This window comes from Sprattus sprattus, assembly GCF_963457725.1.
Source record: "Sprattus sprattus genome assembly, chromosome: 6".
Lineage (NCBI taxonomy): Eukaryota > Metazoa > Chordata > Actinopteri > Clupeiformes > Clupeidae > Sprattus > Sprattus sprattus.
The window spans coordinates 8,401,187-8,468,152 of NC_137925.1; the positions used below are offsets into that span (position 1 = coordinate 8,401,187).

The 66,966-nt window shown below is 42.6% G+C and overlaps 3 protein-coding genes across 3 annotated transcripts; all 3 read left to right on the forward strand.

The window, feature by feature from the left end:
• Positions 1–23,324: 23,324 nt before the first annotated feature.
• On the forward strand, positions 23,325–25,025 carry LOC308366593 (phenylethanolamine N-methyltransferase-like; the record flags this gene model as incomplete). Its single annotated transcript, XM_080840309.1, has 3 exons — positions 23,325–23,547; positions 23,957–24,164; positions 24,587–25,025. 3 exons carry the CDS (start codon positions 23,325–23,327, stop codon positions 25,023–25,025), a joined length of 870 nt encoding a protein of 289 aa, XP_080696435.1.
• Positions 25,026–31,117: 6,092 nt separating this feature from the next.
• LOC308366594 (alpha-tectorin-like) lies at positions 31,118–47,615 on the forward strand (the record flags this gene model as incomplete). Its single annotated transcript, XM_080840310.1, has 24 exons — positions 31,118–31,127; positions 35,832–35,950; positions 36,148–36,426; positions 36,608–36,703; positions 36,839–36,992; positions 37,467–37,723; positions 37,817–37,963; positions 38,088–38,667; positions 38,775–39,358; positions 39,475–40,036; positions 40,150–40,748; positions 41,049–41,613; positions 42,093–42,289; positions 42,399–42,608; positions 42,735–42,923; positions 43,044–43,333; positions 43,663–43,931; positions 44,903–45,022; positions 45,197–45,381; positions 45,589–45,749; positions 46,072–46,317; positions 46,600–46,762; positions 47,216–47,318; positions 47,569–47,615. 24 exons carry the CDS (start codon positions 31,118–31,120, stop codon positions 47,613–47,615), a joined length of 6,132 nt encoding a protein of 2,043 aa, XP_080696436.1.
• Positions 47,616–58,095: 10,480 nt separating this feature from the next.
• LOC308366595 (phenylethanolamine N-methyltransferase-like) lies at positions 58,096–59,604 on the forward strand (the record flags this gene model as incomplete). The annotated part of the gene is made up of 3 exons (XM_080840311.1): positions 58,096–58,318; positions 58,742–58,949; positions 59,166–59,604. The coding sequence occupies 3 exons, from the start codon at positions 58,096–58,098 to the stop codon at positions 59,602–59,604; spliced, it is 870 nt and encodes a 289-aa protein (XP_080696437.1).
• Positions 59,605–66,966: the final 7,362 nt, after the last annotated feature.

Here is a 66,966-nt window from a genome sequence, read left to right on the forward strand (position 1 = left end):
GTATTATGCTTCTTATGTCACGTATTGGCTAGGCTATGACGTTTCGGTCCTCAACAATGAAATAGCGCCTTTCAGCAGTCAACCGCACAATTGAAATTCAAATGATTTATCTTTCCCGTTAAGTCGGATCCTATCACAAGCTTATGGATTTGTGCCGTAAAATCTGAATGTATGTCTATGATGCTTCATGTTCAACTACTGGCTATTATCCAGACAATTTATGCCACAATTCGTCGGGCTGACTACTACACTAGTTTCTCACACTCACCAATACACCGGTTAATAATTATGCCTCTGTCCGTCAGGCACAACAGTATGTGTTCTTGAAATTGCCTTAGGCAACAGGACTTAGTGCCTAAACCACACTACTTTTCAGCTACTTGTTTCAGTTACTTCAAAAAAAACGTTTTCACAGTCTGGCCTTTGTTTCAATTACTTTAGGTTTTCTGATACAATTCTATTACCACACTACTTCAGGCTGATTCAATTACTTTAGAATCTTTAGAAAAATTGCACATAGCCAGACACCTCCTGCTTATTAATGGAATAAAGACATGAAACAGATTATTTCTATTCTTAAACCTCCTTTCTAGGTTGTTTTAAACGTGCAAATTTCCTGAAAAAAAAAGTTTTTTAGAAGAATACTTACCAATTCCCCTCTTCTTTTTTTTTTGAAATTGCGAGATGGGCTGGCTCGCCAAATGTAAGAAATGAATGAGGTTTCTTTGTTTCCGATGCAGCAATCTTTATTCCAGTAATGTGCAGTGACGAAGCAGCCTTACTCCGGATTCAGCATGGTAGCACTGAATAACCAGCATTCACAATTCTAGGCATATATACTGTTTTAAGACCACTCCTAGGCCTCTAATGTAAATTAGCTAGGCTTGTAATGCAAACAGGTCTGGCAACCTTTTGTTGTGGTGTATGATAATCTGGTTTCTCTGTCTGAGATGGTTCTCAATGGCCTCCCCCATTCCCATACTATGATTAATTGCAGTCACTCACACCTCAGTTTGCTTCCTGACCCCAGGTGTCTGAGGAAATCCAGTGTGGGACTTTCTCTTTGTGACCATGATAAGATAACCATTTTGGGTATTCTGCTGGTGGTCACAGCAGCTGCTTGATCATGAATCTTACATAAGTTTCAATAGCTCCATACCATTACATACCGACATTCAAGCAGCAAAGATGAGACGTCGTTGTGTGGTGAGAACTGATAGAAAATCGATAACAACAACAATCGCCGCCATTTTCTTTATTTTTTGTAACCTACAATAAATAAAGCAGGCTTCCAGTCAATGGAAAAATGGCTTCTCCCCACCGGCGATTGTTGTTGTTAACGATTTTCTATCAGTTCTCACCACACAACGACGTCTCATCTTAGCTCCTTGAATGTCGATATGTAATGGTATGGATTATTGAAACTTACTACATGTAAAAAAGACTAGAAATTGAATGTTTATTTTTCATTGAATGTTTACATAAAGTTGCACTGGGTGCCTTTAAGCAGGGACATAATAATACCCAGTGACTCTTTGTTGAGTGGTTAATTGAAGAAGAAAAAAATGAATTGGTTGCTATGCGTCAGGCACTGCCAAGAACATAAAGGAACAGAAAAATTAAGAACAAATTATAATATACAGTAGTCTAAGAAAAAAAAGTTGTGTAAAATAGATCTTTGGCGATGACAAGTTGGGGGGGGGGGCACAGCAATATTCTTTCAGGGGGCCCAGAATACCTAGCAACGGCCCTGGTCATAGGGGCATACGAGTTGCATCAAAAGAGAGACTCCAATAAACCTCTCTGACAAGTTACTAAAATGCGCCCAGGTAAGGACAAGGAGTAACCGTGAAACATCTGAGCAAAATTACAAAAGTTTGTTTCCGACTGGTAAGCCAACCATTCCTAAAAGATGAACAAACTATCTCATCAGCGAACAGGAAAACTAGTTCAGCCAAACATAATGGTATTTCTTCATAATCTGGTGACAATGTGACGGTATAAAAATTGCAACACGATTGCATAAAAGCCATAATACACAGAAACATATCAACAGTTGGCAGTGCGCAAGACAACAGTTGCCTTCATGCATGCTGGCTGACACGTTAAAAATGTACAGATAAATCACTTGACTGAATCCTTAAACTGACCTTACTGACTGTCAGTGATGATGCCGTGCAGCTCCCCTCACTGATTTCCCTGTAAACTGTAAAAGATGGTTGGTGGACAGACGCGTGACTGCGGGTTGTCCATGTTTGGCTCATTCCGTTGCTTACATGCTAGTTTGAGTCAGATCTCTCAAAACAACCAAAACAACTCAGTTTGATCTTTTAAAACAACACCTTTATTTTTATATGTAAAAATAATGAATATAAAACATTTGCTTTTGAGTAGTTTGTGGATTAGCCAGCCCTCATGGTGTTCACATTGTTTAGTGTCAAACTGAGAAGATATGAAAGTAAGAATAACATATTTTTGATCATACAAATTGCGAAGAATACATTTGTATACAATACAAAAGCTTTTATCAATAGCATTGTTGACAAAAAAAATCACCTGATCACATTAATATGATTCTTGTTTGTAGTGCATAATTCACAGTCAATTTCAATCAACATGATTAAAATCCGCATTGGTGCCTCAGTGCTGAAATATTTATGAGGGTCCGATAAAGAGGCAGTGCTGTTTCAAAATATTAATCTGTATTTGTTTACATCTAGTATCTTTTTGCATCTCAAACTCTCTCTGCACGGCCTCTTAGCAGCTCTGATGCTAACCTAATGCTATGCTAACAACGGCTGGCGCCCACGCACACCTATTAACAGCTCTGATGCTAAACTAATGCTATGCTAACAACGGCTGACGTTCACACACACCCGGCCCAGCTGGGTGCAAACCTGTGGGATGAAGGCCAGCTTCGATCCAGAGCCAACTGTTATCTGCTGGCACGGATGCTGACAGGTCTGACTTGCTAAAAGGTTGACGAGCCTCTATTCTGGAACCTCTCCCCACCCCCTCCAGACACAGAACATATTTACAAACGTTACATATGCACAGCAAATGCCCAAATCACATATTAGAAAGGCATGATTGGATGGAAACATTTACAGACTATTTACATTGCCTACAGTAAAGACAGGTAGCTTAAACTAATGCAATCCTTACTTACAATTAATTTCAGTTAGAGTATCCCTCTGCCATCCACACACACACACACACACACACACACACACACACACACACACAACCAAAACATGCCAACCACATACATTCTCACACTAAAAATACCCCCTACACACACAACCAAAACACCCCCCACACACAGACACACCAAAAAGACATATGGATAGATCTCCCAAAAATTATTTCCATGATTTGCCAGCAAGCCTCCTCTTGCTCTTCCTCTTCTGGCAGTGAATGAGTGCTGCTTGTGTCTCCATGTGACAGGGGTCGTGCTACTTAAGCTGAGATGGGTGTGTTTCACTCCATCTGAAGTGAAGAGTCTGGATCTAGAATCAGCTCAATGCTTCGTCTGTATTAGTAACCAAAAGTATTACTGGTTCCTCATGACTGCTACTGCAGTTACTCTCTATATCAGTGTTTTGTGCTGGTAGCATCAATACTCTTGAACTAAGCCGCTTGGGTTTTAAAAGGCCCAACAAAATGAATACCACAGCGATCACAACTGTGAATCCTACTATGACCCAGCTATGAGTCCTCAAGGAAGCTGGGGAACCTGGGGGTGAAGGGGCTGAAACGAGAGAACATTAACAAAATCATAATCATTCTTCACTACATACGTGCGTTTGTAAGTAGAATGTTTAGTAGTATGAACAGCATTAACTGTAAAGTCACCCTATATGCAAACTTAAACTACATGCATACGAAAACTACATGTGCATACTTAAACTACATGTGCATACTTAAATGACATGTGCATACTTAAACTACATGTGCATACTTAAACTACATGTGCATACTTAAATGACATGTGCATACTTAAACTACATGTTCATACTTAAACTACTCAATACTTAAACTACATGTGCATACTTTCTTTAACTGAGGTATAATGCTCTAAAGCTATTTAATCTACAACTCCACAACATATTCAGTTTCTTGGGAAATATTGATTTTTTTTTTAGACATAAAAATAAATAAAAAATAAATACATTTAAATAACAAACTGGTATACTTACATCCCATATAGCTGTCAGTTTGACCTGTATCATGAAAAAGTTGAATTATTAATATTATTATTAATAAATATAAAAACAAGCATGTATGTAAATATTGGTGCTTCATTAATTTCAAAATATTTCTTGTGTTAAGTCTCTAAGACACATTTACGGTACCTGGGTCTTGTAGTGTGATATTGATGGATGTGTATGCTTCACCACAGGTTGTCCGAACAGAGACATTATATTCTCCTTCTTGAACATTCCTGACATCAAAACTCAGTCCTTCTCTTCCAGTTCCATTGCTGCAGTCCAGCATCAATTCACCACGAATATCATTCAGGTGACTTGAGCGAACCGTACATTTCTCAGGATCCTCTATGTCTGAGTAATCAACAGTGCAGGTAACACTTTGGTTGTCCTTGATATATGAGCAGTTCACTATAACCCCCAAAAGAAATGGGAAAAAGCATGTTTTTACAGTTAAACAAGAGTCTCACCTCAGAGTAGCAAGCCATGGCAAAATAGACAAGCAGGTATATTAATCTCTGTGTCTGTGTGTATATGTTTATGCAATTCAAAACACAACCTATACAATTAGCAAAGGACATGAAGGGTCTGTTTAAAGTACAAGATTGATCTTTATACAGTATGTTAATCATACATGTGCATCCTTTCTTTAACTGAGGAAAAATGCACTAAAGTAATTCAATGTTAAGCCCTACAACATATTCAGTGTCTTGGGAAATATTATTTTTGTTTCTAGCCTGAGACATACAAATAAATAATAAAGAAATTAATTTAAATAATAAACTGGTACACTTACATCCCTTTAGGCTGGCAATTTCACCTGTATCATGAAAAAGTTGAATTATTAATATTCTTCATGAAATTATAAAAACAAGCATGTATGTATGTATTGGTACTTCATGTGTTAAGTCTCTAAGACACATTAAGGTACCTGAGTCTTGTCGTGGGATATTGACAGGTGTCTTTTTTTCACCTCTGGTTGTCCGAACAAGGACGTTATATTCTCCTTCTGGAAGATTCCTGACATCAAAACTGAGTCTTTCTCTTCCAGTTCCAGTGCTGCAGGTCATCATCAATTCACCATGAGTATCATTCAGGAAACTTGATAAAACGGTAGGTTTTTCAGGTTCCTCTATGCATAGATAATCAACAGTGCAGGTAACACTTTTGCCATCAGGTATATATGAGCAGTTCACTACAACCTCTGAAAGAAAAGGGGAAATAAACACTTACATTCATTGAAGAGTTTGGAGAGCAGACATGTTTTTCAGTGAAACTAGAGTCTCACCTCAGATGAGCAAGCCATGGCAAAATAGACTAGCATGTAAATTAATCTTTGTGTCTGTGTGTATAAATGTATATGCAATTCAAAACACAACCTATACAACTAGCAAAGGACATTATGGGTTAGTTTAATCTAGAAGATTGATCTTTAAATGTTAATCAAATTTAAATATTTCAAATATTTCTGTGTAAAACTTTGAGGTGATCTGTGAATGCAGTTATTATTATTATTATTATTATTATTATTATTATTATTAGCAGCAGTAGTAGTAGTAGTAGAAGAAGTAGGAGAAGTTATTGTACTCGTAGGCTAGTATTCTTTACTTACCACCAAAACTGCCAGAATTGCACCGACCCTGAATACACATCCATGACGTAACTATGATGGCCATGCAAAGAGGGCGTGTCATCATGTCAGCAGCGACTCCCATCCCGCCCAGGCAGCAAGAGACCTACAGCAGAGGCACAGACACGAGCTTCAAACCTTCCCGTCAGTACACAACACAGCCATGACTGAACTATCTGCCCTTTATCTGGACTTCAGCGCTGGACATCCGACTCTTCAATCGATTTGATTTACATCCTGAACCATTTACATTTTTGAGAAGCTATGTTAATGCCTACATTTCACCAGACCGAACAGTGCAGTAACAGATGTTACATAGATGTTACATAGGCTACAATACATGTAGGCGATGCATTTATGCACGAAAGTACACATGTGGAATTATGGATAAATGTGTGTATGCAGCCTACTTCGATTTTTCGAAGATTAGTCGGTCCCATATACAGTTACAACGGGCAGTGCCATGCATAGATATCTACATTATGCATTTACATTTTAATTTTAGATAAGCCTCAGTTGTCAAATAAAACATAAAACCACCCTAACGTAAAACGTAAAAACCGTTTTAAACCACGTTGATACACACTTTTTTTTGTACTTCACTCACTTTGGATTAAATATTTTCCTCGCGCTAACGACGCTCTCTGCTGACATGAAGCAATGAGTGGATCTCCATACACGTGAAAATTGAATTAAAACTCTTAAATGCCTTTGAATGGATAGATAGTGGCCTATTCTGCACGCATCTGTAACTACGGACCGTTTGATGGGACAACTGCATTTGTTAAAATACCACTATTATTTAAAATTATTATTTAAAAATAAAAAATATAATTTATTTAAAAATAAAATTGAAACAACTGCTTCAGTTACAAGCATCAAATCGTCCAACGCCATTCCATGACCCTGACTTACCAAATAAGAAAGTACTGCCAAACAATCCGTTGAAAACAGTGAAACTTAGTTCCTCTCTGAACTCCTGAGCACATCGGTGTTTCTTTAAAAGCCTGCGTAACAATCTTCAGATTCAGCTCTGGAAATTCCACAGTAAAAGTGAAACTCAGTAGGTCTCTCTCTCTCTCTCTCTCACACACACACACACACACACACACACACACACACACACACACACACACACACACTTCACACTCTCCATAATACACAGCGTGGGCTACTCAGCTCTTATGCACACTGGCTGTGCCTTGCGGCTGTGTTACCGGTTCATTTTTTTTTTCGGCGCCGATGTTCACAGGTTAGACAATGAACGCTGCCTGCTTGGGATGCGCGTCTCAGGCGCGTCTCGAAAATCAAAGAAAAAACAGGTAAACAGGTGATCAGGTAAGCTGATAAGCGGCACGTTTTCGCCGCGAGGTGGCACTGTTTATCGCATTGTCGGGCTACTTTTCAGAACTAGGTTATTTCAAAGGCTATCGATGAAGCAATTAAGTCGTAAACATATCGTGCAAGTAGCCTACGCACGAAGCCACCGTAGTAGGTTGATTTGTTTACTCAATAGCTGTTGTGTTTGTTAACTTGAACTCTGAATAAATACATCACTCGAAGGGGTTACTTTTTAAATCGGCATGCGCCATGTAACTCCACTGTCCATTTAAAACACAGTTCATAGTTTCAATACATTTCTTGCCATCGGCATGAGGCGTCATAGGGGCATACGAGTTGCATCAAAAGAGAGACTCCAATAAACCACTCTGACAAGTTACTAAAATGCGCCCAGGTAAGGACAAGGAGTAACCGTGAAACATCTGAGCAAAATTACAAAAGTTTGTTTCCGACCGGTAAGCTCCTCCTAAATGATGAACAAACTATCTCATCAGCGAACAGAAAAACTAGTTTAGCCAAAAAATAATACATGATATTTCTTTATAATCTGGTGACAATGTGACGGTATAAAAATTGCAACACGATTGCATAAAATCCATAATACACAGAAACATATCAACAGTTGGCAGTGCACAAGACAGCAGTTGCCTTAATGTATGCTGGCTGACACGTTGAAAATGTACAGATAAATCACTTGACTGAATCCTTAAACTGACCTTAGAGACTGTCAGTGATGATGCCGTGCAGCTCCCCTCACTGATTTCCCTGTAAACTGTAAAAGTAGGTTGCCTCAATGCGTAGGGTACGGTGGACGGACGCGTGACTGCGGGGAGAAGGTTGTGGAGCGCAGATCGTATGGACATAGTGGACTTTCAGTTTCAAATTGACGGAGAAGGTTTAGCCTTGAATAGGCACCATAAGTGTGAAGACAGGTCACGAGTAGGAGTATAAATAGCAGTCAGTGCTGTCAGTCAACATAGCCACCATAAGTATGAAGACTGGTCACGAGTAGGAGTATAAAACTATAATCTGGTGACAATGTGACGTATACAAATTGTAACACGCATAAAATCCATAATACATAAACGTATCAACAGTTGGCAGTGCGCAAGACAACAGTTGCCTTAATGTATGCTGCCTGACACGTTGAAAATGTACAGAAAAATCACTTGACAGAATTCTTAAGCTGACCTTAGAGACTGTCAGTGACGATGCCGTGCAGCTCCCCTCACTGATTTCCCTGTAAACTGTAAAAGTAGGTTGCCTCCATGCATAGGATACGGTGGACAGACGCGTGACTGCGGGGAGAAGGTTGTGGAGCGCAGATCGTAGGGACATAGTTGACGGAGAAGGTTTAGCCTTGTTTGACTCTATAGTTGGACTCTATAGTTCGCCCTGAATGTTTTGTAAAGTAGGCTAATTCCAAAAACAGTCACTTGCAGTAGGCCTACTTACTATGTTTATTGTTATGCACCAAAATGCCAAGGAGAATTTCTTGTATGTGTAAACTTTCTTGGCAATAAAAATGAATTCTGATTCTGAATCAAAGAGATAAATCTGAAGTCTGTCTGAGGTCGTTTAAATGCTTCTGTTTTGTTACAGATGGTGCAGGTTCAGCGTTAATGTTTAGCAAATACTGTACACATACACAGCCATCTGACACACACACACACACACACACACACAGCCATCTGACACACACACACACACACACACACAGTACAGTAAAATCAGCAGTTTCAGAGCCATTAAAGATGGGGGGACTATGGACAGGATGATAGTAGTAATAATGTTATAAATATAAAGTGTAGACGTGCCTAAGGGTATGTACATTAAATTGTGGTGGTGTCAATGTACACAGGAAGGGACTAGTAGTAAGTAGTAAGTAAGTAAGTAAGAAAGTAAGTAAGTGAGGTGATCATATAGACATGTGGCCACCGAGATTAATGATGTTTGAGTCTGATACAATTCACAGTGACCTTTAATCAACATGATTCATTTTCCGATGACCATTACATCGCTTATTAGAAAAGTATCATTGGGTGGAAGCATTTACAGACTATTTACATGGCCTACAGCAAAGTCAGGTAGCTTAAACTTGAGCAATGCTTACTTTCCAATTCATTGGCATTTCACGAGTATTCCTCTGCCACACACAGAGATACACACAACAACACCCCCTATTACCCCAACCACATACATCTCACACTAAAATACCCCCTACACACAACCAAAACACCCCCACACCAAAAAGACTCCAAACACATACATATGGATGAAACTGCTACATTTCCATGATTTGCCAGCCAGCCTCCTCTTGCTCTTGCTCCTCTTCTGGCAGTGAATTAGTGCTGCTTGTGTCTCCATGTGACAGGGGTCGTGCTTCAAAACCCTTAAAGTACTGAATCCCTGTGGAGGGATATTTACATTTTTGTCATAGAGTCAAAAAAAGAACACCCCCAGAAACCTTTAATCTTCTACATACAGTATGGCACTTGTGCATGGACGTGTGAAATAAACAAAAACATCAATGCCTGTCAGAGTACATAAATAAGTCTGACAGGCCTCAGTCCATTAGCTAAGATGGATGCTTCTTCTGTGTTGGTGTCCAGAAGTATTTTTGGTTCCTTATGACTGCTACTGCAGTTACTCTCTACATCAGTGTCTCTCGCTGGTAGGTTCACTTATCTTGAACAAAGCCTCTTGGGTTTTAAAATGCCAAAAATAATGAATACCACTACTATGACACAGCTACTATAAGTCCTCAAGGAAGCTGGGGGATCTTTGAGTGAAAGGGCTGAAACGAGTGAACATCAACAAAATCATTCTTCAGTACATATGCTTGGAAATAGAATGCTTTGTGTATGAACAGCATGAATTGTAAAGACCCCCTATTTTACCTATATCATGAAAAAGTTTTAATATTAATATTGTTCATGGAAATATAAAACAAGCATGTATGCCTATATTGGTACTTCATGTAAAAGCATAAATGTCAAAATATTTCATGTGTTAAGTCTCTAAGACACATTTAAAGTACCTGGGTCTTGTAGTGGGACATTGACAAATGTGCGTGATTCACCACAGGTTGTCTGAGCTGGCTGATAGGGGTTGTTACCTACCTAACACTAGATTAGAGATCTGCCTATCCCACATTCACTTATTGTGGTCTGAAATTTTTCCCTTGAATCCAAAATAATTCATTCCAAGATCATCCCTCCTCAACTGGTCACTCAAGAACACCAGTAACCGCTTATTTTCAGCATTTCTTTTTAGATTCTTTTATCTCATAACACAGCTACAGAACACAGCTACACAATTACCTGGCTATGACAAACCAATATTCACAGCATTCATAGAACACAGCTACAGCAGAACACCTGGCTCTGATAAACCAACATCACAGCATTCATAGAACACGGGTAGATGAAATCAAGCATTCTGAGAGTGAGTTCCGGGGTGTGCTTTAATCAGCGATATAGTAACTGTACGACTTGTTTACATCTACCTGAGCGTTCCATATCAGTGCGCATTCAAAAAAAAAAAATCGAACAAAGATGGCGGCGTGTAGGGAGCCTGTAAGTGGGAAATGTTTCATGTGAATTAAGCTATCTACACGACTTTTATACGTCTACATTGACTTGGTTAGTTGTTTCTGTGCTACACGAATGTTGCAGAGTATTGTAAGTCTTAACTGAAAGTCTCGAATAATATTTGTAGGTGGCTGCTAACGCTTAGACCAAAAATCCATTGAAACACATAGTAGCCAGCTAGCCTCGCTGCTAATAAGTATAACGTAGCTCTCACACGCGAGTTAGTGGCGATATCCAAATCAATATAAACAAATATTAACAAAGTTGAAAGTGTCTCATTGTAGTTTTTGTTATTTTAATGGCAACTTTATAAAATGAGCAGTGTGAATGAATAAAATGGTGCGAGATCAATGTCGATCTCCTAGCTAATCATCAACCAACGTTTGGTTCTAGGCTAACAGACGTGGTGTTCCCAGTGCTGTTTGTCTGTTGCATAGCAACAGTCACACAAAGGGGGACTATTTTCTCTAGGCTACTGAAATGCGATACACAATGTTTGGTGGCTACAACTTTTTTGTGCTGAAAGGCAGCTTACTATAAATAATTTATTTTACTTAATATTTATAATGTCGCTGGCAACCGTGTTATAAAAGCAATAAGGAACTCGAGTCAGTACTGTTTCGTCAATAATGTACTTATTCGAGGGTTTGCCGGCCCTCCGCTGCGTGTCGGGCCTAACAACCCCCTCGAACAAGTACATTATTGACAATACAGTACTGCCTCTCGAACCTTATTGCTTAAATAGAACATTTGCCATTCCATCACATTAAACCTAATAGTAATAGAATCCTGCACAAGGAATGTTCTAGAGCGCTATTGCCTCTAAGAAGGTTCTATTGCGCTACATTGTTGATGGAAAATCATCTAGCGGGTCAGAAAAATGCGCTTCAACACGGCATTGTGACACAATTTTAATTCGCTACAATCATTCTGTCGATGGAAAACCGTTAGGCGCTTCTTATGTCGCTACAAATTAATTCGCTTTAAGATTTAATTCGCTTGAAAATCTGATGGAAAAAGGACTACTGTCTCTGTTTAGTGCTCTGTGGATGTGACAGAAGGTTTTTTTTGTGCGAGTCGTAAATAAGTGGCTACATTTTTTTTTGTGTTCATGACATGACATGACCAATAGTCCTCTAAAGTCACGTTTCACATGTTTTCACCTGCTGTAATGAAAGATGAATGGATGAATGCCTTTAAAATAATCCAGACAGACAGCAGATCACACGTTTTCACCTGCTGTTATGATAGATGAACATATGAATGAATGACTGTCACCAGTTGGGTGTTAGTGTGTTTATGTTTTGATGACCATGTGCTTTTGCCCCAACCTTTCACCTGTTATGTTTACTTCCTGTCTTTGTTTGTTTTCCTGCCATTTTCTGTTTCCACCTGCTCGTTAGTTAGCCACATGACCAATCAGCTGTAGTCATACCTGGCCCTGTCCCCCCTGAGTTGCGCTCTGTTTCTTGATCATATCTTCTGAGCGTTTGACTTTATTCTGACATTTAGATTTTTGTCTTAATCTTCTGGGTTTAGGATTACTTCTTGTTTTTGAAAAAATAAAAGTTAAAGATTTTTGCATTTCATATCTGCCCTTGGGTCCGACTTTGCTCACTGGACCAGTAATCCAGCGGCCCGGGTTCAATTCCTGACTCCAGCCCTGACAATGACAGTACAAAAAAGTCTTAAAAGACTGATAGATGTTTTTGTTCTAGTACATACAGATATTGTTCTTTACATGCTCACAGAAACATTTAACAATATAAGAACAATTTCACCCAACACCGGGCACAATATATAAGAGCACTGCCCTCAGGAGGTGCTCTGGCCTAAAAGAAACATAAAGTAGTTCCAATGATCACCAGTAGAGGGTGCACCTTAACCTCCATGAAGGATTGGTGCATTCACCATACAGTGGGGAAAATAAGGATTTGACCCCCTGCCGATTTTGAAAGTTTGGCCACTTGCAAAGGAATGTGTGATCTATAATTGTAATGGTAGGTCTATTTTAACAGTGAGAGACAGAATATCAACAAAAACATCCAGAAATATGCATTTTCTAACAGTTATGAATTGATATGCAAAGGTTTCTTTTATACACGTCACTAGTTGAGATCAGATGTACCTTGTTAGGTGTACCTTGTTAGGCCTAATGAGGACTAATCTGTGTGCTTCGTGGGCACATAACTGGTCTGTTGGAGCCAGAACTCTTGCTGTTTGGTAGGAGTTCAAAAACATATTTTCTGCGATCAAATGCAAATCAAGATGTAGCAAGGATAAAGTGAATTTAAAGTGAAAGTGAACTGAATGAGTGTGTGTGTGAGTATGTGTGTGTGTGTAGGTGACTGAATGTGACGATAGAGTAATCAAGGACATACATGCATGCATCTGTGACTGAATGAGTGTGTGTGTGTGTGTGTGTGTGACTGAATGGGTGTGTGTGTGTGTGTGTGTGTGTGTGTGTGTGTGTGTGACTGTGTGTGACAGTGTGTGACGATAGAGTAATCAAGGACAGACATACATAAAAAATGAGATGTGCTTAATGACATGAGAAATTAATCACTTTTCAAAGATGCCAATTACTGATGACACAGCAGCATCACCTCTTGCTACTTAACAGACCTGTCGTTGTTACAGCATTTAAGAAATTAAGGACTTTAATATTAATCAAAACATTAATTACATCTGTAGCCTATGTAACTGTCATCAAGACAGGCAACACATTTCCATTTGAGTTGTTGTAATGTGTACTTACACTGACACAGGTCTCCATTTAATTCCATTATTAATCATCATCATTTTCTTATTCTGCCAAAGAAAATGCCGTATTATATTATGCCAATTGCTGAGGTCTCCATTTAAATCCATAAACTAAGCCTACTGTATTAATACATGAATTCCAATCTAAATAAAGTACAGTAGAATAGAAGTTATTATAGCGGAAAGGACACAACTTTACACCAGCAATCATCACTCCTATAAACTGACTATTTAAAAACAGCATGTTAAGAAAGAAAAGCTTTAATTATTTTAAACTAACTCTGAATTGAATTCAGCCTACTTTAAGTCTTTGGAAATTGCGGACAATATTGACCTCAATAGAAGGCCTACGGCTGTTCAGATCCGCTAAAGCACGGAGAATTCTCCATTCACAAATTTTGTTTACGAGGTGTGGTAATTTGATGTTCTCATAAATAATATTGTTTTTTTCAGACATGACAACAGACTCATCTAATCTTTCTTGGTTTGACTAATGATTCCACAAAGGATACTCCTCACTTCCTCCAAGAGCATCTTAAGGTAAACTTGGGATTTATCAATATGGGCCCTGTTTCATCATCTTTTTGGGTCCCAATTTGAACTGGGGACAAAAACGATCGCAATCAGTCCAGTGTCGAGTTATACGCTATAACTGGCAACCACAAAAAGGCTTAACAATATCATCCTATGGGGTATGCATCTGTGTCAAAGTCGGTGCTTTTTTCCGCCACTGACAGGCTCATAATGTTATTATAAGTGCTTGGCTACATGGAAAAAAACCCTACAGATAGACCTGAGTCTGTTTACCTCACTAACTGTGAATAACTAGAAGATGACTGTTTTAACAGTTATTTTCTATAAAACAGAAAAGGAAACTTAAACTCCAGAGACTATAGAAACAGCCATTTGCTGTTATACAATCTAAACTACAGAAAGTATTGAACCCCTTCCTCCCAGCAGATGGCAGGCTGCCAGTGGCCTCCCACACACACACCTATCCAAAGCCTCCCACACACACACCTATCTGGTATGATAGGGCTTGTTTGCCTTTGATATGGTTATGGGTGGAGATGGAGGTTTTGAAATGTAGTTGAAGTAATAGCTTTCTCTTCCTCAGGCGGTGGCAGACACTTTGTGTCTAAGGTAGCGTGACCAAACCACTGTTAGTCATCTGGATATTGTGTGTGTGTGTGTGTGTGTGTGTGTGTGTGTGTGTGTGTGTGTGTTTCTACCACCAGGCCCAAAGGCAAACAGATTTAGAGAACTGTTTCTAATCAGGGCACTACAGCAAGCACTACTAGCAAGCCAATCTCTCAACCAACCACTTGACATGTCTGTCATTATCTGAAACATCACTGGTACTGATAAAGGCCACATTTAAGGAAGATAAACTCTTGCTGTGACAGGTAGTTCTACACAGATCCAGCTTATTCTCTCCTACCAGAACTGGATCAGTCCTGATCTGAAGGGAATCCAGTGGACCTTTCTAAGATGAAGAACCTTTTCTACACAGGTAGTTTGCTACCACTGGACTGGGTGATTTTGCTCATCTAACAGGATTGTTGATGGTTTGCACATATTTGTGTGCATTCATGCATCTCCATTTGTCTCTCTCTCTCTCTCACCACGTCTGTTTGTTTGTGATAAATTCCTCTGAAAGATGACACTATCTACTGAGTAATATCTCTGAAAGATGACACTATCTACTGAATAATCTCTTTAATCTCTTTGGAAAAGTTAGTTATGATGGCAGTGTTTCATTTCCCACTGACTTGATGTGGGAAGGCCAGCTGTTGAATCAGGTGAGAATTTATCAGAATTAGTTCTTATTAGTGTTGCAGATTAGTGTTTGGCTCAGCTGGCTGGTGGAAACACCATAATGATGTTTATATCCAAGGAGTTAAACCACAGATAACATGTTTGTGCCCAGTGTTATCTACCATCAAATAATTTCAAACATCCTTTCATGTACAAATGTCATTCAAAATGTAAAAATACTCTCCAGGATCAGTTGTGTGTGAAATCAAGTCTTTATTTGAATAATTTCCTACAAGGCCCACTTTCAACAGCAAAGCATCAAAAACTGGACGCCAGTGACCTCTACTATATTCCCTCATCACATAGATTCTGACAAGACAACATGAACACTCTTTCAGTCTCAGAGCATAAACACTCTTTCAGTCTCGGAGCATGAACACTCTTTCAGTCTCAGAGTCAGAGCATAAACACTCTTTCAGTCTCGGAGCATAAACACTCTTTCAGTCTCAGAGCATAAACACTCTTTCAGTCTCAGAGCATAAACACTCTTTCAGTCTCGGAGCATGAACACTCTATCAGTCTCAGAGCATAAACACTCTATCAGTCTCAGAGCATGAACACTACTTCAGTCTCAAGCCATTCAGTGGCAGCGTTACGTTTTTACTTCTATTGTTGGAAATCAACTGGAACTCACCGGTCTGGTGTGTGGGGCAAAAAAGAATAACGTGATTGTGTGTGTGTGTATATATGTGTGTGTGAGAGTGTGTTTGTGTATGTGTGTGTGAGAGTGTGTGTGTTTATATGTGTGTGTATGTGTGCTTCCTTATCAAATCCATTTGTTGCTTTTACCTGTGGGCTAAATGTGTTATCTCAATATCAGTCTCTTTTTTCTCTGACTAAACCTGCCTCTGCTACCTAATCATCTCTGTTTGCATTTGTACTTGTCCATCTCTCTCCCTCTCACCCTCAGCCTCTCTCTCTACCACATCCTCTCTCTCTCTCTCTCTCTCAGCCTCTCTCTACCACATCCTCTCTCTCTCTCCCTCAGCCTCTCTCTACCTCATCCTCTCTCTCTCTCATCCTCTCACTCTCTTCCTCATCATCCCTCTCTCTGTCTCCCTCATCCTCTCTCTCTCTCCCTCAGCCTCTCTGTCTCCCACAGCCTCTCTCTCTCTCTCTCTTTCCCCCCTGCTGACTCTGTGACCACACGCTCCTTCACTGTGGAATAACACCAGGGGATGTTCACAAATACACACACCTTTGATGACAGTGTGTTGCTGAACAAAAAAGTTGCAGGGTGAGAATCGTGAGATTGTAAAACACAAATGGCCTAGATGGCAGATACTACTCTGCAGTAATTAGTAGAAGTGGTTCAGGTGTTTACAATTGATGTCTCTAAACACATTTCAGAGATGCTGATGTTCTTTTCTCACCCCCCTCCCTGATGTTCTGATCTCTACTCTCTGCCTCTGACTCTCTCCCTGTTTTTTTCCACACAAGGGTTAAACTAAGGGCAGGAACATGGAGTTAAGGGTATTAAGTGTCGTACTGCATTGTAAAAAGATTTCTTTGTCATGTTTGGATTAATTTGACTGGTCTCAGTCTGAAGGGTACTGTAGCCTCAGTACTGCAGTTGAATAGATTAGTTTCACATAAATCTCAGAAACATGGGAATTCACGTCTCTGTAGGCTGCAGGTAACCCCCTTCTGGAGGAGACAAACCCCTCCATGCGTCCTCTCAGTGTAATCCCTATCAGTGTAAACTTCAGTTCAACATTCCAGGTGATGAATTATTATACCAATTGTAAGACTAAATGAACTGGGTATTTAAGGGGAAGATAGTCAAAGGACTTGGAGTACTCTGCAGTGGACTGAATGGTTATGCTGAGATCACGCAGCAGCCTGACACTCAGGCCCTGAACCGGTTGGGTCTAACCAGTGGCGGTCCGTGCATTTCACGACTAGGCCTTCAGTGATGTCCTACACGATGTTAAACTGAGTGAATCCACCTCCTAATACCATCATTACGACGCCATGGCTCTCGAACCATTATATTTATAGCCTACAGAAAGGCAGTATAAGTGAGCATTACATCACCTTAACATAGTCGAGTAGCCTACAACAGACTTTATTAATATTTCCGGAGCATTTAAAATCAATACAGCCGTATTAACAATACATTAAGAGTAGTAAACTCTCAGTTATATGATCGCTTGGATATTACTGTCACAACTTAAAAATAAAAGGCGATTTTCAGGGATTAGTCTACAAAGTTTTATTAAGTCCACCGAAAGTAGCCTATGTGAGCTTTAACAAGTTTGTCCACTAAACATCGCATTGTCCCACCTGCAAAGCAGTTTCATTAAACTTCCCATCCACACAATATCCAGTTTTTCTTGAAAGTTCCGTCTTGAAAATGGCGTTGTAATTGTATCAAAAACTGGAATTATCAAGTTGGTGTAAACTAGTTTATTTGAGTTGGTTAATGTAATTATATTTAGTCTTACCAATTGAAACAACTAGCATAATAAGCATTGAAACCGATGTACGTCGTTTTCGCATTAGCCAGCTAAACTGAGCACTGAAGCACTGCACCGGTCTGCCTCAGTATCCAATCAAAGGACGTTTACGTGTCACGTTCAACGCGAGGAAAGAAATCTTCCGGGCCTTCTAGAAGGCCCAATGTCGCCAACTCGAAATCTGATTGGTTGTCACAACTGTCTGTTTCAGTTCATTCAACTTAAATGAACTGAAACAGCCAGTTGTGATAACCAATCAGATGTACACGGGCCTTCAATGTGAATTCTGAAGGCCTCAGGGAAGATTTCTGTTCTCGAGGAAGATTGCTTGGAGCATGGCAACACATGATAGCTGAAATATGATTGGATGAAAGCTCTAACATAAATTAACAACGCTGGAAGCTATGAAATGAAGATAATGGACTATGGGGAATAATTTAATACATATTTATGAAAAGAAAATATTAAAATTAAATGTATTTTATTACATTTATTTTCTGATGATGTTTAGGCCAGCAGAGAAGGCCTTGAAGGCCCTGACGGACCACCACTGGGTCTAACATGCTGGGAAACCCTGAACCGGTTGGGTCTAACATGCTGGTAAACCCTGGACCGGTTGGGTCTAACATGCTGGGAAGCCCTGAACCGTTTGGGTCTAACATGCTGGGAAGCCCTGGACCGGTTGGGTCTAACATGCTGGGAAGCCCTGAACCGGTTGGGTCTAACATGCTGGGAAACCCTGAACCGGTTGGGTCTAACATGCTGGGAAGCCCTGAACCGGTTGGGCCTAACATGCTGGGAGGCCCGTGGCAGCACTGTAGCCTCTGAGCTATTCTCCATAAATAATAGGTTGTGTCCGTGGAATACACCAAAATCTAGAGCCGTAAAACAGCCGTGGCAATATCCTGAGCGACCCTAATCCTATAAGATTAAAGAAATGACCCAAGGTAAGCCTACTTGATGGGTAGAAATATAGCATTACAGGAACAGTGTCTAAGGCTGAACTCCTAAATTGAGTGGAGTCAGATTAATGAAGTTTACCAAGACAGGGTCCTTTAATAATATATGGTATTTCAGTAAAGCGCATGAAGACAAATACGCAGAAACCTTCGCCCACTCCCAGATCTGTTGTTGGTCTGGAGAGTGGTTCATAATGTATACATAGAGCCATGCACTGTCCATACACAGAATAAACTCTCAAATACACTGGTACAAATAAACGCGAATACAAACATACACACAAACTAAGCATGGCCTTTTACCTGTTCCTGTGACTCTGCGATCTTACAAGAAGAAACACATGTGTCGATAATGTTGACAGGAAGCAGGGGCGGCCTCTCCTACAGGCGGCATAGGCGGTCGCCTAGGGCGCCACTCAGGGGGGGCGCCAAAAACTGCGCCCATAAAAAAAAAACAAGGAAGAAAAGAAAGGAAGAAGAAGAGAAACGTGCCAAGGTAAATCCTTAAATCCTGTTCTTAGCCTAGAATGAATTCCAGCTTAAAAAAAAACGTTCATGAATGCGTGAATTGCCCCAGCGATTTAGTGGATAAAGAAGAAAAGATGTATGCCTACCATATCATTGAAAGTTTTCCTACTCCCTGTCACATAGTTCTTTAATGATTTTACAGAGGCGGGTATATCAAAAATGATATGTCCATTTATTCTACATTATACAAAATATACATGATTAAAATAGGGGTGCACATTTTAAGCCAATAGCCAGTGCAACAACACTACAAATATCTTAATCGTTGCATAGCACACCCATTAAGGAAGACAAACACGGCAACTTGTCAACAAGTGAGGAATACTGGTGAAAATCCGAGTGTTGTATTGTCAATTGAAGCAAATGGATTGAATGTAATCTTGCTAGCCAGTGACTTGTGACGTTCCTTGTTTTTGCCATTCAGTCGAAACATCAGTTCAAGTTCAGCTGTAGGCCTACCGCAATTTGCGTCATTTTTGATGTGTCATGAAAATATGATTTGAGTAATCATAACAACGTAAGTTTGGTGGAGCCAGTTTAATTAGACATGATTTTACTAATCAAGAGCTATGCATGAAAAAAGAATGTCAGGCTTTGTTTGTTGAAAGTTTGTTTTGATTCTATAGTGTGCACTTTGCAGTCTTGTTCTTGCAATGAATAAAGATGCAGTAGGCCTACTTTTCTGTAGAACTGTTAAGAATAGGGTCAATGACTTTCCGTTTCAAAAAATAGAATTTTCCGTTTCACATTTTGGTGAATTCCGTTTTATTCCGTTTCGGCTAATTTTGTTTAGGTTGATGGCTTTAAATTAGTGAATAATATGTGCCACAAGTGACCCAGACCTTCTAAGATTTATGTTTGCCAGCCATCAACAGAACAGAAGACTAAGAAAACATTATTTGCAGACGATTGGGAAGATGACGTGTGTGTGTCCATAAACGTTGATACAGGGTTGAAGAGTATGAACAGGGGGGCATGGCCGGAGCGTAGTTCAGCACACACAGTCGAGACATTTTCGGAGTGATTTATTGAAAGAAATGCAGTCTTACAGGGCCTAGTTTCCCGAACGCTAAAAAGGACTTGAAATCGGTCGTAAGAGGGATATTGCAGAGCGGTTTCCCGACGCCGCACTTACGGCTATGATGAGTCTACGATGTCGCCAAAATCCACGTAGGCCGTTAAGATACGTCGTTATCGGGAAACGAGGCCCAGGGCAAAATAGCGTTTGAAAGTTGCAATTCCGTTTTCGTGGGGAAAACAATATTTGGGGGGGGGGCAGGAGTGAAGCTCGCCTAGAGCCAAATGTGCTAGGGGCCTAGGGGCGGCCCTGACAGGAAGGGATGTGTTATCTAGATTCACAATCCTTTCATGCCACCATACCAGCCTCAGGCCCTCATCCTCACCCTTCCTCTGAACTCGGTGGAATGTTATGCTGTGTGTGTGTGTGTGTGCTTGTGTGCGTTGAGCCAGAGTAAACCTCACCCTCCGACACCTTAAGAGGCATGCTAGTGACAGACACTAGCCCCCATGGGTGTTAACCTTCATGCAAGCACGTCTGCCTCCTACATCCGAGTTTGAGTCTGGTGGGGACTGTGCTTGTCTACACTGATCAATCATAGCAGCACTGTGCTTCTTTCAGACAGAGTGAAAGAGGTTTATAACTTTCAGGTGCTTCTTACAAAGTGCCACAGGGCCTTCCGACACTAGCTTAGAAGAGTTCACCTCTGTCATCTCACAGAGGGTTAGAGACAGAGGGCAAGGCATAGAGATGAGAGAGAGAGAGAGAGAGAGATGAGAGAGAGAGAGAGAGAGGGGGAAAGGGAGTAACAGAGGGAAGATAGAGGAAGAAATGTAGAAGATCAGAGAGAGCAAGAGAGAGTGGATGCATTTACATTTACATTTAGCAGATGCTTTTATTCAAAGCAAGTATCGAGGCTGTGGTTTTGTGATTAGATGTGTGAGTATCTTATGGGTATTTCACTGCAGTAAGCATTGGGCACATGACTGATCTCGTCTACATAATCACAACAGATGGTGTCTGATAAGGGTAATGTTGCTCTGGGCCAGCACTCCCTACTCTAACCCCCACAGCCATCTGCACTGTAAACCTACACAGCAGCTGCCTCTGGGCCAGATCTGTCTCAGAACCGCACCAGATCTGAGCCCAGAGATTCCAGCTAGGACAACTACAGCTATGCTTTTAACCAAAGTCCTTAAAGGCAAGCCTCGCCGCTCTGCATCCATCTCGGCAACACTTGCAGCCAGCTACTTGAGGAAAACAAGATCAGGCTCATATCTAAATTCATTGGGCTGAGATCTGTAACTCCATATAATATCATCAGACAGACATGTAGTTCATCACCTAATATGGTCAGACAGACATGTAGTTCATCACCTGATATGGTCAGACAGACATTTAAAGTACATCACCTAATCTCATCAGACAGACATGTAGTTCATCACCTGATATGGTCAGACAGACATTTAAAGTACATCACCTAATATCATCAGACAGACATGTAGTTCATCACTTGATATGGTCACACAGACATTTAAAGTACATCACGTTAATCCACCTTCAAAATCTGACACAAACAGTGAGATAAAGATGTAGTCCTTTACGGTGCCAGTGCTGTTAGTACATCATTTGCTGTTGATTTTCTCTGGCAAAATCTGTGTCTCTTTAAAAGTGTTTTGTAACCTGTAAAATGTATTTAATTAACATTTATGTAACGTTTAATGTGGTGCCTATTCTAAAACTCATCTAAAGACATGCAATACTCCCCTCACCAACAAAACTGGGCTATAGACAGCGTATGCTGTACCGTGGCCAGGAGTCGACTCAATCACTCATGTGCCAGCTTGTTGTGGAAAAAGAAAGGTGTGCTGAGAGCTTCTTTTTGGTGTGGTTTGGGCTGATTGACTCGTTGCTTCCTGTACAGCATACGGCGCATGTTGCGACTGTCACATATACATTATTGCCACCACTGAAATGTTTCTCTGTCCCTAAATCCCACCACACTGGTATCAAGTGTGGTGCCCTGGTATCATGTAAAATGTATTTATTTAACATTTATGTAACGTTTACTTATTTCCTATCTGTGTCTCTTTATAAGTATTTATAAAACCCCCTTCCCCCCTTCTTCTTTCCTTCCTACTGTGAGGCGCATTGTGTTACCTTCGTGTATGAAATGCGCCGTAAAGTTTGATTTGATTTGATTTGATTTGATAAAAATCTCCCCCAATAAGGCAAAAAAAATACTTTATCCTTCATTTTGACTTGACTTCATGCTCACTGCGCCCAATTCATTTTCTTGTCAGTGATGATTTGCACATTTTATTTGATTCTACATACATTTCTTCGTAACAAAGTCTCAGTTCTCTTTCAGCAGATACTGTGTCATGGTGGGGGGCAGATAATCACTCAAGAACCTGACTTTAGGCAGATGGATCTTCATTTTGAGGTGCGTCCGCTCCGCTCAAGGTTTTTATTTGTAGCTGTAAAGGGAGCTTTTCTCTTTGAGGGTTTTATCCCTCACTTTGTGTTAAGCATCTACCAGCCAGCACTGCTGGTCTTTGGCGCCATATAAATCAATAAAAGTGAAGTGGATTGGACGGTCTCGTCCTGTTGAAAAGGGCGGGGTAAGTGCAGCTGATGATCGTGCTGTGCGGCCCCTAGAGAGATCAGGGCAGATAGCAGTAGTGGCTGAGAGATCCAGAGAGAGGTGGAGAGCCTGGAGGAGCCATTAGACAGCATCCATGGAGCAGAAAGGCCCCACGCTAAGATGCCATCAGCACCTGGGGTTACACACATACACACGTGTACAGCTCAGAGACAGGAGCGGATAGGAGAGGGTGGATTTCGCCTGGGAGGCCAAGATGGCTATCTATGCTCTTACTGCTGTATCGTTAGGACACACACACATGTATCCAAGTGCACACACACACACAGGTATAACTATGACAGCAGCAGAGATGAGACGTGCACAGGTCTGTCTGCCACATCGACTCACTGAGGCAGAGGAATGGCAGGAGAGGGGAAGGAAGAGGTGCCTGTGGAGTTGAGAGAGCAGCCGAAGAGAGAAGAGGACAGCGAGGCAGCGGTGGATGCCATGCGTGTGTGTTACCGGGGCTTCGATCCGGCCGCCTATCTCCAGTTCAACTACACGCCACCACGAGCAGACTTCCAGCGCGCAGATAGCATCGTGCCCTGGAAACTCACCTGCCTGCACAGAGCCTTCACTGAGGGTAGGGGGGCTAGAACAATCCAGATACATCATATATGTTTCAGCTCAATGCATGGATCAACCACCACTGGATCGAGCAAATTAATTAGGTAGTTGCTACTTCACAAGTCGTCTGAAAAATAACTCAATGATGTAGACCAGAGTATTTTTTGCTATTAGATTGGTAAAACGATATTTGCTTTTAGAGCAGTTTTAGTTAAAATGACTAACGGATTAAACAGCTGCTTAAATCTTAAGATGTGCTGCAGTTAAGCTTGCAAAACTGTACTTAATGTCAACTGAGGCTTGGCAGGTAATACAAAGGGATGCTTTATTTTATAGCTAGGAAAAGCAGCATGTGTATGAATGTGATTCTGTGTGTGTGTGTGTTTTCCACTGACTCCCTGTCCTACCTCTCATCCGTCTCCAAGGTGACGTGCGGGGGGAGGTGCTTGTGGACGTGGGCTCAGGCCCAACCCTCTACCAGGTCATGAGTGGCTGTGAGGTGTTTGGCCGCGTGGTGCTGACAGACTTCTTGGAGGTAAACCGGCGTGAGCTCCAGCGCTGGCTGAAGGATGGCGCCAGCAGCCTGGACTGGACACCCTACCTGGAGTACGTCTGCAAGCTGGAGGGCCGGAGGTAAGACAAGTGGAGGTGAGACAGGGGAATGTAAGACAAGAGGAGGTGAGACAGGGGGATGTAAGACAAGAGGAGGGAAGACGGGGAGGTAAGACGGGGAGGTGAGGCGGGGGGAGGTGAGACAGGGGAGGTAAGACGGGGAGGTGAGAGAGGGGGAGGTGAGACAGGGGGAGGTATGGAAGAGGGAGGTGAGACAGGGGGAGGTATGGAAGAGGGAGGTGAGACAGGGGAGGCTCCCCACAGACACATTCCAACTCCACCACTCTATTCATGCACCTGGGGAAACAGGATGTGTTGGCAGGTCACTTCTCTCAGACTCAGTAAACAGGGTTACAGGTATTTGGGTTGGGAGCAGTGACAGTGTTCCCCCCCCCCCGCCTCTCTCTTTTTCCTCCCTCTCCTTTCCTTCTGATATCCTCCAGGCCTTCAGCGTCCAGTGAGAAGGCTGCACGACTGCGCTCTGTGGTGAGTGACGTCCTTCCCATTGATGTGCACCGCAAATGCCCTTTGACCCCAGGCGCTGTGCCAACCTGCGGGGCCGACTGCCTGGTGTCCTGCTTCTGCCTGGAGAGCGTGAGTCCAGACCTGGCGGCGTTCACTCGGGCTCTGGGGCACATGTCCTCCCTGCTGCGTCCAGGGGGGCACCTCCTGCTCATCGGCGCCCTGGGGGAGAGCTACTACCTGGGGGCGCCGGGGCTGCGGATCCCTGTAGTGCCCCTGGACGAGGTCCAGCTGTGTGCCAGCCTGAGAGGGAGCGGCTACCAGCTGCTGCAGCTCAGCATCTACACCCTGCCAGCTGACATGAGTGTGGGCGTGGATGACGTGACTGGGGTGTTCTTCGTCAAAGCCAGAAAACCATAGCCAGACCGCACACAATTTGTACTTCTTATCTGTGCAGGCGTAACAACTAAGCACTTGGGGATATTATAAGGTGAAAGTTCTAGAACTGAACTCTTAATTACAGCCTTAACATACCAATCAAATCCATTGGAAAAAACCTACCTACTGTCCACATCCTTTGCCTCCTCCAGGAACCTTCCAACACCAATTAACAAAAAATAATCAATACATTCATATATATAGCGCTAAAACAATAAGATTGTTTCAAGGCACTTCACAGAGCCCAGGCCCTGAATCCCCTTAGAGCAAGCACATATAATAAGCAATTATATAAAGCTTTCTTTTACAATACCAAATAAACAAATGTATGAAGCTTTCTTTAACAATACCAAATAAACTAATATTTCTTCAAAGAAATTGTTTCAGCTTCTTTGTTGTGTATCTATGTTGTTGACAATGAACTCTAACCTTATTCCCAAACCTGGTAAAAGAGATAAAAGCAATACTTGCACTATTGTCAATTACTATTGACAATGCAGGCATTTGCACCATAGAGGAATACATGACATTAATTGACCACATGGTAAGGATTTGGTTACCACGAGTTAAAAAACAACTTCTGTTTTCTGTCTGTGTGATGATACTTTTGGCCGGTGGTAAAAGGATGCGTTTGTGCATTCTCATTCCATCATGGTGGAACCAGTTTCTCAACCTGTCATCTTTTGTGGAGTGACTGCTTATCATGCTTGAAGTCAATTTTTAAAGCTCTGTCAATAACCAATTTGTTAAGCAATGACAATTTTAAAAAAGTGATTACATTTCCTTACGTTTTCTTATTTGTTGTGATAACATTAGTCTGAGATTAGTCTCTGCTTGTCATATTATTCTATTCAAATGCAATTATACACAAACACATAAAGTCCTCTCACAAAAAAGTAACTCTGACCTCAGGTGAATGGGGAGACAAGAAACCTGCCAGTCCTTCTTGATGGGGGCAGAGTGTCTGTCTATGCCAATGGACTGCACACGTTTGTGAAAACAGACTTTGGTCTGACTGTCAGTTATGATGGCCGGTGGGTGTTGGACATCACAGTGCCATCCAACTACAGTGGTGCCACATGTGGCCTGTGTGGAATCTTCAACGGCCTCCAGGGTGCCTACGTGGACCCCCAGCCAGCCAATGTATTACAAATAAATATTCAAGGTACAATCTGTGATTCTTGGTTGGTCTAGGTTGATATAACTGTTAGGATTCAGCAGGGAAAGGACCCAATCGCAGACCAGATGAATACACACTTGGGATTTATTCACAAAAACACAGAAGATCCAGGCAAAAACTCCAAAAGTATTCCAAAAACACCACAAAGACAGAGTTGCTCACCATTCCAACTGGATTGAAGACTAACATTTAGTTACAAACCGACAGGGAACACAGGACAGACTGAACTTAAATAACAGAGGGGGAACTAGACATGAAGACACAAGTGAACTCAAACAAGGTTAATTAACAAGACACAGGTGAACTAAACCAGACCAGCTGACTGATTGGTTGGTTTATTTAATGAGAAACATTATTCACACTGTGAAATATGATTGCTGAGGGTTTTCTGCCTTTCTGAATTAAATTGATACAAGGGGGATTTATTTCAAGCTTTTTAAAATGGCTCCATTGGGATGATCCAATGTGGGAAAATCAGACGAAAAGGTGGGAAATAGCTGAGATGAGAAAGAGGCATAACACAGAGTAATAGTGGTATGTACAATGGATAGGCAGCAGAAGCACCAAATAACTACTTGCTGAGTGCACATGTAATGATTTTGTTAAGATGCTGTTGGCTCTGGGCCAGGTCAGGGGAAGAGCTGTCACTCTAATAAAAGAATGTGGATCTGCGTGTGGGTGATGGGAATTGCTGCAAAGCATCTGCTTCCTGTCATGAGACAAGTTGAGTTTCAAGTTCTTGGTTTTATCAACTACAAATAAACAAGTGTCTGCTCATGTGAATTCAGGTAACTCAAAATGGTGTCTTCAGTGATTGACATTTCTTAGAGTATTCCTTCCAAATGTAAAATCTTTGAACTCAAATTTCCAACAACAACATGGATGTTAGTCATACAAGAACTACAGTCAGAATGAGAAGGAGCCTCCCTGGTGACAATGCTAGTAAAAGTATCATTGCATGGCAATGATCAATGACAATGTACAGGCCTGACATACATTACACATCTGCAGACAAGCATTGGGGATTTGTGTCTTAAATGTGAGGGGGGGGACAATCATACCGTGAACTACGTTTTAGATGTCTAATCCAGTGCAATGCCTTTAAGTGATTTAAAGTCCTGTTTGTGCACTATGCAGTGCCTTGAGAAACAGATCTACGAGAGGCTGTCTCACACTAGAATCATTCAGACTGCATAGCAGCTTCATAACTATATATGTCTATAAGTACCTTGCTACAGCTTGGTCTTCTCCAGCTACTCACAGGGTATGCAGCTGATATCCAGTTACGTACACAAAAGTACACCAAAGATGTCCACTGAACCGCCCCCCTTATGTGCCCTTGTCGCCATTGTGCCCTAAGGGGTTCAGGCCCTGGGCTCATGTGTGTGGAGCAAAAGGTTCAGTGCAGATTAGATTACTAAGTGGAAAATCCCATTTCAAACAGATATGTGACAGTGGAATGATGTTTGACTACTTTGCCACTACAGGTCGTATGCAAGCGGATCCACATATACATAGCTATAGCTTGGTCTTCTCCAGCTAATCACAGGGTAGGCAGCTGATATCCAACTACAGACACAGAAGAACACCATAGATGAATACTAAACGTTCCATTGTCCTCAAAGTGGAACATAGATACTCAACGTTCCATTCTCCTAATTGTGGAACACAGATGTATACTCAACGTTCCATTCTCCTCTTAGTGGAAAACATGTATACTCAACGTTCCATTCTCCTCTTAGTGGAACACATGTCTACTCAACGTTCCATTCTCCTCATAGTGGAACACAGATGTATACTCAACGTTCCATTCTCCTCATAGTGGAACACAGATGTCTACTCAACGTTCCATTCTCCTCATAGTGGAACACAGATGTATACTCAACGTTCCATTCTCCTCATAGTGGAACACAGATGTATACTCAACGTTCCATTCTCCTCATAGTGGAACACAGATGTATACTCAACGTTCCATTCTCCTCATAGTGGAACACAGACGTATACTCAACGTTCCATTCTCCTCTTAGTGGAACACATGTCTACTCAACGTTCCATTCTCCTCATAGTGGAACACAGATGTCTACTCAACGTTCCATTCTCCTCATAGTGGAACACAGATGTCTACTCAACGTTCTATTCTCCTCATAGTGGAACATAGATGTATACTCAACGTTCCATTCTCCTCATAGTGGAACACAGATGTATACTCAACGTTCCATTCTCCTTATAGTGGAACATAGATGTATACTCAACGTTCCATTCTCCTCTTAGTGGAACACATGTATACTCAACGTTCCATTCTCCTCATAGTGGAACACAGATGTCTACTCAACGTTCTATTCTCCTCATAGTGGAACACAGATGTCTACTCAACGTTCCATTCTCCTCATAGTGGAACATAGATGTATACTCAACGTTCAATTCTCCTCATAGTGGAACATAGATGTATGACTCCTACGGGTCAAAGGTGGCAGATTTCAGTGAGTCGGCCAATTGCAAATCAGGGCTAAAATCAGGGTAAATGTTGCATGGTCTAACCCCAGATTTATACTTAAGTTCCCCCTCTTTCTCTCTCTCCACGGCTGCCCCCCTTATGTGCCTTTGTCGCCCTAAGGGGGTTCAGGCCCTGGGCTCATGCGAGTGGAGCAAAACGTTTAATGTAGATTAGAATACTGATTGGAAAGTTCCATTTCAAACAGAAATGTGCCATTGGAATGATGTTTGACTACTTTGCCATTACTGGTTGTGTGCAACCTGATACACATCCAGTTCATTCTGCAGGTGACGTTACTACAAATTTCACAAATAGGTTTTCAATGATTACCGCATGTCACACACAGATCTGCACTCACACCACATTTTTTCATGATGCAATAACAGCTTTACCTCTGTGACACTGCCACTCCTAAACCCAAAGCAAGGTACAATAAATGTAGACCATTTCATTCATTATCTTATTTCCTCACAATCACCCTCGACATCTTCCTCACCCTCAAAGTCCTTCTGTTGCTCGAGCAGCATGCCACTCACTGTAGGACACTTGCAAGTGGCGAAGAGTTGACAAGATGCTTATGTTGGAGTCTTGGGTAGGTTTAATATGTTGACACATCGTGCAAAAAACAAATCTGAACGCAGGGTAATATTATGATCGTTTTAATTGTTATTTGTGTGTGTTATTTTGCCTTAAAGTGAATTAACATTGCAGGTCCTATGATTTTAAACAGCAGCAGTGATGTCACCTGATATCACCAAATAAGGTGATGTTTCAGCAGTGTTTACATGGACAGTGTTAGTGAACCACTACTTAAGAGCAGTGTGTACATGGACAGCATTAGTTAAGTACTACAAAAGAGCAGTGTGTACATGGACCACATTAGTTAGGTACTACTTAAGGGCAGTACACATCGTTCGAGAAACGCGTGTACGTTTCAGTGACACATGACCTCTTAAGCACTTCCTGCAGCAGTCTTTCTCTGAGTGGATATCTGAGACTTGTGCCTGCGTCAGTGAGGCTTCACCTCATGGCCCTCCTCATCAACAGATAACTGATTTCATGATTTCAGAATTCATGGCACTCCTCATCAACGGATTTCTGCAATGCTCACTGCCATTGGCATAATGCAGGTCAATCATACTGAAATTCATTTATCTGTCCTATGAAGGCAAGACAAAGTGTCAAAATGTCTGCAACGTTCCTTATTTCATGGCATAATCAACTGCTTTATCAATCAGCAGTGTAATAGCTGAACTGGCCTTTATTATTGTCTGTGCACTGGATCCTGGGCTCAATGGTGTTATTCTCAACTCTTGACACCTGTCAAAGCATCAAGGAAGATATGTTTTGTACGAGATTACGGGAAGCCGTACAAAACTAAGAATGCTTTTTTTGTGAACAGGTTTGGAGAAAACATACCTGAGTGAAGTAATGCCCCACCTCCAACCTGTTTTCGGAACCAAGTCATCTATAAAAGAGATGGGGAGAATTGTACCTCAGAGATCCAGAGGAAACTCAGAGCGCTAGTCACAGTCTGCACAACCTCAGCCTGAATACTGGTAAGGTGCATTTGAGCAAATTCTTCAATTATACATCTGATAACTATAGAGGTGAAATTGTTGGTGACAAAATCTCACAATTTGAAAGTGCATGTTTTGATTCAACGCTAATTAAACTATAAATAGATAAGAATGACTTTGCAAGTCGGCATCGAGTACTTAACAAATGGTTCATGAAGATTTTTTATAGGAGTTGGAGGAGATAAAAGTAGAGATATAGACAAAAAAATAGCAGAAATATAAAGATAGTTGATGCTTACAGTTATACTTACCTGGGTCTGCCAGTACCTCTGTCAGTAAGTGGAATTTTCTCATTATTTTATCTGAGCAAAAGACACTTGTTTTTTAAGATTTAAAAAACAATAACATAACTATTTAAAAAAAATAGCCTTTAGTGAGAAAACTGCACAGTAGTTCATGTGTATTTTAACACCTTGATAAATGCTTTGTTTGTTTAGACAATTCCACATGTTAGTGTACATGCCTCCAAGCTAAGAGTGGGTCCTTGTTAGCGTTCCTAGCCTAAAGTAGTGTATGACTACTCTAAGCATACTTCTGTGCTGTGTTTGTGGATGTGATGCTGCATGCTGTTTAGATATCAGCAGCTGAGAGGAGAGGATCCTGTCCTGCTTGTGAGAGAGACCAGGTGCAGCAGTCACCATGGGCTTTGCCATCTGTTTGTGTGTGCTATCCGCGGCGATGCTGATGATGGGTAAGACCCCCTAAAGCCGGTTCAGGCAGATTCCTGCACACATACTGGATGTATTATCACTTTTACTGCTTTGGGCCATTCTACTTGAACTAACATTCTATTTCTTTTTTTTTGACAGGTGAATTCACAATGGCACAAGGTAGGCAATTCATTCAGAATTATTCAGCAATGAATGGCATGACGCCACACCTTCAAATTCTTTCTGTTTTCTGACTTAGGCCTTAAGCCCTATAAGTCACCTTAAGATCATATTAAGACATGAACCATGAACCATGTGTTTTATAACAAATAATAATACAATAAGTAAAAAGACAAGTGAACAGTCTTGTATTCACTCTACACAGATAATGTTATTCTTAAAACTAGACAGTAATTTGAAAGAACAATCTGATAGTGTCCAAACTCTATAGGCATTTCAGGGGTAATTTTCTGGCCTGACAGATTCTCTGACAGACTTCACTGTAATACCAGAGAGTAGACAATTAACAACTAACAGCCAACATGATTAACATCCTCACATCTCCTCACAATCTGGAAAGGTAGTTTTAAATGAAGCAAAGTATCTCCTATGAACTGGCCATCAATAATTCTTTCTAGATGAACTTGTATTATGGGATAGATACAGTCCAAACAGTAAACTGCCGTTGAAAGTGTTTCTGCAAAATTATCTTGCACAGGTTGTCTCCTCCTTTGTTCTCTGAGAACAAACACATAACAGAAATGCTCACCTGCTGGCACAGACCCAGATATGACCCCCACCTCATTTTACCTGCTGTGACCATGTCCACTATGAAGCCATACAGAGGGAGACAGGAGCATGACCCATGTTCAAATTTGATCATGCAAGAACAATCTCTCTGAATTTTATCCTTTCCTTTTTGGTTGGAAATTAACGTAAAAAGTTGCACCTTTGGACACTAATACTGTCCTTAAATAGTTACAATAGAAGTTACAATAGAACAATTATACTGTCCTTAAATAGTTACAATAGAAGTTTGCACTTTTGGACACTAATACTGTCCTTAAATAGTTACAATAGAGTACTTATACTGTCCTTAAATAGTTACAATAGAAGTTACAAATATTCACATGATACAATTTCAATAGTTTCTTCTTTTAACTGAACTAAACTGTAACCTAGCACAAACACTATCATAAAGTACACAAAGCTATAGTTTAGTTCAAACTACCTGCTAAATAGCCTGGGCAGCTGGTCGGATTGACAGGTGTGTTTATCTGCTGAATAGTCTGAGCAGCTAGTTGGAATGACAGGTGTGTTTATCTGCAGAATAGTCTGGGCAGCTGGTCGGATTGACAGGTGTGTTTATCTGCTGAATAGTCTGAGCAGTTAGTCGGATTGACAGGTGTGTTTATCTGTCTCTCAGGAGACCATAACCCAGAGATGGAAATTAGTTTTTAATTTTTTGTAACTATAGTAATCACACTTTTGTGTGTGACTGACTTTTCTTAGTTTGTCTTACTTTAATAAAGAAAAATAACAACTAAAAACATTTTCCCAAAAAATTATTAATTTAATATTCATTCACTTACACACACACACACACACACACACACACAGTGTCCACAATAAAGTTGTTTGTCTTTGTCATGTCCGGCTTTAATACCAAAAACACTATTAGTGTATTAGCAACTACAATTACACTATCAGGCAAAACGACGGTGATGTGTGGCAGTCAGTGAATCAGTAAGGCTGTCGTGTATGCATGTATGCTAGGGCAGTAGGTGGAATGTTGTATCTTAATAAGTACGTAACGATGACCATGGCGTGAGCAGAGCGTAGGGAGCAAGGTTTTCCCTTTCTCTCTCTCTCTCTCTCTGAATCTGCCATGGAACCAGTGGGATGTGCTCTAATGGTATTGGGAACTCCGGACCCAGGTGTTCCCAATAACGGATGAGCAGACCTCACCTGCTGGGCATCTGTAACACAAAGACACTGACAAAGACAAGTAGCTCGCCCAGCAACCAAAAGAGGCAGGGTCGTCACAGTCTTGCTGCTGGCGAAGCCTCCGCTCTTCCCCCTTTCTCATTGAAAAATCACCTTTTAACTTTTGGTTCATGAACTTGAGTTGCCAACTCTTGCGTAGGCCTTCTGACATCAGCCTCTGTCTTTACACCTACGATAAAGCCACATTGATATTAAAATAGTCTGAAGAGGACCCAGTCCCTACCGAGATAAAAAGAGCTCATTCTGAACTAACGAAAACACAACGATTCATAGTCACAGGTTATTATACACAAATGGAAACATAATTATGAACACTTTATTTTATTTCTACTAACAGATATGACAAAAAACCACCGTTGCTAGCAGATTTATCAACTTCACCAGCATTTGGCCAGAGCTATCTTCCATTCCATCCATCCAAATTGAATTTTACGATCTGAAGATTGAATAATAGTTTCCTATATAAAGATGCAGTATACAGTATGTGCCAGAAGGAGTCACCACTACCACCAGTAGGGGGTGCAAATGCTAACTATATCTTTTTGATGTTCTTTATCTCTGGAGTTTGACTCCTTATGATGACAACTTGGATCTAATGTATGTAACATTTTACAGCCTCTTAAGTAGACCTCCTATTCATGGATTCCCTTTTTTTTCTGGTGGAAGATGAATCATTAAGATGGGGGATTAATCTATGAAGTTTCAGACTCTTTTACAGAAGGGGAGGGGGGTCTTTTTCAAGACATGGCTCTGGTCAGTTTGGCACATTTCATAGGGATTTCTGTACTCCACATAGCTGACATTTTTCTGCCGACTTATACCTCTATTTTGTTTAATGCATGCAAATCAAGTCAAGTCAAGTCTTTTTATTGTCAGGTACACAGAACAACAGAGTTGGACTGGGCACTGAAATTCTTAGGACAGGACACCATACCACACTACCATAACATACCAAGACATAACATATAAACATATAAGTACTTCAACATGATATAAGTAGTAGTAGTAGACCTACTAGATAAACAATAAATATACAATATAGATACTAAACATAAATACACATACTAAACATAAATACACATACTAAACAGATAAATATACCTACATGATATTTTTAGCTATACTGAACATATTATACACATAATAACCTGGACACAGAGACAAAGACACTTCAAGTGTGTGGGTGGTGCAATATTGCAAATGTAGTGCAAACAGCAGTGAAGGAGTAAAGTGGCGAGTGTTGAGAGTGCATTATTGTTCATTATTGTTCATTTAGGAGTCTGATGGCCTTAGGGTAGAAACTGTTCTCCAGTCTGCGGGTGCGAGACCGGATACTTCGGAACCTTCTACCAGAAGGCAACAGGGTGAACAGTCTGGAGGATGGGTGGTGACAGTCTTTTAGGATCCTGCCAGCTCTTCGGAGGCAGTGTGAGGTAGATGTCCTGAAGGGAAGGGAGTTTCCTGCCGATGATAAACTCGGATCTGACCACACTGCGTAGGGCCTTACGGTCCATGGCTGTGCAGCTCCCAAACCACACTGAGATGCTACCAGTCAAGATGCTTTCTATAGTGCATCTATAGAAGTTGGTGAGGATGTCTGGGTTCATGCCAAACTTCCTGAGTCGCCTCAGGAAGAAGAGGCGTTTCCGGGCAGCTTTGACCACCTTGTCAGTGTGGGCAGACCAGGTGAGATCATTGCTGATGTTGACCCCGAGGAACTTGAAGCAGCTGACCTTTTCCACTTCAGATCTGTTGATGTGAAGGGGTGTATGCTCCACCCCCTGCCGTCTCCTAAAGTCCACTATCATCTCCTTAGTTTTACTGATGTTGAGAGAGAGGTTATTTTCCTGACAATAGGTTGTTAGGGTGTCAACCTCCTCTCTGTAGGCTGACTCATCATTGTTAGTGATGAGGCCTACGATGGTTGTGTCATCAGCAAACTTCACGATGAGGTTGGAGCTGTGCATTGCTGCACAGTCGTGGGTGAACAAGGAGAACTGGAGAGGGCTAAGCACACAGCCCTGGGGGGCGCCAATCATTTATATTAATTGAAATAAATATACATTTGATCAAAGTTATGGAAGATAAAATTACACCTGTTAGCTCTATGGCCCTAAAATGGTCACACATGTTTAGGAAACTTTCACAGCACGACAGGACCAACTGTATTGACACCAATTAGCGTGCATGCCAGATTTTCGCAGTGCCAACAGTGCTGTTGCTTGTGTTACAAAGGGTTTTGAATGCTTTTTAGGTTAGCTTGCTAGTTTACAGTACTTCTTATTGCAGCTTTAGCCTTATATTACATATTCTAAAATCCCTAAAGAACCACAGCTGAGTCAACAAATGTGGCAATCATGTCCTTTTAAAAAGTGTTGCAATAACTACTTTTCATCAACTGTTTATCCGGTCCTCTTATTAAAATATATGTGTTCATCTGATACATCTAAAATGGTCATTCCACCAAAAAAACTGATCAAAGAAAATCACATAATAATACAGATGATAAAGTATTTAAAAGAAACAAAAAAAAACTGAGGAATTAGGCCATAGATCAATCACTCAGCTACAGGGACAGCTCTCTTCACCTACTTGTACCTCTACCATTTCCACATACTGAATGCTAAAAGAATGAAGGCTTTTGGTTGAGAATGCAAATGTTTTCACATCTTCTTGTATATGATTAACAAGTTATTTTAAGTAGCATAGTTTTATTACTGCTAGTTTAATTACAACTTTGTTATTTATTACAGGCAGCTCACGTGGTATAAAGTACAAACAACTTTTTCTTTACTTAAAACACGAATCATCATGGATATCTGTACAAGATGATGTGCTGTAGGACTATGGATGTCTAACTTTCCACAACTCCTCCAGGTGTATTTTACCCCTTCGGATCAGGGGATTCTTATTCCGGTCATGTCGATGATGGCTGGTCATCCACTAACATATTACAACCATTTCGCTATTTTGGTTATACATCAACCTGGGCATACGTAAGTAAATGTGTTCAGCTCAGATAATAATCAGTCTGTATGTGACAATTAAGGTGTCGATATCTGATGAAAGAATCCAGGAAAGGCTATGGACAAGGCTAACAAACATTTATCATTCACAGACAACTAAAAACTTTTCTATCTATCTAGTAGCTCATTTGAGTTTTCCTTCACTGATGAATCAATTGGTGTTGCAGGTTAACCACAACGGATTTCTCACTTTTGACAGTGGATGGGGGAGATATACTCCATACCAGTTTCCTGCTTATGCACTCCGCAACATGATTGCCCCGTTCTGGACAGACATTGACAATCGACTTAAAGGCACCATATCCTACCGCCAGTACACCAGTGGCAGTGTCCTCCAGCAAGCTACAACAGACATCAACCAGTACTTCCCTGGAATAAGCTTCTCAGCCTCCTGGGTCTTTGTTGCAACATGGGACAAAGTGGCATATTACTCGAACACAGGAACAGTAAATACTTTTTCTGCCCATATTATGGTTCTGAAGCTTCATCAGTGTAATCACAAGTACTGTCTGGGACAAAAGATGCATTACTTGTAATGGAACTGGCTTTGAAATAATTTTAAAGTAAATCTATTCAATATTACTCCAATCATTACTTCAACATCCTACTCTTGTCTCATTATCCAAGGAAACATCATTCCAAGTGGTCCTGATCTCCGGGGCTCAAGGCTCATTTGCTCTGATGAATTATGGTGCCATTGCTGCACCACCGGGTCAGGTGCAGGTACGCAGACCATACAGGCCAAGATGTAATGAGGTTCTCAATCCTCCCCTCAAGAATGGCCCAGATCTGTAACATTATAGTATAGAAAGAAATTGATGTACTTTTCGTTTTAACTCTCTCTTTCTTGTTTGTAAGGCTGGCTATGACACCATCAACTCAACACATCATTTCTCAATCCCTGGCTCCTTCATGAGCAACATCACCAATTTAAGGCACACTAGCAACGTCAACAGGCCAGGTCGCTGGGCCTTCCGTGTTGATTATGGACATCAAGACTGCCAATATAATGGTAAATAAAAAAATTGATTATAGCACCCTTACATTCTTTATTCGACCAGTGGAGTAACTAACTCATTCCCTTCAGCAACTTACTACATGACAGTCATGCATACATGTGATCAAAGTTGCGGAAGATTAATTGTATCTTGTTTTCTACATGGCCACTCGGTACACAGGCACACCAAGCTCATAAAACACTATAATAGTGAATACGTTTAGACATGATAAAGAATTATTATTTTAAAGAAACAGTATGCAACATTTTGCCACTCTATGAGGTTTGTTTTTTAAAGGCAATCAGTTTTGGTATCACATTTAATTCGCTTAATTGGTCTATGATCATCTGAGGTGCAGAAACACACCTGTTGTTCCCACGATCCCACCAGGCTGCGTACTTTGTAGTTCTTCGCCCCAGCATGGACCACCCTGCAGAAACTACACCAAAGCAATAACTAACCAAAACTAATGCAGACACCTCGCTTAGGTCTACCTGTGCAGGTTGGAGACTCTTTCTGGACAGATGCCACCTGTCAGCAAAGATGCACCTGCGTCAATGGAGGCCTCCTCCAGTGCCAGATACAGCCCTGCACCTTTTCCCAGGTGTGTCGTCCAGCGTCCTTCCAGTACTCCTGCCAGAATATTCAGCGACGCACCTGCACCATCTCTGGTGACCCCCACTACTACACCTTTGACGGGAAAGTCTTCCATTTCCAGGGAACCTGCACGTACATACTTTCCGAGGTATGATTCAGTTATTGCCTTTAAAAAGATGGAATAATTGGGTTTTAGTTTGGGAGCTTTACATGTTATTATTTTTACTTAATCGTCTACCAGGCTTGTGGCAATGGACTGCCATACTACCGTATTGAAGGGAAGAATGAGCATCGGGGCAGCACACGTGTGTCATGGACCCGTCTTGTAAGAGTGTGGGTTTACGGTGAGGAAATTGAGCTGGTCAAAGGCCATCATTACCAAGCATTGGTAAGTACAGTATACTTCATAACATGAATACATACTAACATTTTCCAGACACGAAATATACAAATTTAAGCTCAAACTGTACTTCTCCATTTAGCCAAGTGTAAATGGTAACTTTCTCCTTCAGGTGAACGGTAGCTTTGTGACAACCCCATTTACCCTCCGGAATGGGGCCATCCAGGTCTACCAATCAGGTTTCTCTGTGGCTGTCAGTACAGACTTTGGCCTGCTGGTCACCTACGATGCCTATCACTACGTCAGAATCTCAGTACCCTACGAGTACCAGAACGCTACCTGTGGCCTGTGTGGCAACGGCAACCACCACCGTCATGATGACTTCCGAACCCGTGGTGGGCAGCTTGTGAGCTCAGACGTAGAGTTTGCCAACAGCTGGAAGGCCTCAGGGGACACTGACCCAGGCTGTCAGGACGTGCGATGTGCAGGGCTGGCTTGTGCTGCTTGCACCGATAACCAAAGGACTCTTTACGGAAACACTGCCCACTGTGGACTCCTCAGCAATAATGTTGGCCCGTTTGTTTCCTGTCACTCAATGCTATCTCCACAGAGCTTTGTAGAAAACTGTGTGTATGATCTGTGTGTGGGTGACGGCTACCAGCCCATCCTCTGCCAAGCACTCAACGTGTATGCTGCCCAGTGTCAACAAGAGGGCATTCAGTTGGGCCAGTGGAGGAGAGAGGGATTCTGTGGTGAGTGCTGCTTCTCTCATGTAAAATATGGTGTATCCAGTAACCAAGTCATGTTGAAAGCATTGTCTGATACAGGCATTGAACATACCCATTTTTTCCTTCCGTAGAAATCCCCTGTCAAGCCAACAGCCACTTTGAGTCTCAAGGAACTGGATGCCCTGCAACCTGCAGCAACCCCAATTCTCCACAGAATTGCCCACTGCCCAACCAGGAGAGCTGCATCTGTAATGCTGGCTATGTCCTAAGCGGTGGGGAGTGTGTTCTGCAGAGTGACTGTGGCTGCACCTTCGAGGGGCGGTACTATACAGCTGGGGAGACAGTGGTGCTAGACCAGGACTGTGGGAGGCGCTGCCACTGTACTCATGGGACAATGAGCTGCCAGGCACACAGCTGCAGTGAGCTGGAGGTGTGTGGGGCCCACGGTGGTGTGCGGAGCTGCAGACCTGTCAGCTACGCCACCTGCTGGGTGGAGGGTTACGGGTCGTATCGCACCTTTGATGGAAAGACCTTCCATTACCCAGGTGCCTGTAGTCTGACTTTGGCTAAAGTCAGGGGACAATCACAATTACCTCATTTTCAAATAAGTGTCGAGAAAGTTCCCACAGGCCTTAGAGAATTTGCCAGACACCTGAAGTTTGAAGCAGAAGGAACACAAGTTTCTGTGGAGATGGGGGAAGGAGCCACAACAAAGGTAAGTTGTTTACATACTTATACACAGACATGTCTAACTACCGAGCTTGACACAGAAAACAGTTTGCAATACCGTGATATTCATCTGTAAACATAAAACTAATGTTCTCTCATTAGGTGGATGGGCAAACAGTGGGCATTCCTTTTAGTGTCAGCTCGGGTCATATTCGCATCTACCACAGCAGTGTACAAGGTGTTGTCATAGAGACCAACTTCGGAGTGCTGGTGAGAGCTGACTGGCCACATGTCATCCGCATTACCGCTCCTGGCAACTACAACGGCACTCTAGGAGGCCTGTGTGGGAATCTAAATGGAGATCTTCGTGACGACTTCCTCTCCCCCACTGGAGTTCCCATCTACGACTCACAGCAGTTTGGGGACAGCTGGAGAGATGGCTCCCTGTCAGCATTCTGTGTGGAACCTCAGGTCTTGGAACCAGGACACTACCAGAACACTAGCCAGTTCAGGGAGCTCTGTGGCATCATGGGATGGGCACAGGGGCCTTTTAGCCAGTGCCAAGCAAGGCTGAACCCCTCGGGACGGATTGAAGACTGTGTCCAGGCTCTAGCGAGAACACGTGGTACTCAAGAGGCACTGTGCGAGGCACTGCGCGGCTACACCCTGCTTTGCCAACAGAGTGGCATCACAGTAGGGGAATGGAGGAACATCACTAACTGTGGTAAGAGAACGACAGGTCTTTTCAATCACCTCTGTTAATCCTGACTTTGTCAAATATGTAAATAGCAAAAGGGTTCTTTTGAAATTGAACTGACCTTTGATTCCTCTTTATAGAGGTAACCTGCCCACCCAGCAGCCATTATGAGCCATGTGGAACATCCTGCCCAGTCTCCTGCCCAAGCCTGTCTTTCCCCTTCCTGTGTACTCAGCAGTGTCAGGAGGGGTGCCAGTGTAATGATGGGTTCCTCCTGAGTGGGGATCGTTGTGTGCCACCCACAGGTTGTGGCTGCCACCATGGCGGGCGCTATAGACAGAGTGGAGAGCGCTACTGGTATGGTGAGGAGTGCCAGTTCCTGTGCCAGTGTAATGGCATCACCGGACAGTCGCATTGCATGGCCTCTACTTGTGGTGCTCAGGACTCTTGTCGAGTCGTGGATGGACAGTACGGTTGCCATCCTAAACCTGAAGCCACCTGCTCGACCTCTGGAGACCCACACTACATCTCCTTTGACAGACGCAGCTTTGACTTCCAGGGTACATGTCGTTATGTCCTGGCAACAGTTTGCAATGGAACACGAGGCCTACCTCACTTTCAGGTGGAGGCCAGGAATGAGGCATGGAATGGCCTGCAGGTCTCCATCACTGTGGCAGTTTACGTCAATGTGTCTGGACATCTGGTGTACATCTCAAAAGACAATCGGTGGACTGTGCAGGTAAGGGTTGAATTCAAAGTATTTTTTAGATGATCTTCATTCTCATTCCATCATGGTGGAACAGTCATTTTTGAAAGATCTGTTAAGAACTAGTTTGTTGAAGCCATCAATATAAAAATGAAAAGTCATTATATTTCCTCATGCTTTCTTATTTGTTGTGATAACATTAGTTATTAATGCTGAAATAACATTAGTTAGTTATTAGATAAGATTAGTCTCTGCTTGTCATATAATTCTATTCAAATGCAATTATAGACAAAGACATGAAATCCTCTCACAAAAACGTTACTCTGACTTCAGGTGAATGGGGAGACAAGAAACCTGCCAATCCTTCTTGATGGGGGCAGAGTGTCTGTCTATGCCAATGGACTGCACACGTTTGTGAAAACAGACTTTGGTCTGACTGTCAGTTATGATGGCCGGTGGGTGTTGGACATCACAGTGCCATCAAACTACAGTGGTGTCACATGTGGCCTGTGTGGAAACTTCAACGGCCTACAGGGTGACGACTTTACTGTCCAGGAAGAGGGTTCTGGTTCTCTGGCCCTCTCTGCTTCTGATTTTGGAGACTACTGGAAGGTTGATGACGGCCTGCCCTGCACTGGAGGATGTGGAAACTCCTGCCCAGTGTGCCAAGATGACTCAGGAGCCCGTGCCCAGTGTGAGCTACTCAGCGCTAGCAATGGACCACTGAGCTTCTGCCATGCCCACGTGGACCCCCAGCCATTCTTTAATGACTGTGTCTTTGACGTGTGCCTGTCTGGGGGCAGAAACGATGTCCTGTGCCGTTCGATGGAAGCATATGTCAGCGCATGCCAAACTGCAAATGTCATCATCTACCCCTGGCGGCAAAATAGCACCTGCCGTAAGTTTCCAGGACCTGGATCAAACTCAATGCACTTTTTGCTGTTTCAATCTTTTGCATCTTACCAGAAAAAAAATCAAAACTATGCATTTCAAATGTCTATTCAAGAAACAATCGGTAGTTTGTTAGGTTGTTGATATTTCAGTTCATCATATTACACCCCTCCCTCCCATGTAACTAAAGCCACATGTTGATTGGTTGAAATGGTTTATTGGTTGGTCTGAGCCACTAGGTTTGTTCCCAGTTTACAGAGCCAGGACTATGTGTGAACTCAAGAGTTGATTGAGTGCACACACAGAATGGCCAGGTAGAGGGCCCTGAGGTGCATTATGGGAAATTTGACTAAATGTGAATTGGATTTGAATCATGTACTTCACCTGCAGTGTTGGTTAGAATCACGTCCTCCATCTTTCAGCTTTGCAGCTGCAGTGTTGATTAAAATGTTTAAAAAGTAACAAAGCCATTACACACATCAACAGAAATGGAGTGTCCAGAAAATAGCCACTACGACCTGTGTGGCACAGAGTGTGGGCACACCTGTGCCAGCAGCATCGATGCCAGCTGTGACAGGACCTGTGCTGAGGGCTGTTTCTGTGATGATGGATTTGTGAGGAGCGGGGGGCGCTGTGTCCCTGTGGAACAGTGTGGCTGTCTTTATGACGGCTTCTACTTTGAGGTCAGGTCAAATTGTACATATGCAGTCATTTTAAGGAGCACATAACAATATAACATTATGTCTTCTAGCAGGTATTTTTCATGTCAGTGTTGCTCTCTTGTGTTGTCAGATCGGGGAACAGTTCTGGACACAAACCTGCTCTCAGCGCTGTGAGTGTTTTGCCCAAAATGACCTCCGCTGCACCCAGTCCTCTTGCCCCCCAACTCAGGAGTGCTCTGTCAGAGATGGCCGCCGGGGTTGCTATGGTCACCTATCAACCTGCACAGTCTGGGGAGACCCTCACTACATCACCTTCGATGGAGCTGTGGCTCACTTTCAGGTAGGATAGAGAGTAAAGAAATCTAAAAATCCAACCGAAAGAGAGGTCCTGATTCAAAGAGACTTGTTTCCAGATGAGTGTGTTTGAACTTCGTACAAAATCATGTTTTTCCATTCCCATCTCCAGGGCACCTGTGCTTATGAGATTACCCACACCTGTGGCAACATGAGTGATGACGCCTTGACCTTCCGCGTAGTAGCCACTAATAGTCACCGTGGCAACTTAATTGTGTCATTTGTGTCCACTGTGGATGTGTGGCTCTCTCATGGAGGAGTACAAAGCCACATCACTATTGGGCAGAACAGGAGAGTCAAGGTACCTCTCACAGAACAGTGCACATGAAGAGTCTCCTTAGTGAGGATGTTCTTGTAGTTCAGTACATAATGCAAACACTTCTGTCCCACCTCACTGTAGCTGTCTCCCCTTTGTTATCAGATTGATGGTCAAGACAACAATGCAAACAGCATTCAGATTGGCTCCCTGGCACAGTTGACTCGGGAGTCTGGATTTGTGTTTGTGAATGCCTCAGGGGAGCTGGTGGTCCAGTTTGATGGTCGTAGTAGACTTCTAGTCAGACTGAGTCCAAATTATCATCAATCTGTGTGTGGGATGTGTGGTAATCACAATAACAACCCAGCAGACGACAAGGTTCTTCCCAATGGCACTCTGGCCCAGACTGACAGGCAATTTGGCCAAAGTTGGAAATCAGGTGCAAGCAGTCCTGGGTGAGTATGATTTGTGTGAGAAGTTCAAAAATGTATTGGGCTACACTTTCAAACTGGGGGATTAAATGGCAGACAATATGTAAACTGCATGCTCAAAATTATCCAGACTTTATCAAAGACCATTAGGCACACAGGCCTTTTAATCAGTTTTCCAGTTTACTTTTAATTAAAAAGTGAAAAATCCTTATTATGAAATGTAAGTTATTGTGTCTTGACAAAGCAGCCATTTGCACTTTTAACATTCAAACTTGCAACATGTCTGATACTGATTTCTTTCAGTACCTCCCAAACTGCATTGTGGATCATGTTCTTCTTCTGATCTTCCCTAGATGTGGAGCCAGTGACCGGATTGGAGACGGGACGTGTCTCTTCAGAACAGAATACACAGATCTGTGCAGCATCATCACCAACAGCAGCGGCCCGTTCCGGCAATGCCACCTGCATGTTGACCCACAGGCATACCTCACTTCCTGCGTGTATGATCTCTGTGCCTACACACCAGCCAATGGCATGCTGTGCTCAGCGGTGGAGGCCTATGAGACGGCTTGCACTGTGCTGGGGATCCAAATAACAGAATGGCGTTCTGCATTGCATTGCTGTGAGTACATCTAGTGGACATAATTTTCATTACCTGCCTTGCCTACCTCAGTGATATTTTAATTTCCTACCTTTTTGTTGGAAAATTAAAAGCAATAGATGTATTAAGTCAATAAAATTATTATCATCCCCAGGAGGTCTAACAGCATGTTAAAGCTGTGGAGGTACTATGATCACCTGCAGAGAGTGATGAATTACTAATGCCATTAATGTTAGCATTTATTAAGGCAGCACCTCAGGAAGTTATTTCCTCTTCTGGGGCACAGAAAGTGGTAGCTACTTCACTTACATACACGTGATATTCAGCTATTTATGATTTGCCTGTCATGCTAGGAAATAGAAAATACAAATACAATATATCTTACCTGTATGATGTAAAGTGCAATACAAATAAAATGTATTATTATTATTATTATTATTACCTTAGTAGAGAAATTATACAGTAATTATACAGCTACCAAACCCCGCACGCGCAACAGCCTCGAGTTCTGTGACTGTCCAGTCGTCTTTGGAATCCTCTTTGATTTGTGACGGACACAATGTGATGTCTGCAGTAGTTCAGCCAGCAAATAACAATGCAAATGTTGTTAATGCCTAATTTCATGGGTAGTCTTCGCAGGTAAACCACGTAGCAGATAGGAATATATTCTTTTGTAATAAAGCAAGTGAAGGGAGTGCTTTGTATTGTGATTGAAAACAGTCATAAATCAAAATCTACCACAGATAATTATTGTACCGACTGTTTGCTTAGCCTTAGCCATAACAATATCTGCATGACCTGCAGTACAGTACTTAGTGCAGATTTGGTTTATTCTGCCTATTAAATTGACTTTCCTACTTTAGTGTTACAATTAGTGGTCTACTGACACATCCAGGTTTGTTCACCAATCATATTTTACCCTGCTTGTTTCTTCCTATGCCTATTTGAATTAATTCTACGAATACATCTGGATTTGCCATGTTTTTGAGCAGCTCTTTATGACCCCTGTGAAGAGCTGGACTGCACTGAGGATGAGTGGTGTGGCCAGAAAGATGGAGTCTACGGCTGCTTCTGCAATGAGGATCACCCGAGACCTCATGCCGAGTCCTATGGTAAGGTCTAATATGACTACCGACGTTGTTATTATTAATGGTACTACTGCTATTAATATTACTAGTTGTTGGATAGAAGTGTATTATATTTCTCCTTCTTTATTTTCCCATATCACTCTTCCCCTCACCTTATTCACGTCTTTCCACCTTTCTCTCTCCTTCCCTGTTTCTCAGACTCTGTGGAGTACTGTTCCAGCAGCACAGGCACCATGTCTCTGTCTCGCTGCCAGCTGTTTGAAGAAGGCTTCTCTGCTGTCGCCCTCCACCTCAACGACCCCAGCTGCAACGGCACACTCCAAGATGGCAGAGTGGAGTTCCTCTTCGACAATGAGAACCACACTTGTGGAACCACTCTTAGGGTACAACAGCTTCTACACCAAAGATTTACAAAATAAACTATTCTTTAGAGTAGTATTGGCTTGAAGTGTTAAGCTTTGAGCAAGCCAAAATGGCAAAGCCCCAACCATTTTAAATATGTTTACTCAGGATTCACAGCAGAATATGGATGAAACAATTGTTGGTTTCTAAGATATTGACCCCTGTATGTGCTGTCTGTTGCCCAACAGAGCAACAGCACCCACTTCATCTATGAGAACTTAATCCAGGGGGAGGCCAACTCAGTCGGTGGCACCATCAGCCGAGAGAGACGGATAGAACTGCTCTTCTGCTGTGTCTACCCCCTCACTCAGGCACTCTCCATGGACGTGGACATCAACCCCCTGGAGAGGTTGGTTTTGCCATTATGTCTGCACTTTTGACTCACTTTTTCTTGGTTAGTTTGCAGTGCCTTTCTCCACTGACCAAACCCAATACATTATGTATAAACCAGTGATTAGTTCATGGAGACTGAATTCTACTATTCCTCACTCCTAAAACACAGTGCCCCCATCCAGATAGGAGTCTAAATATTAAAAACACAAACACAGTGCATCAACTACTCCTTCCAAATTAAAGCCCCTCATAGAGGAACTACCACTATTATCAAAGCCTAAGCTTTCTGTCTGTTTGAAAATGAACTGGAAAAAAACATTTTGTGTTTAATTCTACAGCGTTGTGACTAAGAAGTTACCAGGAGGTCAAGGAACCTACCGTGTCCGAATGATTCCCTATGAAGATGCAGGATTCTCTCATGCGTTCTCTGGGATGGTGAATGTGGTGGTGAACCAGCGGATGTACGTTGCCGTCCGCGTGGACGGAGTGGACAACCGCCAGATTGCCATGGTGATGGACTCCTGCTGGGCCACTCCTGTCAATCAGGCAGACTACCACATCCGTTGGGACCTCATCAGAAACGAGTAATTTGTACCAACGCACCAATACACCCACTCTTCCCTCTTACATACCTTATTACCAGACTATCACACGTGCCTTAATGAATAAGGGACATAGAGCTCCTATAACATATAAAACACATGCTATTTACCCTACCACACTATCACACTTGCTTATCATCATCATAATTTGAGTCCTTATTTGTTCAACCTTTTTTCTGTTGCTCATCGTGTGGGTTTATTCCATTGTTCATAAGTACCTTTTGTCCTCACTGTCTCTTTTGCCATATCTTATTCGCCCTTTAGGTGCCCCAACCCCAATGACCGCACAGTGGAGATGCTTCAGAATGGCGTCAGCACATCAGGTCGTTTCTCCTTCAGGATGTTCACCTTCACTGCAAACAACTCCAAGGTTTACCTGCACTGCAGCATCCACCTGTGCTTGGTGGCGAACAACGACTGCACAGCCGTAAGTTCACCACATCTAGGTGGGAATCTGGCTAGCAGAGTAATGGCAATGTTTGGCTATAATTGTTGCCCATGGGCGGACTATGGGAGAAAAAAGTGGCCTGGGAGCAGTGGCGTAACGTAGTTTCATGTTTATAACTGCCGCCACGCCCCCTCCCCCACATATTCTGCCTTCAGATTGACGTAAGTATGTCTATGGCCCACGACTACTGGCCTACAAGACCCACGGGCCCAGGTGCAATCGCACCTGCTGCACCCTATATAAATTAGTAAAGCCCCTAAGGTGGCCCGGTATTGGACCGGCCCAAACCCCGTCGGCCAGTCCGCCCCCATTGTAGCCTAATATGTTAGTCACAGATGTTTTAATGAAATACAGCTTCGCTGAAGGTTTGTCAGATTAGGAGCAAATGTTAAAAAGAAAACTATTCTGTTCCTTTTCTCTTCCTGTTTACAGCACTGTTACCCAGGTTACCCCCAGAGGAAGCGCCGCTCTGTTGATTTCCATGACAGCGCCTCCATCTCACTGGGGCCTCTGGTTTGGGCCAGTGGCAGAGCAGGTACACATGGAGAATTCAACACTGACTAAACCCAGCTAGTTGTCAAATGTCTGTGTGTTTGAGAGTGTGTGTGTGTGTGTGTGTGTGTGTGTGCAGGCGTTTTGATCTTTTGTATTTAGTGCTGTTAGGAGTTGTTACCTACCTAACCCTAGATTATAAATCTGCCCATCCCACATTCACTTACTGTGGTCTCAAATTGTTCCCTTGAATCCAAATGAATTCTGTCATCTCATTTGTGTTTCTTTTCCAGATGGGAGAGACATGATTGTCCCAAACCCTGTGAAGCCTCGGGTCTGACTGCATCTCTGATAGTCTTGTTCCTCTCTGCTCTCACGCTCACTCCTCTCATCTAGAGCAGAACACAGCTACACAATCACCTGGTTATGACAAACCCACACTCACAGCATTCATAGAACACAGCTACACAATCACCTGGCATTGACAAGCCAACATTCACAGCATTCATAGAACACAGCTACACAATCACCTGGTTATGACAAGCCAACATTCACAGCATTCATAGAACACAGCTACACAATCACCTGGTTATGACAAGCCAACATTCACAGCATTCATAGAACACAGCTACCCAATCACCTGGCTCTAACAAGCCAACATTCACAGCATTCATAGAACACAGCTACCCAATCACCTGGTTATGACAAACCCACATTCAAAGCATTCATAGCACAGAACACAGCCAGACGATCACTGCAAAATAACATTTCCAGCCATACTGGCTACATCTGAACCTTTACTTACAATATGGCATATTTCTTTAAATATTAACCATTTGCCTCAATGACGGTCATCTCTGAGATGATCTGACAGTGCTGCACCATTTCCCTTCTGTGGTAACATACAGGAGAGCACGGTGTCCTGCTGATTGATATTCATTGCTGTGAGAACATACTTAGACAATCACCTGGTTCAGGAAAGACCTACATTAACTGTGTTCATATCAGACGCGTCTAGCCATACCAGCTACATCTAAAATGATCTGCACTTGCAAATATATGTCTTTAATATTAACCATTTTCTTGACAAGCTATACTACTTCCTTGCTGAGCATGGTGTATTGCTGATTGAAAAACGTCCTTTCATGGTGGTTTGGGGGAAATTTCAAATAAATAAAGAGGATACAAATGGTGCATGACACTGATGTACCTTATGGCCCTATGTGTGTATTGAAAATATAATGTTTGATTCAACAGTGTTCTCACAGGGGACAAGTATGAACGGTTGGATTCAGTGTCTTTATGATGTAATGTAGTGACACCCAGTGAAGTGTCATTAATGGGAATAGTGGAAGGACTGACGGATGGATGGACAGATAGAAAACCGGTCAGACCAGCTGACTGATTGGTTGGTTTATTTAATGAGACACATTTTTCACACATTGTGAAATATGATTGCTGAGAGGTTTCTGCCTTTCTGAATTAAAAAGATAAAAGGGGGGATTTATTTCAAGCTTTTTAAAATGGCTCCATTGTGATTATCCAATGTGGGAAAATCCAAAGGAAAAGGTGGGAAACAGTAGAGATGAGAAAGAGGCATAACCCAGAGTAATAGTGGTATGTACTGTACAATGGATCGGCGGCAGAAGCATCAAATAACTACTTACTGAGTGCACATGGAATGATTGCCTTAAGATGCTGTTGGCCGTGGGCCAGGTCAGGGGAAGGGATTTGTGATTGACATTTCTTAGAGTATTACTTTCTAAATCAGCTCAACTTTCCAACAACAATATGGATGTTTGTCATATAAAAGAACTAAATCAGAATGAGAAGGACCCCCCCTGGTGACAATGCATGGCAATGATCGATGACAATTTACAGGCCTGACATACAATAAACATTGGCAGACAAGCATGGGGATTTGTGTCTTAAATGTGAGGGGGGTCAATCATACCGTGAACTACGTTTTAGATGTCTTATCCAGTGCGATGCCTTTAAGTGATTTAAAGTCCTGGTTGTACACTCTGCAGTGCCTTGAGAAACAGATCTACGATAGGCTGTCTCACACTAGAATCATTCAGACTGCATAGCAGCTTCATAACTATATATGTCTATAAGTATCTTGTTACAGCTTGGTCTTCTCCAGCTAATCACAGGGTATGCAGCTGATATCCAGCTACATACACAAAAGTACACCAAAGATGTCCACTGAACCGCCCCCCTTATGTGCCCTTGTCGCCATTGTGCCCTAAGGGGGTTCAGGCCCTGGGCTCGTGTGCGTGGAGCAAAACGTTTAGTTGCCGATTAGAATACTGAGTGGAAAGTTCCATTTCAAACAGAAATGTGACGGTGGAATGATTATGACCACTACAGGTCATATGCCATCCGAATACAAATACAGTTAATTCTGCAGGTGACAGTACTAAGAACTTCACACGTAGGTAGGTGATTACCGCATGTCACACAAAGATCTGCAGTCACATCACATTTTTGGCTACATGGGAAGGAACCCTAGAGAGACAGACCTGAGCCGGAACCTCAATAACTGTAAATTAACATTAGACTTTCAACAGTTATTTTCTATGAAACAGAAATGGAAACCATTTATTGTTTCTACAATCTAAACTACAGAAAGTGTTGATCCTCTTTCTCCCAGCAGATGGCAGGCTGCCAGTGGCCTCCCACACACATACATGTACCTATCGGAGGCCAAGTTTGCCTTTGTTATGGTTGCACTTAAGGGTGATGATAGAATGCATTTCAAAACACTGTTAATGACTTAAGAATGTATTAATCAAGTGCCTTGTATTTATAATTACCTTGCATGAATCATGTGCTTATGTGAGCAGGAACATGGCTTTTCTGTGTTTCTGTGTGTGTGTAACTTAAGTGTCGTTTACATGGAGCCTAGTTTGTCAAACTGATACGGATAGCTAATACAGATAGCCCTATCATCCATACGAACACTCTCTCTCCGCACCTCGTTTCTGCAACGATCGCAGTCCGGGGTAGAAAGTGAGTAGATTTGAATCGGTACGGGGGCTGGTGTTCGTCTGCACGGTTTCACGCAACCTGATGACGTCACTGCCCCACGTGATCTTTTCCGCCATCTCCAACCAGTATATAAATAACTTGTTCTCCCTCAAAATCTCACTCATGGTGGGCCTCGAATTCACTAACATTAACCCAGTCTTCTGATTTTTGATTAGCCCCCTATCTTGATCTAATTCTTCTTATTCAGACGTAACATAACTTTCATGACCACAAATATAAATTGGCCAGCGATTTAATTTGCTTTTTTATTCATAAATGTATGTAAAATGCTCGGAGCAATGCATCATGGGAGATGGGATGACAGACATGTCATGTTACTGTTCCAAACTCTTTATTATCAATAGAAAAAATAATTCATTTTCGCATATCCTTTAGTCTGACCACTGATTTTATTAACCATCATAATGTAATGTTGTTAATTGGAGCTTGAATGTCTTGTGTAATTTGTTTATCCGTTTGCTGCTTCCTTTACCTCGTGCTTTTGAGTCTCTTCTTCTAGGTTTTTCACGTTTTTTCAGTTGTGTAAATAAAGCGCTAAAGCGCCACCCACAGGCGTGAGGTATGTACTACAGTCGGTTCACCGCAATCTTCTGCCTCCGTGTTTACGCAAATCTCTCGTTGCCAGCCTCCGTATTTACGAAATTAAAAGATTCGATTGGTGTGAAAAGTAAATCCGATTCGGAGGCCCTAGACTTCGTGTGCATAGCACCTTAGATTACTAGGTGCTGACGCTATAACAAATTCTATTTTTATCCAAAAAAAAAACTTGCTTAATTTCGCTCTTTCTTTCTTTCTTATCTTAAAATCAGGTGATCTGTATTTAACGCCAATAGGCCAAATAAACATAACATAAACACATACGCAGACATAATACCCTACATATCCTGCCAGTGCTGTTCGTTGATATTCAGTGTGTGGTTATTTAAATAACAAAAATGTTCTATAGGCCTATTAAACGTAAAGTCCTTAAAATGTCCAAATGTCCTGATAGGTCGCAGTGTCGGCCTGCTTCCTCGATTTCTTTTAGAACCAAGAACAGTCCCGTGTACATACTCCCAAAAGTGTTCTTCAAACTCCAAAACAGCAATGCATTGCAACGAGATTAAAAAATAGGAACCAAAATACCGCACTTCTATCGCTTTGCCAGTTGAATGGATTAATCCTTAACCTCGGATTCTGAACGTTCCAGCCAGAGAAAGCTCACGGTTTAAATAAAAATCATACATGATACAGCCAAAAAAAACCTTGTGTGTATAAATGTAGGCTTTTGGCTGCCTAGGTTACAATCAGATTGAATTATCTTGCTTGCCACCACCAGGGGCGCAGATAGCACGGGCACTGTTAGCGTCCCCCCCAGTTCAAAAATCACATCTGCACTGCTGGCCACCACTACCCCATACAACACCACCACCACCACACCAAGAAAAGAAAACCCTTCCCTTTTGTACGTTCACCTGTTCACCACCGTTCCCCTACAGCCCAGGCGCGTATCTATTTAAAGCGACAGCATCCTAATGTGTAGGCCTAGGTGATCGCTACTCATCCCATTACTACTTAATTTAGTGGGATATGGTACTCACATCATAAACCAGATTATATCTCCAGCTTTCATATAGAACGGGCCTAAGAGCCAGGCTAAAAGGGCTAAGAGCTAATGTCAAAACACCTAAAATTATGTGAACATCTTAACGCCACTTAGTCTGCGTATGTGTCAGAGCATGTTTGGGTCAGAGGTGATAAGAAGGGTCAAACTGTTCTTCTTTCGACCTTGTGTTAAACTGTCATCCTTGCATGACAGTAAGCATAGTATGACCTAGGACCCACCGAGTGGTTTTCCCGGCTGACAAAGTGTTTTGGCGTCAGAGAACACTAACTTTTTTCTATATAAACCTTGTGTGATGTGTTTAATTTTGCTTCTCTCTCGTGTGCTGCAGTCTGGGAGTGAGCCTGGGGTGTCTCTCTCTCTCTCTCTGGCCTGCCAGGGCGTGGGTGAGCCTGACAAGCTTGGTGTTGTTGAATAAATATACTTAAATGCAACTCTGGAGTCCTGAGGTAACTTGAATGAATTTTCACCTAACAGGTGGAGATGGAGGTTTGAAATTCAGGTTAAGTAGTAGCTTTCTTTTCCTCAGGCGGTGACAGCCTTGTTTTGTGTCAAAAGAAGCGTGACCAAACCAATGCTAGTCATCTGGATGTTGTGTGTGTGTGTGTGTGTGTGTGTGTGTGTGTGTACGTGTTGACCACCAGGCCCAAAGGCAAACAGACATAGAGAACTGTTTCTAATCAGGGCACTACACTCAATCACACTTATTAAAGGCATAACCGCGAATTTTACGTTTTATAAAAAAGAGAAAGCAGAAAGAGAAGTGTGTGTGTGTGTGAGAGAGAAAACACTCAATAATCATGACTGTATCTTTCATGGTGAAACTGCAGACCAGTCAATGTCAATATTCCTGACATGCAGCAAGCCAATCTCTCAACCAACCACTTGACATGTCTGTGATTATCTGAAACATCACTGGTACTGATAAAAGTACAAAGATACAGCCACATTGAAGAAGGCTAAACTCGCGCTGTGACGGATAGTTCTGCAGGTCCAGTTTATTCTCTGCTTCCAGAACTGGATCAGTCCTGATCTGAAAGAAATCCAGTTGACCTTTCTAAGATGAGGAACCTTTTCTACACAGGTAGTTTTCTACCACAGGAATGGGTGATTCTGCACATCTAACAGGATTGTTGATGGTTTGCACATATTTGTGTGCATTCATGCATCGCCATTTGTGTGTCTCTCTCTCTCACCACGTCTGTTTGTTTGTGAGAAATTCCTCTGAAAGATGACACTATCTACCTAATAATATCTCTGAAAGATGACAAGGGTGAAGTGGCGGTGGGGTAACTGGACTGTGGCCATGCGTGTCTGTGTGTGTGTAAGGGTGTGTAAGGGTGTGTAAGGGTGTGTCTGTGTGTGTGAGTGTGTGTGTGTGTGTTTCTACCACCAGGCCCAAAGGCAAACAGATTTAGAGAACTGTTTCTAATCAGGGCACTACTGCAAGCACTACTAGCAAGCCAATCTCTCAACCAAGCACTTGACATGTCTGCCATTATCTGAAACATCACTGGTACTGATAAAAGTACAAAGATACAGCCACATTGAAGGAAGATAAACTCTTGCTGTGACAGGTAGTTCTACACAGATCCAGCTTATTCTCTCCTACCAGAACTGGATCAGTCCTGATCTGAAGGGAATCCAGTTGACCTTTCTAAGATGAGGAATCTTTTCTACACAGGTAGTTTGCTACCACTGGACTGGGCAATTTTGCTCATCTAACAGGATTGTTGATGGTTTGCACATATTTGTGTGCATTCATGCATCTCCATTTGTCTCTCTCTCTCTCACCATGTCTGTTTGTGATAAATTCCTCTGAAAGATGACACTATCTACTGAATAATATCTCTGAAAGATGAGACTATCTACTGAATAATCTCTTTGAACTCTTTGGAAAGGTTAGTTATGATGGCAGTGTTTCATTTCCCACAGACTTGATGTGGGAAGGCCAGCTGTTGAATCAGGTGAGAATTTATCAGAAGTAGTACTTATTAGTGTTATTAGTGTTTGGCTCAGCTGGCTGGTGGAAACACCATCATGATGTTTTTAATTATTTAAGGAATTAAACCATTTCAAACATCCTTTCATCCTTTACAAATGTCATTCAAAATGTAAAAACACTCTTGTCCAGGATCATTAGTGTGTGAAATCAAGTCTTTATTTGAATAATTTTCTACAAGGCCCACTTACAATAGCAAACAGCAAAAACTGGACCCCAGTGAACTCTACTAAATTCCCTCATCACATAGTAGTCTGACAAGACAACATGAACACTCTTTCAGTCTGTCTGATGACTCTAGGCAAGTCTCAGAGCATGAACACTCTTTACGTCTCAGAGCATAAACACTCTTCAGGTCTCAGAGCATAAACACTCTTCAAGTCTCAGAGCATAAACACTCTTCAAGTCTCAGAGCATAAACACTCTTCAAGTCTCGGAGCATGAACACTGCTTCAAGTCTCAGAGCATAAACACTCTTCAAGTCTCGGAGCATAAACACTCTTCAAGTCTCAGAGCATAAACACTCTTCAGGTCTCAGAGCATAAACACTCTTCAAGTCTCAGAGCATAAACACTCTTCAAGTCTCAGAGCATAAACACTCTTCAAGTCTCAGAGCATAAACACTCTTCAAGTCTCGGAGCATGAACACTCTTCAAGTCTCAGAGCATAAACACTGCTTCAGTCTCAAACCATTCAGTGGCAGCGCAACGTTTTTACTTCTCTCGCTGCAAAAAAACTGAAACTCACCAATCTTTGGAGTGTGAGGCAAAAAAATAATAAGAACATGTTTACGTGTTTGTCTGTGTTAATCTATGTGTGTGTGTGTGTATGTGTACTTCCTTATCGAATCCATTCGTTGCTTTTACCTGTGGGCTAAATGTGTTATCTCAGTGTCAGCTATTTTTTTCTTTTACTAAACCTGCCTCTGGTATCTAATCATCTCTGTTTGCATTTGTACTTGTCTATCTCTCTCCCTCTCACCCTCATCCGCTCTCTCGCACCCTCTCCACCCCCTCTCTATCTCAGCCTCTCTCTCTCTGTCTCCCACAGCCTCTCTCCCACATCCTCTCTCTCTCTGTCTCCCTCAGCCTCTCTGTCTCATCCTCCCGCTCTCTGTCTCCCTCAGCCTCTCTCCCACATCCTCTCTCTCTCTGTCTCCCACATCCTCTCTCTCTGTCTCCCACAGCCTCTCTCTCTCTGTCTCCCTCTCTCTCTCTCCCTCAGCCTCTCTCTCTCTCTCTGTCTCCCTCAGCCTCTCTGTCTCATCCTCTCTCTCTCTCTCTCCCTCAGCCTCTCTCTCTCTCCCTCAGCCTCTCTCTCTCTCTCTCTCCCTCAGCCTCTCTCCCACAGCCTCTCTCTCTCTCTCTCCCTCATCCTCCCTCAGCCTCTCTCTCTCTCTCTCCCTCATCCTCTCTCTCTCTCTGTCCCCCCTGCTGACTCTGTGACCACACACCCACACCCCTTCACTGTGGGCTTACACCAGAGGATGTTCACAAAAACACACACCTTTGATGACAGTGTGTTGCGAAGCAAAAAGGTTGCAGGCCAAGAATCTTTGGATTGAAAAACTCAGATGACCTAGATTAATTAGGCGTGGTTCAGTTGTTTACAATTTATGTCTCTAAAAACATTCCAGAGATGCATTGTTCCACATTGTGCCACCAGGATGTTTCTCACACGCTGATGTTCTTTTCTCACACCCTCGCTGATGTTCTGATCTGAACTCTCGGTCTCTCTCCCTGTGTTTTTCCACACAAAGGTTAAACTGAGGGCAGGAACATGGCTGGTCTTAGTGTGAGGGGTACCGTAGCCTCAGTCCTGCAGTTGAATAGATTAGTTTCACATAAATCTCAGAAACATGGAAATTCAGGTCTCTGTAGGCTGCAGGTAACCCCTCTGGAGGAGACAAACCCCTCCATTTGTCCTCGCTGTGTGATCCCTTTCAGTGTAAACACCAAATTCCATGTGATGAATTATTATACCAGATGTAGGACTAAATGAACTGGGTACTTAAAGGTAAGATAGTCAAAGGACTTGGAGTATTCTGCACTGAACCGAATGGCTATGCTGAGATTGCGCAACAGCCTGGCACTCAGTCCCTGAAACGGGTGGGTCTAACATGCTGGTAAGCCTTGAACCGGTTGGGCCTTACATGTTGGGAAGCCCTGAACCGGTTGGGTCTAACATGCTGGTAAGCCCTGAACCGGTTGGGTCTAACATGCTGGTAAGCCCGTGGCAGCACTGTAGCCTCTGAGCTATTCTCCAGAACTAGTAACAGGTTGTGTCTGGGAATATGCCAAAATCTCGAAAACAGCCGTGGCAATATCCTGAGAGACCCTATTCATATAAGAAACATATTAATAATAAACAGTAAGAGGGGTATTCATTATAACAGACTATAGGCATATAGAAATGACCCAAGGTAAGCCTACCTAACGGGTAGCAATATAGCATAACACGAACAGGATGTAAGGCTGAACTCCTAAATTGAGTGGAGTCAGATTCATTAAGTTTACCAAGACAGGGTCCTTTAATAATATATCGTATTTCAGTAAAGCGCATGAAGACAAATACGCAGAAACCTTCGCCCACTCCCAGTTCTGTTGTTGGTCTGGAAAGTGGTTCCTTACACATGTATACATAGAGCCAAGCACTGTCCATACACACAGAAAAAAAACTCACTAATACACTGGTACAAATAAGCGCAAACATAAACACACACACACACACACACACACACAAACTGAGCATGGCCTTTCACCTGTTCCTGTGATCAAATGAAAAGAAACACACGTGTTAATAATGTTGACAGGAAGGAATGTGTTATCTAGATTCACAATCCTTTCATGCCACCATACCAGCCTCAGGCCCTCATCCCCAGCCTTCCTCTGAACTCGGTGGTATCTTACCCATGACAGTATGCTGTGTGTGTGTGTGTGTGTGTCATCGTATCAATGACAGTATGCTGTGTGTGTGTTGAGCCAGAGTAAACCTCACCCTCCGACACCTTAAGAGGCATACTAGCGACAGACACTAGCGACAGATGCTAGCACGTATGGGTTTTAACCTCCATGCAAGCACATTTGCCTCCTATTTTCACAAATTTCTCATGGGGGAGCATGCCCCCAGACCCCCCTAGTTTTGCTGGGTCACAGGAAAAAGAATAGTTTTTATTTAGGGGCTTAGCCCCCCCAAAAGTGGGAACCTAGATTCGCCCCTGCGCTTGGCAGCCATCTCGGAACACTTGCAACCAGTTACTTAAGGAAAACAAGATCAGGCTCATATCTAAATTAATTGGGTTGAGATCTATAACTCCATATGACCAGACAGAAGTACATCACGTGCACCTTCAAAATATGACATAAACAGTGAGATCATTTTCTTCTCCAATAAGGCAAAAAAATACTTTATCCTTCATGTTGACTTGACTTCATGCTCACTGCGCCCCATTCATTTCCCCCTCAGTGATTTGCACCCTTGTGTCTCCGTCTATGCATAAATGTCAGGCTTTAAATTGATAGCAGATACTGTGTCATGGTGGGGGGGGGGGGGGGGGGGGGCAGTAATCACTGAAGAACCTGACTTTAGGCAGACTTTAGGCAGATGGATCTTAATTTTGAGGTGTGTTTTGTAGCTGTAAAGGGAGCTTCTCTTTGAGGGTTTTATCACTCACTTTCTGTTAAGCATCTACCAGCCAGCACTGCTGGTCTTTGGCGCCATATAAATCAATAAAAGTGAATTGGATTGGACGGTCTCGTCCTGGTGAAAAGGGCGGGGTAAGTGCAGCTGACGAGCGTGCGGTGCGACCCCTAGAGAGATCAGGGCAGATAGCAGCAGGGGCTGAGAGATCCAGAGAGAGGTGGAGAGCCTGGAGGAGCCATTAGACAGCATCCATGGGGGAGAAAGGCCCCACGCTAAGATGCCATCAGCACCTGGGGTTACACACATACACACATGTGTACAGCTCAGAGACAGGAGTGGATAGGAGAGGGTGGATTTCGCCTGGGAGGCCAAGATGGCTATCTATGCTCTTACTGCTGTATCGTTAGGACACACACACATGTATCCAAGTGCACACACACACACAGGTATAACTATGACAGCAGCAGAGATGAGACGTGCACAGGTCTGTCTGCCACATCGACTCACTGAGGCAGAGGAATGGCAGGAGAGGGGAAGGAAGAGGTGCCTGTGGAGTTGAGAGAGCACCCGAAGAGAGAAGAGGACAGCGAGGCAGCGGTGGATGCCATGCGTGTGTGTTACCGGGGCTTCGATCCGGCCGCCTATCTCCAGTTCAACTACACGCCACCACGAGCAGACTTCCAGCGCGCAGATAGCATCGTGCCCTGGAAACTCACCTGCCTGCACAGAGCCTTCACTGAGGGTAGGGGGGCTAGAACAATCCAGATACATCATATATATTTCAGCTCAATGCATGGATCAACCACCACTGGATCGAGCTACTGCAAATTAATAAGGTGGTTGCTACTTCACAAGTCGTCTGAAAAATAACTCAATGATGTAGACCAGAGTATTTTTTTTTTGCTATTAGATTGGTAAAACGGTATTTGCTTTTAGAGCAGTTTTAGTTCAAATGACTAAAGGATTAAACAGCTGCTTAAATCTTAAGACGTGCTGCAGTTAAGCTTGCAAAACTGTACTTAATGTCAACTGAGGCTTGGCAGGTAATACAAAGGGATGCTTTATTTTATAGCTAGGAAAAGCAGCATGTGTATGAATGTGATTCTGTGTGTGTGTGTGTGTGTTTTCCACTGAATCCCTGTCCTACCTCTCATCCGTCTCCAAGGTGACGTGCGGGGGGAGGTGCTTGTGGACGTGGGCTCCGGCCCAACCCTCTACCAGGTCATGAGTGGCTGTGAGGTGTTTGGCCGCGTGGTGCTGACAGACTTCTTGGAGGTAAACCGGCGTGAGCTCCAGCGCTGGCTGAAGGATGGCGCCAGCAGCCTGGACTGGACACCCTACCTGGAGTACGTCTGCAAGCTGGAGGGCCGGAGGTAAGACAAGTGGAGGTGAGACAGGGGGAGGCTCCCCACAGACACATTCCAACTCCACCACTCCATTCATGTACCTGGGGAAACAGGATGTGTTGGGCAGGTCACTTCTCTCAGACTCAGTAGACAGGGTTACAGGTGTTTGGGTTGGGAATAGTGGCAGTGATTCCCCCCCTTCTCTCTTTTTCCTCCCTCTCCTTTCCTTCTGATATCCTCCAGGCCTTCAGCGTCCAGTGAGAAGGCTGCACGACTGCGCTCTGTGGTGAGTGACGTCCTTCCCATTGATGTGCACCGCCAATGCCCTTTGACCCCAGGCGCTGTGCCAACCTGCGGGGCCGACTGCCTGGTGTCCTGCTTCTGCCTGGAGAGCGTGAGTCCAGACCTGGCGGCGTTCACTCGGGCTCTGGGGCACATGTCCTCGCTGCTACGTCCGGGGGGGTACCTCCTGCTCATCGGCGCCCTGGGGGAGAGCTACTACCTGGGGGCGCCGGGGCTGCGGATCCCTGTAGTGCCCCTGGACGAGGTCCAGCTGTGTGCCAGCCTGAGAGGGAGCGGCTACCAGCTGCTGCAGCTCAGCATCTACACCCTGCCGGCTGACATGAGTGTGGGCGTGGATGACGTGACTGGGGTGTTCTTCGTCAAAGCCAGAAAACCATAACCAGACCGTACACAATTTGTACTTATTTTCTGTCCAGGCGTGACAACTAAGCACTGAGGGATATTATAAGGTGAAACATCCCAATCAAATCCAGCGGAAAAAAGCCTTCCTACTGTCCACATCCTTTGCCTCCTCCAGAAACCTTCAACACCAAATAACAAAAAATATTTCTTTACGGAATCAATTTTATTTATATAGCTCAAAACAATAAAATTGTCTCAAGGCACTTCACAGAGCCCAGGGCCTGAATCCCCTTAGAGCAAAGACACATAATAAGCAATTATATAAAGCTTTCTTTTACAATATCAAATATATAAAGCGTTCTTTTACAATACCAAATAAACAATTATTTGTTCAAAGCAATTGTTTCAGCTACTCTGTTGTGTATCTATGCTGTTGGCAATGAATTCTAACCTTATTCCCAAACCTGGTAAAATAGATAAAAGCAATACTTGCACTACTGTCATGAACTATTGACAATGCAGGCATTTGCACCATAGAGGAATACATGACATTAACTGACCACATGCTAAGGAACACGAGTTACAAAAAAAACTACACAAAACTTCTGTTTCCTGCGTGTGTGATGATACTTTGGGCCACTGGTCACTTTTTAAAGATCTGTCCAGAACCAATTTGTTAGGCAATCAACATTTTAAAAAAGTGATTACATTTCCTTACGCTTTCTTATTTGTTGTGATAACATTAGTTTCTGCCTGTCATATTATTGAACTCAAATGCAATTATACACAAACACATAAAGTAAAAGGAACTCTGACTTCAGGTAAATGGGGAGAAAAGAAACCTGCCAATCCTTCTTGATGGGGTCAGAGTGTCTGTGTATGCCAACGGACTGCACACGTTTGTGAAACGGCCGGTGGGTGTTGGACAGCACAGTGCCATCCACATGTGGCCTGTGTGGAATCTTCAACGGCCTCCAGGGTGCCCACGTGGACCCCCAGCCAGCCAATGTATTACAAATACCTATTGAAGGTACAATCTGTGATTCTTGCAAAAAGGTTGATATAACACCATGCTCCTGAAGCCACACGTTGATTGGTTGGTTTTCCCCAGTTTACAGAGCCAGGACTGTGTGTGAACTCCAGAGGTGTTTTAAGTGATACACAGAACGGCCAGGTAGAGGGCCGTGAGGAGCAATATGCGGAATTTGACTAAATGTATATTGGATATGAATTATGGACTGGCCTTAACAGCTGCAGTGTTAATTATAATGTCTAAAAAGTAAAAGTCAGATCGGGGAACAGTTCTGGACACAAGCCTGCTCTCAGCGCTGTGAGTGTTTTGCCCCCAATGACCTCCGCTGCACCCAGTCCTCTTGCCCCCCAACTCAGGAGTGCTCTGTCAGAGATGGCCGCCGGGGTTGCTATGGTCACCTGTCGACCTGCACAGTCTGGGGAGACCCTCACTACATCACCTTTGGAGTGGCAGTGGCTCACTTTCAGGTAGGATAGAGAACAAGAGCAATCCGAGATTTCTGACCTCCAGCAAGGAGGTACACAAATCCGGATCCAGATCCGGATCATCCTGAAATTTTAATGGGGATGTCCCAGGACCAAGATCCACCTCTGGTGAAAATTTCAGACAGATCCGCCCAGCAGTTTCTGAGAAATCTCGTCCACAGACAGACAAATAAATAAATAAATAAATAAATTAACGGACCCGATCGCATAACCTCCTTGCTGGACGTAATAAAGAGAGTTTCCAGATGAGTGTGTTTGAATTCAATTGGAATTATGCAAGGTCCAATTGTACATATGCAGCAACAATATAACATTATGACTTCCAGTTTGTTAAGTGTGTGTGTGCAGGCTTTTTGATCCTTTGTATATATTTAGTGCTGTCAGGGGTTGTAATCTAGCTAACCCTAGACTTCCTGATGATATATATAGAAATACCATTTCCTTGATATATTAACATAGTGCTGAGCATGGCGTATTGCTGATCGAAATATTATTATATTTAAAGGGGGATTTATTTCAAGCTTTTTAAAAATGGCTCCACTGTGATAATCCAATATGGAAAAATGGCAAAGGAAAAGGTGGGAAATAGTGCCAAGTGTACTGTGCAATAGACTGATTAAAATGTCTGCATGCCTCCCCTATGCTGACTGTATTGACTGCCTTGTTCACGGATTTTAGTACTGTTCGGTGGGGACAGACCAACCAGAACCATCTTGTATTTCTCCTTACTTCAGGCTGTTGGGGCTGTGTGTGTGTGCAGAGATCACCATGGCTGGCTATCGTCTGGCTTAATACAACTCGCCTCTTTTGCTGTGGGGTGCTGTGTTGCTGTGACTTTGCTGTGGGCCTTTGGTTTAATACTGTGTATTCACAATACCCTTAGCAGGTACTTTGCTGTGGCGTGAATATTGTTGTGTTTCTGGGCTCTCCGGTTAAGGCATAGCTGGCCAAAGGGGGTGTTTATGCCTAGCACAAAGTGGGGTTCCGAATACAGCTGCTCTCTGCCACAGTCCTGTCTTTTGTATACAACTTTTATAAGCCTACTCCTGTTCCTGTGTATTGTCAGTGATCTGGGAAATTCTGTGACCTAAGAGTGGTTGCTAGGCATGACAATAGCAGCGATGAAAAAGATGCACAACACAGAGTAATAGTGGTATGTACAATGGATATGCAGCAGAAGCACCAATTAACTTCTTACTGAGTACACATGTAATGATTTTGTAAAGATCCTGTTGGCCAGGTCAGGGGAAGAGCTGCCTCTATAATAAAAGAATGTGGATCTGTGTGTGGTTGATGGGAATTACTGCAAAGCACCTGCCTCCTGTCATGAGACAAGCCAAGTTTCAAGTTCTTGGTATTATCAACTATAAATAAACAAGCAGCAGCTCATGTGACTTCAGGGAACTCAAAAAGGTGTGTTCAGTGATTGATAGAAATGTCAAAATGTAAAATCTTTGAGCACAACTTTCCAACATGAATATGGATGTTTGTCATACCAAAGAACTACAGTTATAATGAGACAGAGCCCCCCTGGTGACAATGCTAGTAAAAGCATCAGTGCAAGGCAATGATCAATGGCAATTTACCTGCCTGATATAAATTGTGTCTTAAATGTGAGGGGTAGACGATCATATCGTGAACTAATAATTGTATAATTGTAAGATTTTAATGGCACACACGACACACTGGACCATCGTTCCTCCTGGACCCCTCAGGAGCAGTGGGTAGCTTGTAACCCCCGGGGAACAAGTGAAGTGAACTGTCCATCTTTGGTCAGGGATGGACATATGTTCTGTTCTTTTGCATGTTTTTCAGTTGGGGTTGTTATTGGAGGACACCCCTTGTGAACACGGGGAGAACATGCAAACTCCACACAGAAAAGCCCGGGAGATACCCCACCTGAGCACTGAAGGTCTGAGGAGGACCTGCCCCCCAGAGCCACAACGAACCATACAGTAATTGAACCCATGACCTTCTTGCTGTGAGGCAGCAGTGCAATCACCTGAGCCACTGTGCCACACAACATCCTGCCTTAAGTGATTTAAGGCTCTGTTGGTGCGCTATGCAGTGCCCTGAAAAACAGATCCTCACAGTGAAACACAGTGGACGTGGAATCTGTGCCCATCATAGACCACCCCTCGTACGGGTCAAAGGTGGCAGATTTTAGGGAGTCGGCCAATTGCAAATCAGGGTTAAAATTAGGGTAAAAGTTGCATGGTCTAACCCCAGATTTATAGATACTTAAGTTCCCCCTCTTCATTTATCTCTACCCGGCCGCCCCCCTTATGTGCCTTTGTCGCCCTAAGGGAGTTCAGGCCCTGGGCTCATGTGAGTGTAGCAAAACATTTCATAGAGATTAGAATACTGAGTGGAAAGTTCCATTTCAAACAGAAATGTGACGGTGGAATGATGTTTGACTACTTTGCAACTACAGGTCGCATGCAACCCGAATCCAGTTCATTCTGCAGGTGACAGTACTAAAAAACATCACACGCAGGTTTTCAATACCGCATGTCGCACACAGATCTGCAGACACACAACATTTTTTCATAATGCAATAACAGCTTTACCTATGTGAGACTGATTTCACCAGATATCACTAAATTATGAGATGTTTCAGCAGTGTGTACATGGACAGCGTTAGTTATGTAATAGCTAAGGGCAGTGCATATGAGTTTGAGAAGCATGCATAAGTTTCAGTGACACATGACCTCTTCAGCACTCCCTGCAGCAGTCTTTCTCTGAGTGGACATCTGAGACTTGTGCCTGTGTCAGTGAGGCCCTCCTCATCAACACATTACTGATTTCATGATTTCAGAATTCATGGCACTCCTCATCAACAGATTTCTGCAATGCTCACTGCCATTGGCATAATGCAGGTCAATCATACTGAAATGAATTTAACTGTCCTATGAAGGCAAGACAAAGTGTCGAAATGTCTGCAACGTTCCTTATGTCATAATCAACTGCTTAATCAGCAGTGTAATAGCTGAACTGGCCTTTTTTATTGTCTGTGCACTGGTTCCAGGGCTTATTCTCAACTCTTGACACCTGCCAAGGCATCAAGGAAGAGATGTGAATATTTCCTACGAGATTACGGGAAGCCGTACAATACAATACAATGCTTTTTTTAAAACAGGTTTGGAGATTACATACCTGAGGTAGGTGATGCCCCACCTCTGGGTTGTTTTGGTACCAAGTCATCTATAAAAGAGATGGGGAGAATTGTACCTCAGAGATCCAGAGGAAACTCAGAGCGCTACAGTCACTTTCTGCACATCCTCAGCCTGAATACTGGTAAGGTGCATTTGAGCAAATTCTTCAATTATACATCTGATAACTATAGAGGTGAAATTGTTGGTGACAATATCTCACAATTTGTTGAATTTAAATCAACGCTAATAATACTATAAATAGATAAGAAAGCCTCAGCAAGTCAGCATTGAATGGTTCATAAAAAGTTTTTATAGGACTTGGAGGAGATAAAAGTAGGGATATAGACAGAAAATGGCAGGAATACTGAGATAATTAATGCTTACAATAAAGTCTTAATACTTACCTGGGTCTGCCAGTTCTTGGGCAATAAGTGGAATTATCTCATTATTTTTATTTGAGCAAAATTTTCTTGCAGAGCATTTTATATTGGCAACGGCCTAAAAGATTCAATAACAATAACATAACTATGCAACTAAGTAAATATACCCCTTAGTGAGCCAACCGTAGAGTAGTTCATTTTAACACTTTGATGAGTGCTTTGTTTGTTTAGACAATTCCACATGTTACATGCCTTCAACCTAAGAGTGGGTCTTTCTTAGCGTTCCTAGCCCAAAGTAGTGTATGGCTACTCTAAGCATGCTTTTGTGATTGTGGATGTGATGCTGCATGCTGTTTAGAAGTCAGCAGCTGAGAGGAGAGGATCCTGCCCTGCTTGTAAGAGAGACCAGGTGCACCGGTCACCATGGGCTTTGCCATGTGTGTGTGTGCGCTATCCGCAGCGATGCTGATGATGGGTAAGACCTCCTAAAGCCGGTTCAGGCAGATTCCTCCACACACACTGGATGTAATATCACGTTCACTGCTTTGTGCCATTCAACTGGAACTAATATTCTATTCTTTTTCTTTGACAGGTGAATTCACAATGGCACAAGGTAGGCATTGCGTTTTACATAGCCATTGTGGAATAGAATGAAAACATCTACATCCTGTAACAGTACCTCCACCTCTGCACTGGTGAAGTTAGATCTGCACTTACTCGACCAGTGCTCGCTTTCCTTATACCATGACTCGCTTACGAGTGGCTTTCGTGTAGATTCGGTTGATTCCGTCTGCACACGTCACTACGCTTGCGTGCCCTTATGAGGAGCTTGCGGGGCGTTTATGTATGCAAATTCAGGTGCACGAGAACGCGCTTTCAATTTGAGAAACCTCTTCCGGGGGAGCACAACTCAGAACACTTCTGCTGCGTAAGTACACATTTTTAGGCGTTTATGAATCTGGCGGATATGTTTTTCTTAAGTTGGTTTTCCAAAGTCCGTAGGAAACATTTCAGAAGAAACTTAAAAAAATATTTGAGAATGAGGCCCTTTGATATAAAAATAGTCTGTTAGATTAGGCTATTAATCTTTGAATGAATGAACGATTGACTGACAAGGAAGTGCGCTCTTGCTTTGAATATCATATCCAATCAAATTGGCGGTAAGTGGTCCAAAGCTTACTCTGATTGGTTGAGATGCAGGAGGAGATGTAGCTAACTTCCACCTAACAGATAGTAAGGAACAACACTATTCAGGTAGGCGGCCTGACACCTGAGTTGACAATTCATTCACTTCAATTATGTGTTTTCCATCAACTGCTTATCTGGTCTTCTAAAAGAAAGATTGTCAATCCACCAAAAAACTGCTCATTGAATCATCATTCCATTGAAAGATTCTGTTAAAAATAAAGATGATAGAGTATTTAAAAAAAAAAAAAAAACTTAGGCATCAAGCCACACAAACAATCACTCCGCTACACGGACAGGTCTCTTCACCTTCTTGTACCTCTACCATTCCACATACTGAAAACTAAAATAATTAAGGCTCTCTCTCTGAATAACAAACTGATGATGATGACCAAATTCCAAAATAGTCAAATGAAGTTTCTCCAGATGAAGTGATTGTACCGTGGTGACACACTTGTGTACAGAGTCCTTGTTGCCCCATGGGGAACATGTTAATGTTGTGTGGAGTGTGATCTAACACGTCGTTCCATTATTCATCAAAGAACAAAACAATAACAATGTATTCATCTATTTAACCAGTATCACCGATGTCAAATACAACAACTCCACATCCAACTACGCCAACAACCTCTCCAGAGGCTCCACCTGACACCCCAACTTCTCCAGGAGCAACAGGAGTACCAACATTCCCAGATTCAACAACAACAGAAAGCCCAACATATTCAATTCGTTCAACAGCTGAACCAACAACTTCAGTATCAACAGCAGCAACTACTGCAGCATCTCCACCGACTACAACAACACCAACACCAGGTAAATCAACATTTGCACTCGATGGCGTACATTGACAAAATGGTAACTATGATTCCAAAACAGGTCCCTTGTTTGAGAATGAAAATGTATTAACATCTATTTGTAAATGATTTACGAGTTATTTTAAGAAGTATTTAATACTGCTAGTTTAACTGCAACTTTGTTATTTATCAGAGGCAGCTCTCGTGGCATAAAGTACAAACACATTTTTGATAATAAAAATGATAAAGTATTAAAAAACTAAAACAAACTGATGAATTAGGCCATACACCATTCACTCAGCTACAGGGACAGGTCTGTTCACCTACTTGTACCTCTCTCATTCCACATACTCTATGGTAAAAGAAT